The sequence below is a fragment of the Pituophis catenifer genome, unplaced genomic scaffold (assembly GCF_029215685.1).
Source record: "Pituophis catenifer annectens isolate HBS135680 unplaced genomic scaffold, rPitCat1.0.hap2 SCAF_12, whole genome shotgun sequence".
In the NCBI taxonomy this organism is placed as follows: domain Eukaryota; kingdom Metazoa; phylum Chordata; class Lepidosauria; order Squamata; family Colubridae; genus Pituophis; species Pituophis catenifer.
Genome location: NW_027256892.1, coordinates 20246275 through 20318363, shown reverse-complemented (window position 1 = coordinate 20318363; position 72089 = coordinate 20246275).

Sequence of the window (72089 nt, the reverse complement as noted above, 5' to 3'; positions counted from 1 at the left end):
TGCATAAATGCAGCATTCCATTAGGAAATGGGCTCCTTATACCGAGTTCAGGATGATGAATGTAAGATAGTTCTGCAATGACTATGAAACAAATTATGCCAGAAATTTTTATTATTGAAGCTCATGCATCTATATGGCTATAAAAATTTCTTCTGAACATTTCCCCTTCTTTTTCAACTTTTTTTTTTTTTTAGAAATAAAGGGTGGGGGGAAAAAGGGTATCCAGCTTAGACCAACGCTCAATAGATATAAGTACTTTGTGGCTTGCTAATACCATAATTATAGCCAATAGGTTTTTATTATAACCTTCTATCTTTGGAGTTTTAAATAATGTCCCCTCCCTTTCTTTTTCAGCATTTCTGATGTTTGCATTATGCCAATTAGTTTTAATCTACATCCTTGGTATTTTTTCTGTTCTCATTTCTTTCTGGTACTTTTTCATTTTATTTTAGAAGAAAGGTACGGCATTTTGTTTTGAAGCAAAGAAAAACATCCTTTATTTTGGAGAGGTACCGTATTTTTCGGAGTATAAGACGCACCAGAGTATAAGATGCACCTTAGTTTTTGGGAAGGAAAATAAGAAAAAAGCTGATTGGCAGGTGGATTGGCCTCCTGGAATACCCCCAATCAGCTGTCCCCAGAGGTGAATTTTAGCAACAGGTTCCTTGGTTGTGAGCTCTGTGCCTTGCTTTTTTTTTTTTTTTTTGCTTTTTTTTTTCTGCCTCTGAAACTTCTGAAACTCTGTTTCAGAAAAAATATTTTTTCCTGCCTCTGAAAGCCTCTGAAACAGCTTCAGAAAAAAAAGCCTCTGAAGCTCTGTTTGGGGGCATCTTTACTGAAGCTCTATTTGGGGACTTCTTTTCTGAAGCTCTGTTTGGCGGCTTTTTTTCTGAAGCTCTGTTTGGAGGCTTTTTTTCTGAAGCTCTGTTTGGGGGCTTCTTTTCTGAAGCTCTGTTTGGAGGCTTTTTTTCTGAAGCTCTGTTTGGGGGCTTCTTTTATGAAGCTTCTTTTATGATGCTTTTTTCAGCCTCTGAAACCTCCCTTTGAGAAGCTGGGCGGGGCTACATTCGGTGTATAAGACACACCCAGATTTTCACCTTTTTTGAGGGAAAAAGGCGTGTCTTATACTCTGAAAAATATGGTATATTCGAGATTGAGAATTATTGTGCAACCATAGAAGAAACTAAATTAGATTTCATTTTATATACATCTACATTTAATTAACTATGGTTAATATGACTGTTCAGTCCAGTCTTGTGTTTAAGCTGTCAGTCTTGAAACCTAGGTCTGAATCTGTCTTCAATCACAAAATTCCCTGGGGAGCTTTGAATCAGTCACAATCTCTTTGAACTCAATATACCTTACAGCCCTGCTGCTCCTATGGAGATAATTTTTTTAAAAAAAATCATCTTACAATCCTTCACTCTACCTTGAGTGTTCAAGAGAACAGGTTAGAAAAAACAATCTTTAATTTAATCATATTTAAATACAAGCCAGCCGTGTGCAGGAGCTGCCAAAAAAGCCAACACAGTTCTAGGCTGCATAAAGAGAGGGATAGAATCAAGATTACATGAAGTGTTCATACCACTTTATAATGCCTTGGTAAGGCCACACTTGGAATCCTGCATCCAGTTTTGGCCACCATGATGTAAAAAGGATGTTGAGACTCTAGAAACAGTGCAGAGAAGAGCAACAAAGATGATTAGGGCACTGGAGGCTAAAGCATATGAAGAATGGTTGCAGGAACTGGGTATGTCTAGTTTAAAGAAAAGAAGGACTAGGGGAGACATGATAACAGTCTCCCAATATCTCAGGGGCTGCCACAAAGAAGGAGACAAGCTATTCTCCAAAGCACCTGAGGGCAGGACAAGAAGCAATGGGTGGAAACTAATCAAGGAGAGAAGCAACTTAGAACTAAAGAGAAATTTCCTGGCAGTGAGAACAATTAATCAGTGGAACAACTTGCCTCCAGAAGTTGTGAATGCTCCAACACTGGAAGTTTTTAAGAAGAGACTGGATAACCATTTGTCTGAAATGGTGTACGGTTTCCTGCCTAAGCAGAGGGTTGGACTAGAAGACTTCCAAGGTCCCTTCCAACTCTGTTATGCTAAATTCTAAATCTTAAATTAAATCTTAAGTATTTGGTGACAAATATTTGGAGGACTTGAGGAGACACAGTATTCAATTTTTTCAGGAGCACCACTGGGGTAGAAGACATACTCTACACAAGTATGAAGGTCCAATTTATATTGCTCTAAAGCTCCACATATGGCAGGAAGGTTGGATCCATTTCTCTTTCCTCTTTCAACTTTTTGGCCAAGGATTGAGAACTGATGGCACAAGCTTAAAAATTATCTGAGTTGCGAGGTCTCTTCAGGCAACTGAATTTCTGATGTTCCTGGATCAAGATAAGAATGAACTACATCTCAGCGGTTCCCTTTTTGGCATTTTCTAATGGGGAAAAAAAAAATCAAATAAATTGTAATTGATGGAAAGATGTGAAATGAGATTGCTAAAGACCAATAAACAGAAGAAAGCAAACTGGATGTCAGAACAGATGGTAGATCTGCCAAGAAAAGAAGTCAAAGTCAAAGAAAGAGAAAGATCTCAGGAACGAACTTAACAAAGAATTTCAGAGAGGAGTTAGAAGAGGCAAGAAGCAGTCTTGTGAAGACATGAAAGATGGAAAAAAACTAAGGATGGTCTTCCAAAAGATCTCTGAACTCAGAAGGAGGCTTCAACCTCGAACTTATATGCTAAAAATTGCCAACGGACAGATAGTAACTGGAAGAAGATCAAACAAAGACGGAAGGAGTATACTGAGGTTTCATACACTAGAGATGTTAACATCCAAGATACTTTAGAAGTTATTTCATATGTAGAAGAACCTCTAGTGCTAGAAGATGAAATGAGATCAGCACTCCGGTCAATACTAAGTCGGAAAGCTATAGTAATTAATAAAACATCTGCAGAAATACAGCTAGCAAGAATAAACGAATATCAAGCAAAGCCCAAGAATGAGGTGGAACAATTCAGTCGGTTGTTAATTTATTTGAATCCCACCACTGCCCAGGTCCCTCTCCAAGGGAACATCTCTCACCAAGAATCAACCAAAGCTCTAACCAAATGATGCTACCAAGTCTGGAAAATGAGATCGTGGCCAGCCAAAACCATCGGAATAAGTCAAGCTGCATACCAGGGGTGGGTTGTAAATTTTTTTACTACCAGTTCTGTGGGTATGGCTTATTTTGTGGGTGTGGCTTGGAGGTCATGTGACTAGGTGGGCGTGGCTAGTTGGGCAGAGTCATTTCTGGAAGGTCCTCGCACTTACGACCAGTCCTCACACTTACGACCCGACTCATTTGTTTGCTTTTAACACTGATCAGCTGTAGGACGGCCCTTTGAAGCCCCGCGACAAGAGTTTAAACAGTTTTTTTTCCCTCTAGTCATCAGCTGGGACTCAGGAGGCAGCAATAGATTGGGGGTGGGACCAAATAAAAGGTAAGAATAATGTGGGGGTGGGTGGGAGAATCGGTTCGGTGACGTCATATCGTCACTGCTACTGGCTCAGCCGAACCGGACCGAACCGGGAGGAACCCACCACTGCTGCATACCAATAACAAAGATGGGAGATTTAACAGACTGTGCAAACTATTGTATAATGGGCCTTAATTGCATTTGCTAGCTAATGAATGATTGGGGTCATCCAATACAGATTAGAACATCACATGGAAAGGGAGATGCCAGATGTTCAAGCTGGTTTTAGAACGAAAAAAAAAAAGAGACATTATTGTTGATGTGTACCAGATAATTTAGAAAGCCAAAGTATATATATATATATATATATATATATATATATATATATATATATATATATATATATATAAAGAGAAGTCCATATGTGCTTCATTTATTACAGAAGGACATGCAATTCTGTTAACCTTGTCAAACTATGGAATGGCCTTAGGAAAATGGGGATCTTCAAAGATCTTCCGAATTGAAATCCTGCCCACTGTCTAGAACAGGGGTCTGTAACCTTAAACACTCAAAGAGCCATTTGGATCCGTTTCCCACAGAAAAGAAAACACCGGGAGCCACAAAACCCTTCCCGTGCCTGATTATTTCTTGAGCGGCCACAAAACTAGCCTATGTAGTTGAATTAAACGTTCTGTTTTCTTCTGAAACTTTTCTTTTCTTGGATTTATCCATAGTTGGCCTACCGGGGGTTGAAAAGCTCAGTAAATCATGTGCCGGCAGGTATCGCACATTGGCTGTTGTGACGCATATTTTGAATGACAGGGAGCCGCAGCAGAGGGGTGAAAGAGCCACATGCGGCTCCAGAGCTGCAGGTTGCTGACTCCTGGTCTAGAAAGAATATGCTTTTGGCATGAGACAAAGCTACAGTATATATTCCCTCCCTACTTTTCCAGCCTATATGCTGAATATATACAGCAGAGGTGTCAAACTCAAAGCCCATAGGGTGCTTACATCTGCCCTGCAGGGCCATCCTGGAAACAGCAAAGGACCGGCTCACGATGCCTCCACCAGTGAAAACGGTACTCGGGAGGGCCGCGGCCCTGCTTTTGCTGGCAGAGGGTTGCAGGAGGCCATCACAGCCGAAAACAGAGCTCGCGAGGACCGCAGGCGGACCTCCCGAGCTCTGTTTTCACTGGCAGAGGGTTTCAGGAAGTCGTCGCAGCCGAAAACAGAGCTCAGGAGCCCATTTTCACTGGCAGAGCCCTCGAGCCACCACAAGCCCCCCCCCGTGAGTGACGTCAAGCTAGCCACACCCACCCTGGCCACACCCACCCTGCCCCCCCCAAGGTCAAACGCAACCTTGATGCAGCCCTCAATGAAATCAAGTTTGACATCCCTGATATACATTATCGAGGGAGGCTAGATTGGAAGAAGATGAGTGTGGTTTTAAAAGTGGAGGAAGAAGCATCAATAGGAGCCTTGGTAGTACAGTGGTTTAATGCACCCTGTTATTAACACAGCTGCCTGCAATTTCTGCAGGTTCGAATCTTACCAGGCTCAAGGTTGACTCAGCCTTCCATCCTTTCTAAGGTAGGTTAAATGAGGACCCAGTTTGTGGGGGCAATAAGCTGACTTTGTATAAATATACAAAAGTATGAAGGCTATTGCTTAACGCATTGTAAGCCGCCCTGAGTCTCCGGAGAAGGGCGGCATATAAATCAAATTAAAAAAAAATAAAAATAAATAAATAACTTGTGCTATCTTTATGTCTATACTCTTGATAGCTGAAAACACAAATGACTTGCAAGTTCTTGGTAATGAAAGTCAAGGAGCCTAGTTGGGGAAAAAAAAAACAGAACTAAGAAGATTTAATATAGAAAAGAGCAAACGAATGACAACAGGGACAGAAACTAACTTTAAAACTGACTGTGAAGATAATGAAACGGCGGACAGCTTCTGCCTTCGAAGGTCAACTATCAGCGGTAAAGGACCCAGCTGTCAAAAAACATGCCACAGGCTACAGATAGTCCTCAACTTACAACAGTTTGTTTAGTGACCATTTGAAGTTACAACCGCACTGAAAAAGGGACATTTTTCACCCTTTTGACCATTGCAAGCATTCCCCATGATCAAAATTTGGACGCACAGCAACTCGTATTTATGACGGTTGCAGTGTCCCAGAGTCATGTGATCAATTCTTGTAAACGTCTGAAAAGCAAAGTCAATGGGGAAGCCAGATTCATTTAACGACGGTGTTACTAACTTCACAACTGCACTGATTTGCTTAACAACGGTGTCAAGGAAGGTCATACAACGGGGCAAAACTCCCTTAACGGATGTCTCACTTAGCAATGGGAGATTTGGGGCTGAATTGTGGTTGTTAAGTCAAGGGCAACCTGTACTTTTGTTAGAGTAGCAATGAAGGTCTTTGGAAAAGAGATGCAGATGCTCTGATGTGTCTATATTTGCAAATGCCAGAATCCTGTAGCCAATGGTTTCCTCAGGGGCAGTCTTTGGAAGGAAAAATTGGACTTGGAAGAAGCAGGAGAGAAAGAATAAGGATGGTTCTGAACTTTGCGTTGGAGGACACCCTTGAAAATATTTATGATTAACCCAGAAAACAAATAAATGGATCACAGAAGAAGCCAGAGTTCTCACTCAAACAATTAGGCTCAAATTATTATACTTTGGAATACCCAGTTCCAGGGGTGAAATGCTCCTGGTTTGGACCGGATCGCCCGATCCGGTAGCAATGCCGGCGGGTGGTTCAAAGAACCGATAGCAAAAATCCCTGCCCCCCCCCATGCCCAGATGAGCCACACAATCATCAGAGGCTTTTTTATTTTTTACTTTTAAAAGCATTTTTTCTACAATCTCTTTGGTCAAAAAAATGCTTTTAAAAGTAAAAAAAAAAAGCCTCTGATGATTTTGTGGCTCAGCTGCAATCGTCAGAGGCTTTTAAAGGCTTTTTTTGTTTCTACAATCTCCTCGGCCGAAGAGGTTGTAGAAAGAAATGCTTTTAAAAGCCTCTGACAATCCCATCTGAGTTGCTTGATTGTCAGAGGCTTTTAAAAGTATTTTTTTCTGCAACCTCTTAAGGTTGTAGAAAAAAATGCTTTTAAAAGTAAAAAAAAAAAAAGTTGTCCATGCCCACCCTGTCTCATTACCCCTCCACCCCCACCAAGCCAAGCCCACATAACTGATAGTAACAAATTTTAAATTTCACCACTGCCCAGTTCCATTGAGAAATGCATTAATGGAGGAAGGAAGGAAGGAAGGAAGGAAGGAAGGAAGGAAGGAAGGAAGGAAGGAAGGAAGGAAGGAAGGAAGGAAGGAAGGAAGGAAGGAAGGAAGGAAGGAGGAGTGGGAGGATCACAGATAGACATGATTACAGTGGTGATAATGCACCAATAGAAGACCTAAATGACCAACATTGGGACAGATCAACTTGGAGAATGTCTAAGTTCTTAACTAGTCAAGAATACAATATATCAGTGTTTCCCAAACTTGGGAACTTCAAGATGTATGGACTTCAACTCCCAAAATCCCACAGCCAGCCATGCTGGATGGGGAATTCTGGGAGTTGAAGTCCACACTTCTTAAAGTTCCCAAGTTTGGGAAACACTGCAATATATGGACAGTGATGAATTAGGGTGATTGGGGTTTCTGTCAGATATGTTTGGGGCTGTGGACATTGTTGGCCAAACGCATCCTTTTTTTCTCATTTTACTCATTTACTCCTTTCTTATTCCTGTTTTTAATAATATTATTGTCCTGTATTTTCCTAATGTCATTTTTATTTGTACATCACACAAATTTATTCTTGGAATCTGGTGGTCTCTAAATTGAATGCATTAAATTAAATCTTCCTAATCACTAAGAGTTGATATCAACCGGATGGCGTGTAGTCCATCAACCAACCAGTTGAAAAAAGGAGGGTACTACTCAGTGGTGAAATCCAAATTTTTTTACTACCAGTTCTGTGGGCATGGCTTGGTGGATGTGACAGGGGAAGGATACTGCAAAATCTCCATTCCCACCCCACTTCTGGGGCCAGCCAGAGGTGGTATTTGCTGGTTCTCTAAACTACTCAAAATTTCCGCTACCGGAAATTCCGGTATTCCGGTATTTCTCCAAACTGCTCAAAATTTTTGCTACCAGTTCTCCAGAACCTGTCAGAACCTGCTGGATTTCATCCCTGGTACTACTACCTTTAACTAATTTTTTTCCCAATAATCCAGGAATCATTTAAACATATAAGGATTATCCTTTTCTTGTAAACCTTTCCCCCCACCCTCATTTCTATGTTTCTTTTCATCTAGATGGCCTTTGGCCACTAAATAAAGGGTGGATGAGTTTTGTTGTGACTTCCCTCTCTTCCCCCACTTCTGTGGTTGCCACGTCCTATGCTATGTCAAGGCAATACTGTGTTGGGGGTAGAACTAAATTTAAAATTCAGGATTTAACCACAACAATAACAGCAACATCTATCAAGGCTTGACAAAGGCTGCCACCCAAAGTGGCATGAATTCAAGGCAGCCATTTCCCTGGCAGATGGCTTGCTGCAATGGTGTGAACAGAGACAGATCTTTGTGTGGTTGTGTAAAGGTTGCTGCCTCCAGTTTGTTTGCCTCATTTTCTTCCTTAGCTCTCACTCCCAGCTGCCTTCTTAATGAAGCTTTAGACATCTTACCCTGGTTAAAAAAATAATCTCAGAATATATATATATATATGGTTTGTCGTGAATGCGACTGCTTGAGGGCTCTTGGATTGGAGCTGAAAGGCGAAAGGGAAGCAGTATGCTCCCTCCCATATTGGGGTAGAGCAGTCAGCAAGCACCCTGCTGCCCATTGGGAGACTAAGGAGACTAAGACCAGTGGTGGGTTCCTCCTGGTTCGGTCCGGTTCGGCCGAGCTGGTAGCAGTGACGATATGATGTCACCGAACCGGTTCTCCCCACCCCCACCCTCCCACCCCCCCACCCCCCCACGTTATTCTTACCTTTTATTTGGTCCCACCCCCAATCTATTGCTGCCTCCTGAGTCCCAGCTGATGACTAGAGGGAAAAAAACTGTTTAAACTCTTGCCGCGGGGCTTCAAAGGGCCGCCCTACAGCTGATCAGTGTTAAAAGCAAACAAATGAGTCAGGTTGTAAGTGCAAGGACTGGTCGTAAGTGTGAGGACCTTCCAGAAATGACTCTCACCAGCTAGCCATGCCCACCTATTCACATGACCTCCAAGACCACACCCACAAAATAAGCCACGCCCACAGAACCGGTAGTAAAAAAATTTAGAACCCACCTCTGACTAAGACTAAGTCTCCCAATGGGCAGCAGGGTGCTTGCTGGCTGCCTGAAAAAAGCCTAGAAACTAATGGATTGTGATTTCACTGAACTAGGGCTGCATAAAAATCTTGGTTTACGTAGGAAGAACCTGGCTAAAGAGAAATACACATAAAAGCCTACAAAAAGAAAAGAAAACAAATATATACAGTATACTGTACATTATATATATATATATATATATATATATATATATATATATATATATATATATGTATATATATATATGCAAAAAAATAAAATCTCGGGTGTTTTCCCGCGTCATATTAAATAAGTTAGTTAAAATGTTTAAAATTCTGGTTAAAATCCTAGCTTAAAATCTTCTAAAAATCCTTACAGAGCACTCTGCAAGGTCCTTTAAAACCTCAGCTAAAATCCTACCAGTACCTTAAAGTTTTCCTTATAGCAACGTTTCGATTTACTGTTGTAAATTATGATTGTTATTGCACAGAGATATTTGTATCCAGCCAACACACTGTTTAATGGAAGATGGAATGTTTAAGTTAAAAAATAAAATTAAAATTAAAAAAAAATGATAGTCCCCACTATCCTGTCAGAGCTGAAGAAGCTTCTTAGATGAGAAGCGAAACATCTTCAAAAGAAAAAAAAACCCCCAAGAAAGTCCAGTTGCCTCCTGAAAAAACACCTTTGGGACAAGAGCCCTGGTGGCGCAGCAGATTAAAGCACTATTATTAACATCAGCTGCCTGCAATTACTGCAAGTTCAAATCTCACCAGGCTCAAGGTTGACTCAGCCTTCCATCCTTTCTAAGGTAGGTAAAATGAGGACCCGGACTGTGGGGGCAATAAACTGACTTTGTATAAATATACAAAAGTATGAAGGCTATTGCTTAACACATTGTAAGCCGCCCTGAGTCTCCGGAGAAGGGCAGCATATAAATCAAATCAAAAAGAAAGAAAGAAAGAAAGAAAGAAAGAAAGAAAGAAAGAAAGAAAGAAAGAAAGAAAGAAAGAAAGAAAGAAAAGAAAAGAAAAAAGAAGATACAAGATACATGCAAAAGAAGAAATTTGCAGACAGGGGTATTTTGTTTTGGTATCTTGTCCAAACAATTCCAAGTGAAGTTACTTTCCAGCAACAATAAATAAACATAGCTGAAAGGGGAAAAAAAAAGAAAAGAAACAAAGATGCCACAAGGAAGGAATAAGGGGCCAAGCTATGCCCATTTCAATTTTGTTGTCAGATGCCAAGAAGAAACAAATCCTCGGCTACTCCTCTCGAGTTTGTTACATTTACACAGTAGGTCTGAAAAATTAATGACTCATGCATTTATCCTGCTGAAGCTGTGGAACAATAATGGAGAAAGCAAAAATGTAATTACGGGAACTGGACATTGGCCAGCCCTTAGAAAATGCATTTTCGTTCGTTTCCAGATCCATTTTTCAATCTGCTTTACGGCAACATTTTCCAGAAGCATGAGATGAGCAATGTGCTAGATAGATAAGTTCGCAATTTGGAAAGGGGTTGCATAGGATTTCTTGACCAGGCGAAATGATGATAGAAGTTAGAACATTCCAGAACATTTGGATTAGTTTTGAATATTCTCTCCCCCCCCACACTCCTTCACACTGATAGAGCTGCTCTAGAGAAACTAAAGAAAATGACAGCCTTCTCCCCATCAGGAGACTTCCTGCCGTTTCTTGACCTACTTTCACCATCATTTCTACCATCATCTTCATCACGGGTTGGTTTAATATAGAGAGAATTTAATTTAAAAGCAGACTTTCGATAGCGGAAGTCTCTCCTCGTTTGGCAATAACACACTGCCAATACAAATCAGAACACCAAATACAAGTTGGGCGGAAACGATCTCGTAGATGACCCTCACTCTGTCAAGGACCTAGAAGTACTCATCTCAAACGATCCAAGCCCCAGAGCTCACTGTAACAGTATTGCCAAAAAGGCATTAAGAGTTGTTAACCTAATTTTGAGAAGCTTCTTCTCCGGTAACATTGTATTGCTGACTAAAGCATACAAAACCTTTGCCAGACCAATTCTTGAATACAGCTCATCTGCCTGGAACCCACACTGTATATCAGACATTAACACGATCGAGCGGGTTCAGAGGTATTTCTCGAGAAGAGTACTCCACTCCTCTATTCACAATAGAATTCCCTATGCTGCCAAGGTTGAAATTTTGGGCTTGGACAATCTGGAACTGCGCCGCCTGAGGTCCGATCTAAGCATAGTACACAAAATTGCCTTGCCTCCAGGAGTTGGGGGTTGGACTAGAAGACCTCCAAAGTCCCTTCCAAGCAGCGGTGAAATCCGGCTGGATCTATCCGGCTCACGCGAACCGGTAGGGCCGGTGGCGGGAGGCTCCGCCCACCCACCGGGACATCATTACGTCTCATTTTTGACCCTCTGCACATGCACAGAAGAGGCGCACGTGCTCACATTTCCGAACCGGTAGCGAAGGCAAGTGCATTTCACTGCTGCTTCCAATTCTGTTCTTCTGTATTCTAAGCTGATGGGCAAACAAAGGCAGGCCTCCTTTGAGACAGAAGCACAGCAGGTAAAAACAAGGCAATCCCCAAAACTATAGAGATACATAAAATATTTGCTGTGTGAATTGGCCAATCTCCCCAAGGTTTAAAATCAAAGAGAAGAAAGTTTGGGGTTTGTTTGGCAGAGAAGATGAAAGCCAAGAGTAGCTCAAGCTCTGACGTTAATAGCTGAAACAAAAACCCTGTGAGTAATGCCACCGTCTGGATTTTTGTTCTTCTCTAGACACCGATGTACAGCGAGACTTGGGGGCGGATTCTGGGAATAGAACAAAACTCTGCTTTGCAAAGAGAAAGAGAAACATCAATAGAATAGAATAGAATAGAATAGAATAGAATAGAATAGAATAGAATAGAATAGAATAGAATAGAATAGAATAGGAGTAGAGTAGAGTAGAGTAGAGTAGAGTAGAGTAGAGTAGAGTAGAGTAGAGTAGAGTAGAGTAGAGTAGAGTAGAATTCTTTATTGGCCAAGTGTGATTGGATACACAAGGAATTTGTCCTTGGTGCATATGCTCTCAGTGTACATAAGGAGAATAAAATACATTCATCAAGAATAAAAAGATACAACACTTAATGATAATGATAGAACATAACAGAACAGAACAGAATAGAATAGAATTCTTTATTGGCCAAGTGTGATTGGACACACAAGGAATTTGTCCTTGGTGCATGTGCTCTCAGTGTACATAAGGAGAATAAAATACATTCATTAAGAATAAAAAGATACAACACTTAATGATAGTGATAGAACAGAACAGAACAGAACAGAACAGAACAGAACAGAACAGAACAGAATAGAATAGAATAGAATTGTTTATTGGCCAAGTGTGATTGGACACACAAGGAATTCGTCTTTGGTGCATATGCTCTCAGTGTACATAAGGAGAATAAAATACATTCATTAAGAATAAAAAGATACAACACTTAATGATAGTGATAGAACAGAACAGAACAGAACAGAACAGAACAGAACAGAACAGAATAGAATAGAATTGTTTATTGGCCAAGTGTGATTGGACACACAAGGAATTCGTCTTTGGTGCATATGCTCTCAGTGTACATAAGGAGAATAAAATACATTCATTAAGAATAAAAAGATACAACACTTAATGATAGTGATAGAACAGAACAGAACAGAACAGAACAGAACAGAACAGAATAGAATAGAATTGTTTATTGGCCAAGTGTGATTGGACACACAAGGAATTTTTCTTTGGTGCATATGCTCTCAGTGTACATAAGGAGAATAAAATACATTCATTAAGAATAAAAAGATACAACACTTAATGATAGTGATAGAACAGAACAGAACAGAACAGAACAGAACAGAACAGAACAGAACAGAACAGAATAGAATAGAATTGTTTATTGGCCAAGTGTGATTGGACACACAAGGAATTCGTCTTTGGTGCATATGCTCTCAGTGTACATAAGGAGAATAAAATACATTCATTAAGAATAAAAAGATACAACACTTAATGATAGTGATAGAACAGAACAGAACAGAACAGAACAGAACAGAACAGAACAGAACAGAACAGAATAGAATAGAATTGTTTATTGGCCAAGTGTGATTGGACACACAAGGAATTCGTCTTTGGTGCATATGCTCTCAGTGTACATAAGGAGAATAAAATACATTCATTAAGAATAAAAAGATACAACACTTAATGATAGTGATAGAACAGAACAGAACAGAACAGAACAGAACAGAACAGAACAGAATAGAATAGAATTGTTTATTGGCCAAGTGTGATTGGACACACAAGGAATTTTTCTTTGGTGCATATGCTCTCAGTGTACATAAGGAGAATAAAATACATTCATTAAGAATAAAAAGATACAACACTTAATGATAGTGATAGAACAGAACAGAACAGAACAGAACAGAACAGAACAGAACAGAATAGAATAGAATTGTTTATTGGCCAAGTGTGATTGGACACACAAGGAATTCGTCTTTGGTGCATATGCTCTCAGTGTACATAAGGAGAATAAAATACATTCATTAAGAATAAAAAGATACAACACTTAATGATAGTGATAGAACAGAACAGAACAGAACAGAACAGAATAGAATAGAATAGAATAGAATAGAATTCTTTTTATGAGGATATAATTTTTTAAAAAGCGTATCTTAAGAAATCAGAACACGAAATGCAAATTCTGGATTGAAATGTGCTTGGGATGGAAACTCAGATTGTTAGGATTGATACGCTGCCTCTTTTTCTAATATTCAGTGTGGGAAGCAGATTCCAACTGTGACATTTGTGAACCCAGGTACATATTCATACCATTAGTCTATATATCTTACCTAGATGTTCACGTAAAATTGGTAAAATCTATGATTGAATATTTAGACATTATGTAATGTCTGACTGACTGTCTGTCTATTACTTCTTATCTTTCTCTCTCCCTCTCTCTCTCTCCCTCTCTCTCTCTCTCTTTATCTATTATCTTTTCTTTACCTATTATCTGTCTCTATCTCTCTACTTATCTCTCTCTCTCTTTATCATCTATCTATCTATCTATCTATCTATCTATCTATCTATCTATCTATCTATCTATCATCTATCTATTACTTCTATCTTTCTCTCTCTTTCTCTATTTATTATCTAACTTTCTCTCCCTTTTCTTTACCTATTGTCTGTCTGTCTGTGTTTCTGTCTGTCTGTCTATTACTTCTTATCTTTCTCTCTCTCTCTTATCTTTTCTTTACCTATTATCTCTCTGTCTATCTCTCTACTTATCTATCTTTCTCTCTCTCTTTATCATCTATCTATCTATCTATCTATCTATCTATCTATCTATCTATCTATCTATCATCTATCTATTACTTCTATCTTTCTATCTTTCTCTATTTATTATCTATCTTTCTCTCCCTTTTCTTTACCTATTGTCTGTCTGTCTGTGTTTCTGTCTGTCTGTCTATTACTTCTTATCTTTCTCTCTCTCTCTTATCTTTTCTTTACCTATTATCTCTCTGTCTATCTCTCTACTTATCTATCTTTCTCTCTCTCTTTATCATCTATCTATCTATCTATCTATCTATCTATCTATCTATCTATCTATCATCTATCTATTACTTCTATCTTTCTATCTTTCTCTATTTATTATCTATCTTTCTCTCCCTTTTCTTTACCTATTGTCTGTCTGTCTGTGTTTCTGTCTGTCTGTCTATTACTTCTTATCTTATCTTTCTCTCTCTCTCTCTCTACTATCTTTTCTTTACCTATTATCTCACTGTCTATCTCTCTACTTATCTATCTTTCTCTCTCTCTCTTTATCATCTATCTATCTATCTATCTATCTATCTATCTATCTATCTATCTATCATCTATTACTTCTTATCTTTCTCTCTCTTTATTATTTATTTATTATCTATCTTTCCCTTTTCTTTACTTATTATCTGTCTGTCTGTCTACCTACTTCTTATCTATCTTTCTCTTTTTGTCATTCTCTTTATCATCTACCTACCTACCTACCTACCTACCTATCATCTATCTATCTATCTATGTATCTATCTATCTATCTATCTATCTATCTATCTATCCATCCATCCATCCATCCATCCATCCATCCATCCATCCATCCATCCATCCATCTATCTATCTATCTATCTATCTATCTATCTATCTATCTATCTATTTCAGGTAAAGAAGGTAATGTCAAATCTCTTCCATATTGCTGTTGGGAAACTATAAGTATCCAGGAACTGTTCCTGAGTGGGACTCTAAAAGAGAGTTTTTCTATTCTCTTTTTCACTTCAGCTTCAAAAGGATGCTTTTAACTAGCTTTCGTTAGCCAAGAGCTCATATTAGTAGAAACAAATCATGAATTGGAATTTGGGGGTGGGGATGTGGATGTGGGGGGACTGTTGATTTGCATAATGTCTTGATACACAACCCACACAATTTGCATGACATTTGCATAGAACGGGTGGGTGCCAGGCTGTGACTGGTGGACAGACTGCCATGCTTCTGAGATGCCATCTGTGCTGTTTCTAATCTGCTACTCAGAAAAAGTGCTTCTTGGGAACCTATGGAGGTGGTTGGCAGGCAACTGGGAACTTGACTGGTACTTATTAAAGGTTCCGCAGAGAAATGGTTTAATCAGGAATCTACCGATTTGGATGCCGTTTTGGAAAGTCGATGTTTACGTATTGAAATGCATAATTTGGCCCCTTTGTAGTGAATTCAAACTCTCAGAAATTGAGTATTTTTATTGGATTCTTATTATGCCTGTGCATCTTCAAAATCAATTAAAATGAAGAGAGAGAGAGACAGGGAGGAGAATGAGAGAGAATGAGAGAGAGAGAGATAATGAGAAAGAGAGAGAGAATGAGGGAGAGAGAATGAGAGAGTAAGGTACTAATACCACTCTATAAAGCCTTAGTAAGACCACACTTGGAATTCTGCATCCAGTTTTGGTCACCAAACTATATAAAAAAAGATGTTGAGACTCTAGAAAAAGTGCAGAGAAGAGCAACAAAGATGATTAGGGGACTGGAGGCTAAAACATACGAGGAACGGTTTCAGGAACTGGGCCTGGCTAGTCTAGTGAAGAGAAGGACCAGGGGAGACAGGATAGCCGTCTTCCAATATTTGAGGGGCTGCCACAGAGAGGAGGAAGGGGGTCAAGCTATTCTCTAAAGCACCTGAAAGCCAGACAAAGAATAATAGATGGAAACTGAACAAGGAGAGATTCAACCTGGAAATGAGGAGGAATTTTCTGACAGTGAGAACAGTCAACCGATGGAACAGAAGTTGCCTTCGGAAGTTGTGGGAGCTTCATCACTGGAAGCTTTCAAGAAGAGACTGGACTGCCATATGTCAAAAATGTTGTAGGGCCGCCTGCTTGGGCGGGGGGTTAGACTAGATGACCTACAAGGTCCCTTCCAACTCTTCTAATCTAATCTAATCTAATCTAATCTAATCTAATCTAATCTAATCTAATCTAATCTAATCTAATCTAATCTAATCTAATCCATAGCTGCAGAGATCTATTTCCTTTCCTTGCAGGAAACTGAAAATGTTGACTTTAGACCAGTGGTGAAATCCAATTTTTTTTACTACCGGTTCTGTGGGCGTGGCTTAGTAGGTGTGGTGTGGCTTGGTGGGCGTGGCAGGGGAAGGTTACTGCAAAATCCCCATTCCCTCCTCACTCCTGGAGGAAGGATATTGCAAAATCTCCATTCCCACCCCACTCTGGGGCCAGCCAGAGGTGGTATTTGCCGGTTCTCCGAACTACTCAAAATTTCTGCTACCGGTTTCTCTGAACTGCTCAAAATTTCCACTACCGATTCTCCCGAACCTGTCAGAACCTTCTGGATTTCACCCCTGCTTTAGACTCACTGATTCTTGAATCCCAGATGTGACTGTTTATTCAGCACATTGACCCCGCAAAAACTTTCCAGAAAAGGCAAAACCTGACAGGCACACTGCCCCATTCAGCATGAAGGATCCCTCCTTGATTCAAGCCATTTCCAACATCTGCATAGGCTGCTTAGAAGCTGAAACTAAGATCTTGCACCTCCCTGAAGAAAAGAGACCTGCAGTTCACTTTCCTTCCTTTAGAATTATATCTGGGGAGCACACAGCACCTTAATTTTGTATAACTGCTTATTAAAATGACTGTATCTGATTTCCTACTGTAGGGTGTCAATCAATGGGGTATTTCAATGTCTGTCACCTGCTGAAAAGGTCTCAGTTAAAAGCTTGGCTTTTTTTAAAAAAAGAAAAAAACCCACCCCATTCTTCCTTAATGATAGCACCGTACCGAGGTCGTGACTTCTTTTCTTTTCTTTTCTTTCTGAAGGGAAAGATAGATTCTCTGAAAGTCAGAAGAAAAGTTAGAGAAGCAACAGCAAGGAAGTTCAGCAATTAGCTTCTGACAAAAATCCTGGGGTCATTCAGGTAACTGAGCCACCAAGGGAGAATTCCCACTGTGCGGGAGAAAACCAGTGTTAGGAGCGGGAGTCAAATAATAAGCGACAATGGCCTCTTTTCATTCAAGTTTAATTTGCAAGTTTATTTCAGTGAATGTCACCAAATGACATCGACAGTCCTAGCAATCGACAGTTTTAGCAAACCGGCGGAACAATTTATTTATTTTTTTAATTTGATTTATATGCCGCCCTTCTCTGGAGACTCAGGGTGGCTTACAGTGCGTTAAGCAATAGCCTTCATCCTTTTGTATATTTTATACAAAGTCAGCTTATTGCCCCCACAAACTGGGTCCTCAATTTACCTACCTTAGAAAGGATGGAAGACTGAGTCAACCTTGAGCCTGGCAAGATTCGAACTTACTTTAATTGCAGGCAGCTGGTGTTAAATTACAGTGCTTAGTCTGCAGAGCTATCCAGGCTCCAAATTGTCTTTCTAAATCGTGGGTGCCCCATTCCTGGAGACTTTTAAGAAGAGACGGGACAGCTGTTTGTCAGAACTAGTATAGGTCTCCTGCGTGAGCTGGGGGTTGGACCAGATGACCTCCAAGGTCCCTTCCAACCCTGACACTGTTATCATTACAATCCAATACAAAGTGAGAGGGAGGGAATTTAAGAAGATTGTGGTCCAAAACGCATCCCTGTCAATTATTAGCCAACAGCTGAACTGTTTACAACGTGTTGATGAGGGGTGGGCTGCTATGGGTTTGTCCAGGTTTGTGAGAACCTGGAGCTAATGTTATGGCTGGTTTGAAGAACCTCCAAATCCCACCTCTGGCTGGCCCCTCTCACCCTGCCCCACCCCTCCCACCCCTCCCCTTCCAGGAGTCTCCACGCGGCCCATTTTGGATGTGAGGTAAGTGCAGGGCCCACATGGAGGCTCAGAGAGGGGGAAAAACAGGCCTTCCAGAAGTTCCGGAACGCCAGAAACAGGCCCGTTTCCGGCCTCCGGAGCCCAGGGCAGTTTTTGTCCATCCAGAGGCTCGAGGAAAGCCTCCGGAGCCTGGGGAAGGCTAAAACAGCTACCCCCCACCTCCGTGGTGCAGGAGGCCGACTAGGCCACTCCCACCAAGCCACACCCACCCAGCAATTGGACAGAGAAGCCGTTGATGAAATTTTTGAAGCCCACCCCTGGTGTTGACCTATTCAACAAGTTTAGCATCCATTTTGCTTAGTTTTCTGTGGTGGTTTGATTAGTTCATGGCTCCGCGTATTGTGTGAATGCAGAAAATGGGTTACTTTCAGTCACCCGGTTGGCAAAACACAGCCATTGAAAATAAGTGAATTTCAAGCTATGGTTTATGAATCTTTTTAAAAAAGTTAAGAGTTCATTTGAAAGCCCAGTTCCTGGTCTGCGTGTCAAGACGTTTATTTATTTATCATGGTTTATTTATGTTCCTGACTTGGCAGGAAGAGGAGGAAGTTAAAAAAAAACCTCTCAAGAATAAGAACTGGGTCAGACTCACAGGGGCATCCGCAAAAAACACAAAATATTTTATATGCAGAGCAGCTCATTATATGGAAAACAAGATGGAATCTGTTAGAGGGCTTTATCTACTAAATATAGATTAAATATAAACGAAATAGATTTGGAAGCAGATCCAAATAAAAAGGCAATGCTAGAATTTTGTGTGTTTTTCATTTAAACTCACAAATGCTTACTATCCTGTCTTGTCACCATCAAGTAAAAGATTAATTCAGTCCTTTGCTTTAGATAGACCACAGCTTGTGATCTAGAGTCTGTCAGCACTCCAAACTACATTCGTTCCAGTGCTGACATAAGGAGGAGAAGAGGGGGCAGCTGGCAAGGGGACGCTTGACTTTTCATCTACTTATTTTCCCTGAAGATAATATCCCCTAGGAGATGAGATGGGAGGGGGGACATTCCTGGGAGCTGAAGTAGTAGATATGGGGAGAGTGATTTGGAAAATGGCCAATGAGATGCAGAGAATTGGGGAATGGAAAGGGAAGGTTTGAGGTCAGGAAGTCAGTGTTGGCTACAACATAATCGGGCACAGATTGTCGTGCTTAATAAATGAAAGATTTCATCAAAGACTATTTGTTTGGAAATGCAATTTATTTTATTTGAGACAACATTGAAACCTGACAGAGTCTTAGACAAGTCATCCAGAAAATAGATATATTTTTTCAGAAAAATACCTGACCCATAATTTTAACCTCCTAGACCAGGGGTCTGCAACCTTAAACACTCAAAGAGCCATTTGTACCCGTTTCTCACAGAAAAGAAAACACCGGGAGCCACAAAACCCTTCCCGTGCCTGACTATTTCTGGAGCAGCCACAAAACTAGCATATGTAGTTGAATTAAACGTTCTGTTTTCTTCTGAAACTTTTCTTTTCTTGGATTTATCCATGGTTGGCCTACCGGGGGTTGAAAAGCTCAATAAATCATGTGCCGGCAGGTGTCGCACATTGGCTGTTGTGACGCATATTTTGAGTGACAGGGAGCCGCAGCAGAGGGATGAAAGAGCCACATGCGGCTCCAGAGCCGCAAATTGCAGACCCCTGACCTAAACCTTTTCTAACTCTGTGGGTGAAAAGATGTTCTAATCTTGGGAACACATGCTTCAAAATTGATTGGCAAAACACCAGTTAGAACTAATTTGGTGAGAATGGTTGGCATTATAAAACCTTACGAGATTTGGAAATTGACTTAGTTGTCAATGCCAACGTCTGTACTGGAAACATCGTGTTAAAATCGCAGGATGTTTGTCCAACTGTTACACTATTACATCAAATATTTGTTTGGAGTCCATGACTGAAAAGAGCCAATATATTTTTCTATATATTTTTATCTTCTTTTTTCATTTGTGTGTTTTTTAAAAAAATTGCAATCCTACAACTATACAACTGCCTGTAGAGGCATAAAAAGGAAAAGAATATGGCCCCTATCCGCCAACTTGAAAGCTGCATTTGGTGGTTCCCAGCAGAAAGCTGAAACTGCAATAAGATGGAGATACATCTGATTTTGCACATCAGTTAGGAGAAGATTGAAATGTAACTCCTTTCCTTCCTTCTTCCCTCAAAGAAATAATCTAAGTTAGTAGCCATGAATTATTACTTAAGTTGACTTTCTCCTCTTTTCTATTAGAATAGAATAGAGTAGAGTAGAGTAGAGTAGAGTAGAGTAGAGTAGAGTAGAGTAGAGTAGAGTAGAGTAGAGTAGAGTAGAGTAGAGTAGAGTAGAATAGAATAGAATGGATATTGGAATGAAGAATAGAATAGAATAGAATAGAATAGAATAGAATAGAATAGAATAGAATAGAATAGAATAGAATAGAATAGAATAGAATGGATATTGGAATGAAGAATAGAATAGAATAGAATAGAATAGAATAGAATAGAATAGAATAGAATAGAATAGAATAGAATAGAATAGAATTCTTTATTGGCCAAGTGTGATTGGACATGCAAGGAATTTGTCTCTGGTGCATATGCTCTCAGTGTACATAAAGAAAAAAATAAAATATATTCATCAAGAATCATAAGATACAACACTTAGTGATAGTCATAGGATACTAACAAGCAATCAAATCATACTAGGAAACAATAAAAACAATATAAGTTGTAAAGATACAAGCAACATGGATATAGCCATAAGTGGGAAGAGATAGGCACTAGTAAGGATGAGAAGAAGAATAGTAATGCAGTCTTAGTAATTAATCTAAACAGTTAGAACAATTAATCTATGGAAGGACTTGCCTCCAGAAATTGTGGATGCTCCAACACTGGAGCTTTTTAAGAAGATGTTGGATAACCATTTGTCTGAAGTGGTGTAGGGTTTCCTGCCTAAGCAGGGGGTTGGACTAGAAGACCTCCAAGGTCCCCGCCAACTTTGTTATTCTGTTCTGTTAAATCTGCTAGCTTTCTATGCTGACCAATATTCTGGTTTAGCATTGTATGCAAAGATGGCTAATTAAATACAGTTTACACCGGACTGTGATTATACTGCCCAACATTAACTGAATTAGAAGAAAGTTTTCCAGTGTTTTTCGTTGTCTTTAGGTGCTAAGAGAAACTTCCTCCACTCTTCCATCCATCTAGCTTTCACCCAGCATGTCCAATGCTCAATAGAAGCTTAGATAAATGACTGAAAAAGAATCAAATCATAATTTCATATACAGGTATTCCTCGACTTACAACAGTTCATTTAGTTACCATTCAATGTTACAACAGCACTGAAAAAAGTGCCTTATGACCATTTTTCACACGTATGACCGTTGCAGCATCCCCACGGTCACATGATTTACATTTGGTTGCATGACAACTGACTCATATTTATGATGGTGGCAGTGTCCCGGGCTGACACACGTGATCAACTTTTGCAACGTTTTGACAAGCAAAGTCAATGGGGAAGCCATTGTTACTAATTTAACAACTGCGGCCGATTCACTTAACCCAGGGGTCTGCAACCTTAAACACTCAAAGAGCCATTTGGACCCGTTTCCCACAGAAAAGAAAACACCGGGAGCCACAAAACCCTTCCCGTGCCTGACTATTTCTTCAGCGGCGCCAAAACTAGCATCTGTAGTTGAATTAAACGTTCTGTTTTCTTCTGAAACTTTTCTTTTCTTGGATTTATCCATGGTTGGCCTACCAGGGGTGGAAAAGCTCAATAAATCATGTGCTGGCGGGTGTCGCACATTGGCTGTTGTGATGCATATTTTGAGTGACAGGGAGCCACCATAGAGGGGTGAAAGAGCCACATGCGGCTCCAGAGCCACAGGTTGCTGACCCCGACTTAACAAAATTTGGCAAGAAAGCTCGTTAAATGGTGCAAAACTCCCATAATAAATTTCTCATTGAGCAATATCAATTCTGGGCTCCATTGGGGTCATAAATCAAGGATTACTTCTTATTTTATTTATTTATTTATTTATTTAAATTTCTATACCGCCCTACTCCTGAAGGACTCAGGGCGGTGAACAGCCACAGGATAAAACACATAAATACAAAACTTTACAATAGAATAAAAACGAATTCAATAATTTGGCTGAACAAATTTAAAATACCCCATAATTTAAAAACAAATTAAAATTTACATTTAAAAAGGGGAGAAGATTTAGGCCAGGCCGGCTTGATGAAATAAAAAAGTATTGAGCGCGCGACAGAAGGTACGCAGATCCTGGATCCTCCGTATCTCCGGGGGGAGCTCGTTCCAGATCGTAGGTGCCCCCACAGAGAAGGCTCTTCCCCTAGGGGCCGCCAGTCGACATTGTTTGGCCGACGGCACCCAATGGACCCCCTCTCTATGGGAGCGTACTGGCCGGTGGGAGGCTATTGGTGGTAGCAGGCAGTCCCGTAGATAACCAGGTCCTAAGCCATGGAGCGCTTTAAAGGTGATAACCAGAACCTTAAAGTGCACTCGGAAGACCACCGGGAGCCAGTGCAGCTCGCGCAGGAGAGGTGTTACATGGGAACTCCACTTCTTAGGCTAGGCTAAACTGGCTTCTGAGTTTAGCCAAAGCTCAGAAAGCAAGCAAGCAAATAACAAATGGCTAAACGGCCAGCATCATTGAACTTTGGGGCTTTGGGAAGCAAACTTTCCCATTGCTTTCATAATTCTCCCCTCCATCATTCAGTAACTTTCTTCCCTCAAACCGAGTTGGCACGTCTGCTATTTCCACCCACTATATTTTCATTGTGACATTCTAATTGCTTTGAACCATGACCGTAGAACATTTGCGAGTGAGATCGGTACTGTAATAGTCTAGCTGTGTTTTTCTCGTTTACTAGAGCTCAACTGGCAGGCAGCTTTCCGAGGTGCGGTGATAGAGCGAACAGCTAAGAACCTGTAGGAAGACTCAAATGGCAGTTAAATTATATTTGCTCTTTGATTGCGGTGACATTTAGTGCAGTGGAACAAAACGGGGAGGCAATTTAACTTAGCAAAGTTGAGAAGAACACCTCAAAAAAGTGACACCTGTGTGGACTAAAAAACTCTCCACTGAGGTTGTATGTGGGAGAGGGGCAGAGCCTAGGGAGGGGGGAAAAAAAACCACCCCTGTGGTGAGGAAAACAGAAATTGTTTGATATTAACAATAGGAAAACGGGGAGCTTTTTTGTTAAGAAAATGTGCCGTTTGACCTTTTTTCCTCTCTCCAGATGGATATTTCTGTTCCCATATGTTGGCGCCAGATGTTTGAAGCATCTGTCGGCAAAACACGAGTTTAGAGCCTTGGTAGTACAGTGGTCTAAAGCACCCTGTTATTTATTTATTTATTTATTTATTTATTTATTTATTTATTTATTTATTTATTTATTTATTTATTTATTTAGACCAGCTGCCTGCAATTACTGCAGGTTCGAATCTCGCCAAGGCTCAAGGTTGACTCAGCCTTCCATCCTTTCTAAGGTAGGTAAAATGAGGACCCAGATTGTGGGGGCAATAAGCTGACTTTGTATAAATATACAAAAGGATGAAGGCTATTGCTTAACGCACTGTAAGCCGCCCTGAGTCTCCGGAGAAGGGCGGCATATAAATCAAATTAAAAAAAAAAAACACGAGTTTATAAATGGTGTTGACATTCTTTTTACAGTATCCTTTTGCCCAGTTTTTTGGGGAGGAGAGGGAAGGTGGAGTCGTTGTGATGCACATTGAGGTAGAACATAGGATCAATTGAGGTGGAATCAAGCCAGTTTATCAAGTCCTGCATTCTCTTCTCACGAGTTTATATTTGTGTTTACTATGTAAACATGAGTGCACTTTCTGTAGGACAAGGAGTGGCAGAACCTGGAGTGGGGCAGTAAAAAGAGGAATCAGCCCAGAATCTCTACATAGCCGCAAGCAGACTAAACTCCCACTTCTTCTCAAGTGCCAGGGAAATCAGGAAATCCACTCAAACAACTAAAGGGAACACAAAACTACTGTATGTAATATATATATATATATATATATATATATATATATATATATATATATATATATATATATATATATATATATATATTATCAATTTTCTTACTTCTTCGTAGGGTCTATGTGTGTTTTTCTTCTAGCCAGGTTTTCCCTACGTAGCCAAGGTTTTTTTGTAGCTCCAGCTCAGTAGAATCTCATCTACTCGGTTCTGGGCTTTTTTCTTTTCTAACAGAGCTTTTCTAGAGCTTGCTAGGTGTTAGAAAAGAAAAAAGCCCAGAACCGAGTAGATGAGATTCTACTGAGCTGGAGCTACAAAAAAACCTTGGCTACGTAGGGAAAACCTGGCTAGAAGAAAAACATATATATATTATTATTCATATTTCTATGCCGCCCACTCTCCGAGGACTCTGGGCGGCTTACACCAAAGACAGTATACTAAATAGCATATTGCCCCCAACAATCTGGGTCCTCATTTTACCCACCTCGGAAGGATGGAAGGCTGAGTCAACCTTGAGCCGGTGAGATTTGATCCACTGATCTGCTGAACTAGCAGTCAGCTGAAGTAGCTGCAGTACTGCACTCTAACCACTGCGCCACCTCGGCTCTTATAGGTTTATTGTACACTAAAAGTCTCTACAAGAATCTCAACTACTATCGTTCAAAGCTAATTGGCAGCAGATAAGAGTCAATGCAATTCAAGGAGAGTTGGACTTCTCTTGTGGGCGCAAAGGGACTCGAGACTGATGATGTGTTTGACCTCTCCCTCTGGCTCATTCTGATCAACTTTCTTGAATTATGTTGACCCTTATAGAATGCCAAAATAATGCTCACCAGTAGTTAAGTAGATTCCTTTCCATAGGTGTGAGCAATAAATCAGTTTAATTGGAACTTCAGGTGTGGTCCTGGTCTTTTGCCCCTGACAGTTTGATCCTCTCTTTCATATTTTTCAGTAAATGACATAAAGAAACTATTTCTGGAACTAAAATAGAACTGTTATAACCAATAGGTACCGAGAGCCACGTCCACCCTGAATTTGCTATGACCTGAAGAATGCTTGCCCTCATTCCTCTTAAAGCTGTGAAAAAGATGATGCCATTTCTTCTGGCTTTTCACTTCTCTCTCAATTCTCCCTTTTCATGAATCCTTGGCTCTCTGAAATGCCAAATATATTGAAGGTACATCACAAGCACACAAAGTTGAATAACTGAAATAGACCCTACCAACTTCCAGCAGAATTACTGCATTGCTGAGTCAATAAATCAAGTATCTGGGTGCACGTATTCCAGTGGTGAAATCCAAATTTTTCTACGACCGGTTCTGTGGGTGTGGCTTGGTGGGCATGGTTTGGTGGGTGGGGAAGGACACTGCAAAATCTCCATTCCCACCCCACTCTGGGGCCAGCCAGAGGTGGTATTTGCCGGTTCTCTGAACTACTCAAAATTTCCACTACCGGTTCTCCGAACTGCTCAAAATTTCCGCTACCGGTTCTCCAGAACCTGTCAGAACCTGCTGGATTTCACCCCTGACGTATTCCCATTTTGATCTGCTTTGGGTAAAAATAAGGCGGAGGGAGGAAGCATTTGTTCACTTAATTTAGCAAGTGGGTGTGGTTTTGTGCAATGTACACACTCTAACTGTGACATGAATGATTTTCCGGGCAAGGCAAGGTACTTGAATGGTAATAACTCATTCCCCGTAAGTACCTTAATTTGCTGAGTAAATATTATACTCCTTTTGTGTTTTAATCCCCAAACTGGCGTATCTTTTCTCTTGCTCGTGGTTTCCCTTTGTGTTGATTTATGTTTAATAGATGGCCATTAAGCCTCCAATAGAGGAGGGATTTTTTTCCCCCTGTTCTAAGTGCACTATTTGTTTTGTTAGATCAGGCTTTCTCCTGCCTTTAAAATCATATTTGTACTATGCTGCATTCAAATGCATTCGGGGACATCCACTAATGTTGAGCACAACCACAAATTTTATTCTCTTTGCTTTTCTTTATAGAAGGATGCTTTATTAAGCGAGTGCAATGTCTGGATTGCAAACCCACTAGATTGCAAACCCACTTTGCAAAGTACCTTCCTAGGTGCCTCAGCAACTATTGGAAAAGAATTTGGCTCTCCAGTGTAGGATATCATCAGGCTTAGCTCGAAGGAGGGGTCAAATGCGTCATGAATCATGAGTCCCAGCATCCCCACAAGAGATCCGAGTCCAACCCACCTTGAATTCCTTGCTTAACTCCTGCTCATTTCCCTTGACTGCTAGCGGTTCAGATTCTTGAAGAGAGCTTAAACTTGCAATAAATCTTTATGCTCATTTGGACTGCCTGAATCTCCTGGTGCTTGATCCCCACTTTTGTAACAAATGAGAAATGCAGTGAAGGAAGAGCTGCCCATCTTTTTTTTTAAATTATTTTTAAACATAGATAAAATACATCTTTTTAGAGCAAAGGTTTGATCTGGTATAAAATAAGTACAATTGCTCACACTCCCTTCCAAATTTCATCCATTAACATCTTAAAAAAAAAAGGGGGGGAGGGGATGGAGAAAAAAAAAAGACAAAGAAATCCAAACCCAATTTTTATCACTCAATCGAACATCTTATTCTAAATATTTGGCATTCTGCTATATCGCCCTAAATCTTAAACTCCAACTATAGACAGCTCTTTGTTATATTCGTTTATCATTTTAACAATCAGCATTTCATATATGTTCCTTACTTCTAAGACCCAAATCAAATCAATATTTTCTTAAATCACATCTAATGTCCATAGTTTTAACATAAAATATTTGACTCCTCTCTTAAAATCCTTTCAGAATCCATTCACTTTCAAATTTATTCCACATTTCCATCTATAATTTATTATAGATAATTTATATTATATAATTATATTATACAATAATATAATTTATTATTCCCAACATGCTTTGTTTTTGCTAGTTACGAGCTTCTTCTCCATTGCAACTAATTCTGATATTTAACTGGTTCATAATTTAAAAAGCTATTGCCCAGCAGTATTTTCCTCCACTTCTATCAATCTGACTTTTACTGTTCTTCAAAAATATCTCCTTCGCTCCTCCTAGGTTTATTTTTGGCTGGATCACAGCTTAGTTAGCTGGTTTCTAACTAAGAGGTGCCCATCTTGATACTCCAACTGGGGTGGGTGAAGTTTGAGATCTTCAGTTGTCCATAACTGGGCATCACTTTCCTCCAGCAATCAACAGCAATAGAAATAGCACTTAAGACTGCTCCGTAGTGCTTTACAGCTCTCTCTCTAAGTGGTTTACAGAGTCAGCATCTTACCTCCCCTCAACAACCTGGGTCCTCATTTTACTAACCCCGGGAAAGGATGGAAGGCTGAGTCAACCTTGATCCAGTCAGGATTGAACTCCAGGCTATGGGCAGAGTTAGCCTGCGATACTGTTGTCGATCTGCAAAACGACGTCAGTTGAAGCCATGCTTACTCCTGCTTCATTTCTTGGTTGCCATTCAAGGGGGAGGGGGGATAGCATGGTGGGGAGGGGTGTCTCAGGAATGTGGTGCCTCAGCCAGCTAGTCACAACATCTCCCAGATGGCGTGTGAACCAAGATCATTTCAATGGACATTTGTCAAAGTTGAGCGGGAACCTACACCTGGACTGATTGGCCCATGTGACTTGAGAGAAAAAGGGGGGTGGGCAGTGGTGGGATTCAACCAGTTCAGGCTGGTTTGGGGGAACTGGTAGTTAAATTGCTGGCTGGCCCTGCCCATTCCTGCCCCACCCATTCCAGGAGACCCCATGCGCCCCATTTTGCCTCCCAGGTAAGTGCAGGGAGGCCTACTAGGCCCAAAATGGGGTGCGGGGTATGTGGCATCTCCCCCAGAGGCCATTTTCACTCCCAGGGGGGTGCAGGAGGCTGAGTGCTACCTGTCACACCCCCTGGCCCAAGCCTACCATGGCCACACCCACCCAGCCAGTCATTAGGGCAGAGAACCAGTTCTTAAATTATTTGAATCCCACCACTTGGGGTGGGGAGGTCTTATTCTTTTACCTATCCCTGAGTGCAGGAATAATTTAGATCTAGCTTCACCTTTCTAAGTGCTGATATGATGTACTCAAATAAAGGATCTCTTGAACTTGCAAAAAGTGTCAGAGTCCGGACTTCCCTGAGTTTCATTACTCGGAACGATGACAACTGTATTTTTAACCTCTGCATCCCCAGAGATTCTCAAAGTCTGGTGCCAATTCTCCAAACCATGTTATATCTCTCATCCTTCTTCTCTGAGCTTCAGTGACCATAAAAATTCATCGGCTGTCCATTCTGAATTTTACATATATCATACAGCTCGTCACACTTAGGCATTCTCTGAACTCGGCAACTGAGTGACACTTCCGTAGAAGTAAGATTTGTTTTGCTTAGGTCGTCTATTGTCTAGCAATAACATCGGAGAATTGCTATCGTGTTTCCCCAAAAATAAGACTCTGTCTTGTATTTTTTTTTTGAACCCTGAAATAAGTGCTTGGCCTTATTGCCATGCTCTCAAAATCCCGATTAGGGCTTATTATCAGAGGATGTCTTATTTTTGAGGAAAACAGGGTACATGAGTGCTCTGACCTAGGCTTCCTTAGAAAGCATGAAACAAAGTCTTAATCCTGGTAAAACCTCTTTTATTAACACGACTGTGAATGCCATTCATTCACAGTCAACAAGGCTTTGGCAAGCAGTCTTTCAGAGGAATGTTTATCAACCCCCACCTTATCTCACTTGGAACACAGCCAGAGAACCAATTTCCACATGCAGAGAAAGGCCAAACGTGGCACCGAGTCTATTCGAGTCACAAACAGAACTTTCCAATCTTGAAACGAGATGAATTAATTGCTTCCTGTAAAAGCCCACATCCCGTTCGCTCCTCTTTTATTTCCTATCGGAGGGGCTAATCCAGGGGTGGGTTTTACTTACCTTTACTACCGGTTCGCAATGGGATTGCGAAGCTTCTGCGCATGCACAGATAGCTGATGATGACATCTGGGGCGGTGGGCAGGGCCTCCCGCCGGTTTTACTACCGGTTCTTGCGAACTGGTCTGAACTGGGGACAACCCACCACTGGGTTAATCATCTCCAAGGTGTGGCCTTACTCCCGAGTCTACCCTGCTTTCTTAATTGTTCTTCTCTTCTGGCAGCTCTGTGCATGCACACACTGGGAATGGGCTCCAGCTATTCCTCTGCCTCGCTGTTGTCTATCTCCCTCTCTGCCTCTGATGCAGAGCCCTCGTCCGAGCTTTTCCCCAGCCCCCAGGACTGGCCCAAGTTCCTCCCCAACCTCCTAACTGTCCGACTCTGCTGCCAGCTCCTCTGGCCACCGGTCGGCCACAACAATATCTGCCACAAATGTCTATGGAAGAAAAGGGAGATTTGCAAATCCCTAGCAGACGGGCTATTTTTTATTCACACTGAGAGAAAAAGAAAAACGGACATACAGATTCAGAGAGACAGATGACCAATTCAACCATTCCCAGGGCTAGTCGGAAAACTTAGCTGATGGCAAGCCTGTGCTTCATGTTTTCTTCTTGAAGGCCTCCAGCAAAAGAGAGTCAAGGTCACTCCACGGACTCCTCTTGCTGAGCTGTTCATCAGGAAATTTCTCTTCATGTTAGCTAAAGTCAGTTCCTTGACATTTTCTCCCATTTTCTGCAACTTACTCCCATAACTTGAGTCATACCATCTCTTTATATCTAACAGTGACCTTTATAGCTATTTTCTTCTTTTGCTCTCCCCTTCAGCTTTAACATGACCAGGACCTTTTAAATTAGTGTGTAATACTAGGTGTAATAAAACTAAATGAGCACAAATGAGAAATAGCAATAGTACTTAGACTTATATACTGCTTCGCGGTGCTTTACAGCTCTCTCTAAGCGGTTTACAGAGTCAACCTATTGCCCCCAAGAATAGAATAGAATAGAATAGAATAGAATAGAATAGAATAGAATAGAATAGAATAGAATAGAATAGAATAGAATAGAATAGAATTTTTATTGGCCAAATGTGATTGGACACACAAGGAATTTGTCTTGGTGCATACGCTCTCAGTATACATAAAAGAAAAGATACGTTTGTCAAGAATCATAAGGTACAACACTTAATGATAGTCATAGGGTACAAATAAGCAATCAAACCATATTAGGAAACAGTCAGTATAAATCGTAAGGATACAAACAACAAAGTTACAGTTATTCAGTGGGAGGAGATGGGTGATAGGAACGATGAGAATATTAATAGTAGTGCAGACTTAGTAACTACTTTGACAGTGTTGAGGGAATTATTTGTTTAGCAGAGTGATGGCATTTGGGGAAAAACTGTTCTTGTGTCTAGTTGTTCTAGTATGCAGTGCTCTATAGCGTCGTTTTGAGAGTAGGAGTTGAAACAGTTTATGTCCAGGATGTGAGGGGTCTGTAAATATTTTCACAGCCCTCTTTCTGTACATTGCAAGACTGTGTGGCCCACAGTCACTTAGAAGCTCCCTCAATTATCTCGGAATTCAGTAAGCGCAAGGACACCATACATCTCTTCTGTGCACTTCACCAGAATTTCCTTTTGTTTTGAAAGAATTTTTTTTTTAAAAAAACCCATTCTCCTTACTCAAACTAGACAGAAAGGGTGGAGGGAGAGGAGAAAATTATACCCAACAACTCCTTTCAACACATTTAGGAGAATTTCAACACAATTCTATTCCTAACACATCAGTGGTGGGTTCCTCCTGGTTCCGCCTGGTTCCGCCGAGCCGGTAGCGGTGACGATATGACGTCACCAAACCGGTTCTGCCCCCCCCGCCCCCCGTGTTATTCTTACCTTTTCTTTGGCCCCACCCCCAATCTATTGCTGCCTCCTGAATCCCAGCTGATGGCTAGAGGGAAAAAAACTGTTTAAACTCTTGCCACGGGGCTTCAAAGGGCCGCCCTACAGCTGATCAGTGTTAAAAGAAAACAAATGAGTAGACCAGTGCCTGCAAAAATACATCAGTAGATCAGTGCCTGCAAAAATACATGAGTAGATCAGTGCCTGCAAAAATAAATGGGTAGATGATACAGCCTGGTAAACCAGTACCTCTGCTAAATCCTAAATAATTGTCACATGACCATCAAGCCAAGCCCACAAAATAAGCCACACCCACGAAATAAGCCACACCCACAGAACTGATAGTAAAAAAATTAGACCCCACCCCTGTAACACATCCAGCATCATCAAACTTCTTCTTCCGTGAGCGGAAAACAACCTTCGTTCTTAATGTTAAATTTGTTCCATTTATTGTTGTTGTTGTTTTAAAATTGAGAGAGTGAGAGCCGTTGCCCCCAGTCTTTTGCATTCAGAAAAAATGGGCAAGACAAATGGAATGAGTGGGGTGTAATCTGTGAATAGTCTATCTAATGATTGACAAACACAGTGAATAATTTATTTTGCTTAGTATTACTCAGCTGTAGATAAAGCCAGCCAAGTAATAGAGACAGGAAGAAAGGATCTGAATAACAGTGCAAGGCCTTGCCTCTCCAATCTTCCCAAGAAAGCAGGACTCTTGAAACTGCAGTTGTTCCAAAAAGAGCTTATATTGAAAGGTTTGTGATAACAAGAGATCTAGGCAGTGGTGGGATTCAAATAATTTAACAACCAGTTCTCTGCCCTAATGACCGGCTGGGTGGGCGTGGCTATGGTGGGTGTGGCCAGGGGGTGTGACAGGCAGCACTCATCCTCTGTACCCCCCTCGGAGCAAAAATGGGCCATAGGGGCCGTGCCCTGTTCTGGGCCTAGGAGGCATCTCTGAAGCCTCCTGGGAGCAAATATGAGGCCCGTGGGGACTCCTGGAAGGGGCGGGGCAGGGAGGGGCCACCCAACAATTTAACTACTGGTTTGCCCAAACTGGCCTGAACCGGCTGAATCCCACCACTGGATCTAGGCAAGAACTCCTTCCACATCATTGCAGGAAACAGAAACTTCATATAGAGATTAACACAGTAACGCAAGAAACAGAAATTTTGTAGACGGATCACTCCATTCCTTCCCCCTTCCTCCCACCAAAATGCCAGCGTCTCTGTAGAAATATCTGGGACCTGACAAACGGTCTACTTTTCCTTGGATTTGTGGGTGGGTGGGGAAGTCACTTATAAGACAAGCTGGTCTGAGGTCATCAACAAAGCATCCAGTTTTGGTTGCCACAATATAAAAAAAAGATGAGACTCTAGAAAGAACGCGGAGAAGAACAACAAAGTTGATTAGGAGACTAGAGGTTAAAGAATGAGTACTTAAAATAGAGGGAATTAAGTAAGAGTGCCTATCAGATATTCTTTTGCACGGGGCACCAGGTCCAATCAAACAGAATCACAGCGAAACCTACCAACTTAAAGTCCATCCTCCAGTGAAAATTCAAATACTGAGTTTTGCAATATGTCCAGGCTGTTGCTCTATAGTTCCCAAACAAAATAAAATTATGGGACAGAATTTGCATCCAGTTTTGGTCACCGTGATATATAAAAAAGATGTTGAGATTCTAGAAAGAGTGAAGAGAAGAGCAACAAAGATGATTAGGGGGCTGGAGGCTAAAACATTCGAAGAACGGTTGCAGGAACTGGGTATGTCTAGTTTAATGAAAAGAAGGACTAGGAGAGACATGGTAGCAATATTTCAATATCTTAGAAGCTGCCACAAAGAAGAACCAGACAAGACAACCTATTTTCCAAAGCACCAGAAAGCAAGACAAGAAACAATGGATGAAAGCTAATCAAGGAGAGAAGCAACTAATGAGAAATTTCCTGACAGTGAGAACAATTATCTTCAGAAGTTGTGGCGTTTTCAAGAAGAGAGGAAAACTCAATGGAGTTTTCAAGAAGAGACTGGACAACTATTTGTCTGAAATGGTATAGGGTCTCCTGCTTGATCGGGGTCTAGAAGATCTAGAAGACCTCCCTTCCCACTCTGTTATTCTCTAACAATGTTAGCTTGAACAAAGGTTGCCCTTTTTGTTTAATCAGGTGCACTCCTCTGCTTTTGACAATTATTTGGGCAGGAGCAGGGAAGGACTTACTGTACCGGGTTTCCCCGAAAATACAACCTACTCAGAAAGTAAGTCCTAGCTTGATTTTTACATGTGCGCCAGGGGTGAAATCTACTTACCTTCCCTACCGCTTTGGGAGTGCACGTGCCTCTGCGCATGGGCAAACCCTTCTGCGCATGCGCAGAGGGTAAAAAAAGGTTACTTCCTGGTTAAAACCAGGAAGTAACGACAACCGGGTGGGTGGACGGAGCCCTGTGCTACCGTCGCTACCGGTTCTCCGAACCACCCGCCGCCATCGCTACCGGTTTGACCGAACTGGTCTGAACCAGTAGCATTTCAATATAAGCCCTACCCCCCCAAAATAAACCTTAATTAAGACCCCGCCCACTCCAGGGTGCACGGGTAATAATTAAGCTAGGGTGCAGATGGGAGGGTAGAGCTTCCCTACTACTTACCTTCGGACGGTTGCAGCCAGGCCTCGCATGCCTCGGGCCATTTCTTTTGCTGCAGCCAGCAAGGCTTTCCTGAAGGCCTCTGTAGCCGATAACAGAACTCCAGATCAATCCGGAGCTCTGTTATCGGCTGCAGAGGCCTTCAGGAAAGCCTTGCTGGTCTTGCCAGACGAAGAAGTTCCTGAAGGCCTCTGATAGTGGAAAAGAGGCCGGGGATGATGCACTTAAGTAAGGTGAGTCAGTGGATGACACCTCTCCCCCCCCCGAAAATAAGACCCGGTGTCTTTTTTGGTGGCAAACCAAAAAAACACATATAAGACAAGGGAAATTGTCTTATTTTTGGAGAAACACAGTACTTCTCAGAGAAGTAAATGATGGGGAATGCCTGAATTCACCAGGGCCAAGCTAAAAATGCTACATGCGAAACGCAACAGCAATTACAACGAACGGTAAAGGCTACGTTGACTCAAAAGCTCTTGAACGCAGTGCATCCACATAAGAAGGCTGGGTCAGTGTCAGAGGTCCCTTTCTCACTTATGCTGTTGACGGTGCTGAATTTATCCCGCAAGGAAAAAAGAAACCAACCCAAGCGTTTGAGATGCTAAATTGGTGGCCGTGGGTGGGGTGGAGAAGCAGAAAGTGGAGCGTGCGTGTCGCTGATGGGTGAGCGAACGTGTTCGGTATTTTGTATCAAAGTGGAAAATCGGGAAACGCGCAGAGGCAGCAAAAGCAACAAAGTGAGAATGAGGCGGTTAAAATAACTCGAGTGAACCTCTGTTTCATGTGTGAAATGTTGAAGAGCACGAATCCATCTTCTTCTTTCTCTTCTTCTTCTTCTTCTTTTGGAGTGGCAGCTGAGGATCTTCCTGCCAAAACATTTGCAGTAAACCGTTCAAAGTTTTCCAGACCTCGCTGTCAAAATTGCCAGGAAGTGTCACCCGGGAAAGTCTCTTGTGCTTTGACAGTTTTTCACTGCCATCGCTTTAGATGTGAGAAAGAAGCAATCCATACATGACCTAACAGGTCTTCTTTAGGGCAACCCAAGAGTTGAGGTAGGGGAGAGGAGAGGAAGGAGGAAGGGAGGGAAGGAGGACGCGGCTTACAGGAATAGAAGCTGAAGGAAGAGAAGGCACGGGGGAAAGATGTAAATAATTGAAACCCTTTAGAAGTCAACTTCAAGCTGGCGCACCTCCAGGGATCTCCTCTGGTGTATTACTGGTGCCTTGCTGTGAAATATAAGCAGTCGTCCAATATCTGGATCGTGTGGTGGTTTTAAAAAGAAAATCAGTGGAAAATCGGAAGAGCGGCGAAGGAAAATGGACGCCCGTGTTCCAAAGAAGTTATGAAGATGCTGCTCATGGTCAGCCTTGTTTTTTTTTTTCCCCCTCATTAATGAGACTTAGAAGGACTTCAGATAAGTGCCTTAGCAGTTCATTTCCCTCCCCCCTTTAATTCTTGAAGAAGAAGAGGCAAAAAGAAGGAAGACCACTTATTTATGAAGTCTTTCTTTTTAATGAGCTCTTAGGCTCAGTCACTGTGAAGAGATGCTTCAGGGTGAAAATGCTTGGAGAAAAATCAGAAAACTTCAACACTGAGAGTAGAACGTGGGCAATTTCTAAGGGGCGGTAGATGGTGTACGAGAAGTTCAATATTTTTTTACAGAGTGACTAGCACGCTAAATTACACGAGCATGGGTGGATATGTTTACTACATTTGCATGGAGATCGTATGTGCCAAATAGCACTTTTTAAACGGTTTCGATCAAGGGTGTCCAATTTTGGGAACCTTAAGACTTGGGGGACTTCAACTCCCAGAATTCCCCAGCATAGAACACATTCAGGGAAGAAAGGTTAGGATCCTGTCCATGTCACCTTTAAAAAAATAAAGGTGATGAGATTCAACCTAGAAATAAGGAGGAATTTTCTGACAATGAGAGCAATCTACCCATGGAACAGAAGTTGCCTTCAGAAGTTGTGGGAGCTTCATCACTGGAGGCTTTCAAGAAGAGACTGGACTGCTGTCTGTCTGAAATGGTGTAGGGTCTCCTGCTTGGGTGGGGGGTTGGACTAGATGACCTACAAGGTCCCTTCCAACTCGGTTAATTTGTTAATGCAGCATTCAAGGCATTGACCAGAGTCTTCATGATATCCTCAAAAAAGTCCTTTTCCTTGGTTGCTCTCTGAGCTTAGTGAGTTTCTTAGTGATTTTCTTGCAGACATTTCATTACCCAATTAGGTAACATCATCAGGTATTCAAGGCCAGCCGGTAGATGTGTTGCTTCTAGAAATGGAAAACGATCACAACGAGGAAGAAAATAAAAGAATTCAGGCTGGGAAGCCTATAAAACTAACTGCATTCCATATTAACCTTTCAGCCTCAGCTGATCTGTAGCTTTGGACCAACTGCGAAACACGAATGCTCCATTTTTTTGGTGCTGGTGCCTTTTAAACGATGAGTTTGCATCCTCAGTTTCTCAACCCTGAGCATAACATCAAAAAAGATCAGGCTGAAAGCTTTGGAGGATAACATTTGTGGACCGGTTTATTTATGCAACGTGATTAGATTCCAAGTTGCGGTTGGACATATGAAATACCCAGCAAGGCAGTATAGAAAGTTAGCACCCACCCAGTGGTGGGATTCACTTACCTTCTCTACCGGATCGAAAATATGCGCATGAGCATGGCCATCTGCACCAGGAATGAAATCCAGCAGGTTCTGACAGGTTCTGGAGAACCGGTAGCAGAAATTTTGAGCACTTCGGAGAACCGGCAAATACCACCTCTGGCTGGCCCCAAAGTGGGGTGGGAATGGAGATTTTGCAGCATCCTTTCCCTGGAGTGGGTGGGAATGGAGATTTTGCAGTATCCTTCCCCTGGAGTGGGTGGGAATGGAGATTTTGCAGTATCCTTCCCCTGGAGTGGGGTGGGAATGGAGCAAAATCTCCATTCCAACGCACTCCAGGGGAAGGATATTGCAAAATCTCCATTCCCACCCCACTCCAGGGGAAGGGTACTGTAAAATCTCCATTCCCACTCCACTTCAGGGGAAGGATACTGCAAAATTTCCATTCCCACCCCATTCCAGAGGAAGGACACTGCAAAATCTCCATTCCCACCCCACTCCAGGGGAAGGACACTGAAAAATCTCCATTCCCACTCCACTCCAGGGGAAGGATACTGCAAAATCCCCATTCCCTCCCCAATCCAGGGGAAGGATACTGCAAAATCCCCATTTCCTCCCAATCGGCTGGGACTCGGGAGGCAGAGAATAGATGGGGGTGGGGCCAGTCAGAATTTTTAACTACAGGTTCTCCAAACTACTCAAAATTTCCGCTACCGGTTTGCCAGAACTGGTCAGAACCTGTTCTGCTTCATCTCTTTCCAGTCAGCCTCCATGTTTCCAATGTCTTTCTCCCTACTTGCAACTGAACCCAGACGGACATTTCTTCCAACAGGAGATTGGGTGAGAAAACAACAACAACAGGCCACCAAGAAATAAAACCCAAAGCAAACCATTTGAGGACAAGCTGTACCCTTAAGTCTTTTCTCTCTCTCTCTCTCTCTTTTTTAAAAAAATAAGTAAATAAATACAATTGGCTGCCATTGAATGGCATGGCTTTCCTTTAGTCTCATGCATTCCAATCTTTTGCACGGCTGTTGCTTAGGGAAAAGGATGCTAATTGCATTCTTTTGTTTTGCAAGATGGCTACTTGGTGGATCTGAATACATCATCCTTTGCTAATAATAATAATAATAATAATAATCCTCAGGGCCATCATCCTTTTAAAAAAATCTCTTCCCCAAGCCCCCGTTTGTGCAACCCATATTTCTTCCCTATCTGCCTTGTGCTTGGACACGTGTGCCCGTGTGTGCAAATTGCTCTTATCAACGAAAGAAATGGGGAAAGAGAGAGAAAAAGCGGGGGGAAAAAATCATTTTCTGGCTTTGCAAATAACTCTCCTATATACTGATAAAAGTTAATTGATTTCCTTTTTTCCTTCATTAACAAAATCCAATTTTCACCTAATGGGGAGAGAGCTTTGGTGTGACATGTTGAAATGGCAAAGTGACAAGTGATGATTCTTCCCCCCCCCCTTTTTTTAAAGAAAAAAAAAAAGAGGTGGGGGAAAAAAAGGGAAAACGCTGGAAAGAAGAAGACGAAGAAAAACATCTCAGCAACTTGCTGCTCTATTCATAGTCTGGGTTGAAGGCCTGTTGATTCTTTGCTCCGGGGAGCATCAGAGACGGAGAAAATGGCAAGGTGTCCAAATAAAAGGAAAAAGAAATACCCCTCCCCCCCCACACACACATTTACAATTTATTTACAAATTGTATTTATTTATGGGAAGGCCCATTTTTCTCTCCCCCCAGCTTTCAGAGCCTGTCTAGGAGTCCAGGGAGGGTGAAAATGGCCTTCCCCACCTCCCTGGAGGCCCTCCAGAGGCCAAAAATGGCCCGTTTGCCAACTTCCAGTCCCACGGGAAGGGCATTTTTGCCCTCCCCAGACTCCTAGAAAGGCTCTGGAAGCTGGGGAGAGAGAAAAACAGGCCTTCCTGTCTCACCGGAAGTTGGCAAACAGGGCATTTTTGGTGTCCGGGGGGGTGGGGAAGGCTATTTTCAACCTCCCCAGACTCCTAGAAAGGCTCTGCAGGCTGGGGAGAGCAAAAAAACAGGCCTTCCAATCCCACCGGAAGTTGGCAAATGAGCCATTTTCAGCCTCCGAAGGACCTCCGGGGGTGGGTGGGTGAGGAAGGCCGTTTTTGCCCTCCCCATACTCCTAGAAAGGCTCTGGAGGCTGGGGAGAGCAAAAAAACAGGACTACCATGCCATCGTGTGCCAGGAGCGGGGGGAGCATAGTGGGGTTGCGTGTGCATGCGTGGGGAATTATGGGTGTGGGCACGTGCGCGTGCAACACCCCTCCCCCACTGCTCCTGGCACGCGATGGCAAAATCCAATCCCTTCTTGAAAACCTCCAGTGATCCCCAACTTCTGGAGGCAACCAGTTCGTTCCACTGTTGAATTGTTCGCCCTGTCAGGAAATTTCTCCTCAATTCTAGGTTGGATGACACCATTCGTTACTTCTTGTCCTGCCTTCAGGTGCTTTGGAGAATAGGTTGACCCTCCCCCTTTTTCTATGACACCCCCTCAAGCAGTAGAAGGCTGCTATCATATGTATAAAGGGGAAAATGTCTACTTTGCACTGTTAGTACAGCATGTACTAGCATCTGCAAATTAAACGGGAAACATTAACAGGTATAGTATCTTCAGACAACCCCTTTATTCTTTGTGCTTTCTATCTCACCTTTGAAGCTCTTCTACTTTGCTTGCTCGGAGGGTTTAGATTTGTAGAAGTCGAATCCAAAGGCCTTTCTCTTTTGATCCTGTTAGGATATGGTTTGAGCCTAACACGTTGTCCAGGCAATATATGTGTTCTGTGACTTTAATATGAATATGTATTGTGTGACTTTAAAGTTTTACTGCTGATTCATTGTAATGCTGAGTCATGCTGTAATTAGATAATCACTGGTTGTAAACGTATTTAAGAAAGGTACTGTAACATATTCAGTTGATGATAAGCTACCATAGCGTGAGGAGTTGCTATCATTGTGCTATCATCGTTGGATGGATCTGCTACCATCATGGTTTGTGAACCAGAGTGAGTTTGTTATTCTAACCAACTACTGTTTGTGTGGTAAGAAGATTTTTTGTATCACTGGACTGATTTAACTGGCAAAGACTTGGATTGATTTAAAGACTATGAGATTGTTTTTTCACTATAAAGAAAACTTTTGATAAACCAGTTTGCACATCTCTTATTCATTGCTCTCCGCAACGTTTCTCTGTGTTCTACACTCTGCTGGTTGGTAACACAACAACAATATTCTTAACAGATCCTTTAATATCACAACTGAATCAGGGCACCCAATGTATGGCTGCGTTTTTACTGTTGCCCAGAAAAGCAAGCTGTGGCAGCTAATGCTTAAGCTGAGCATGGATTTCCTTCCATCTCCTCTTCTTGGATGGTCTCCTGGCCAGTCTTAGAGCTCGGAGACAATGACTTGCTGCCTTATCTGACCCAGAAGGAAGGCCAGCTGTTAGCACAAAAAGTGTGGCCTTTGTTTGTTCTTCAATGAAAGCTCAGTTAATTAAAAGGAACAATCACTTTTCTTTATCGGGTGAGGCTGCCCTGTGAACAGCCTTGTGCTGGGTCACAGACTAAACTCCACTGAGTAGGATGCAATGACTATGACACAAGTTCCATCACAATGCTAGCTTTCCCCCTTTCCAAACCACAGACCTTACTTTTTTTTTGCACGTGGCTGTCAGTCATCAAAATCCTGAACAGAAGTTGGCTCCCTTCTCCCAGAAGAGAGTTAACATTAACAGAAGTTAACGGAGTTGGAAGGAATTTTGTAGGTCTTCTAGTCCAACCTCCCACCCAAGCAGGAGACCCTACACCATTTCTGACAAATGGCAGTCCAGTCTTTTCTTGAAAGCCTCCAGTGATGAAGCTGCCACTACCTCTGAAAGCAACTTCTGTTCCATCGGTTGATGGTTCTCATTGTCAGAAAATTTCTCCTTACTTCCAGGTTGAATCTCTCCTTGTTCAGTTTCCATCCATTATTCCTTGTCTGGCCTTTAGGTGCTTTGGAGAATAGCTTGACCCCTTCCTCTCTTGGCAGCCCCTCAAATATTGAAAACCTGCTATTATGTCTCTCCTGGTCCTTCTCTTCGCTGGACTAGCTATGCCCAGTTCCTGCAACCGTTCGTCATATGTTTTAGCCTCCAGTCCCCTAATCATCTTGGTTGCTCTTCTCTGCACTCTTTCTAGAGTCTTTTTTATAGTGTGGTGACCAAAACTGGATGCAGTACACTTGGGTGTGGTCTTAGTATTTATTTATTTACTTATTGGTTCGATTTATATGCCGCCCTTCTCCGGAGACTCAGGGCGGTTTACAATGCATTAAGCAATAGCCTTCATACTTTTTGTATATACCTGCTTAGTAGGGCTTTCGGCCCCCCCTAAGCGGTGTTCTTTTTTATACAAAGTCAGCTTATTGCCCCCACAATCCGGGTCCTCATTTTACCGACCTCGAAAGGATGGAAGGCTGAGTCAACCTTGAGCCTGGTGAGATTTGAACTTGCAGTAATTGCAGGCAGCTGGTGTTACTTAACAGTGCTTTAGTCTGCTGCACCACCAAGGCTCTTGGTAGCAGCCTTAGTAAGGCTTTATAGAGTGGTATTAGTACCTCACTTGATCTTGATTATATTCCTCTGTTAATGCAATTTAGGATTGCATTGGCTTTTTTGGCTGCTGCTGCACACTCTTGGCTCATGTTTAATTGGTTGTCTCACAAGGAATCCTTTGCACATGGCATGAAATTTGGGTGTATGCCTCAGTTTCCTGCAGACTGAATCCCATGGACCATTCCTACATAAAAACATAAGGCCATTGCTTGAAGGAAAGAATGCACAAAGAATTCGATCATCGTAAATGATTGTGAAGAACTCTCTGTGCTGGGATTGCTGGATTAAGCTATAAAGCTGAATGCAACATTTGTTTTTAATAATATTTTTTGCACCACCTTGTCTTGGTACAGTTTTTTTTTTTCTCTCCAACAATCCAAAACCTAGTTGGCAGGCCATTATTCTATGATAAAATTACATTTATACCTGCAATTTATAGAAAACATACACTCAAAAGTATAGGTTTCAGTAAGGCACCAGATGTATACCGTTTAAGAAAAGAAATCTCAGGGTAAATCTGAAAATGGGAGGTCACAGATTTATGAAATAACGCATGCAATATTGAGCCAGTTCAGGAATAATCCGGGTTTTTTTCCACCTTCTAATCTAAAGGTACAAACAGATGATTTGGCAAATCGGAGCTAGCAACCTACTGTGCGTCCGAACCTCGAAAAAGCTTCAGTGACCCCATTTCTTTGCTTATTTTGATTTGCTTTATAGAATCAAGCTCAAGAGATTGCCAAGCCTTATAAGATCTAATTTAAGCCTGCTGAGGTCTCAAAATGTCAAAATCGTAGGCCTTCTGATCTGATAGAATTGCAAGACTCTCATGGTGATGTGGCATACATAAAAAACAGAATAACAAAGGTGGAAGGAACCTTGGAGGTCTTCTACTCTAACCCCAAAGCAGGAGACCCTAGACCAGTGATGGCTAAGCTTTTTGCCACCGCGTGCCAGGAAGGGGGGGGGCAGGGGAGGTTCACGCGTGTGGATGCCCACACCCATAATTCTATGCGCCCTGCCCTGCGCATGCACACGCAATCCCCCCTTCTCCCCCCCCCAGCATGCAATGAGTTTCTGGAGGCTTGGGACAGCAAAAAACGTCACTTCCTGTCCCACCGGAAGTTGGGAAATGGGCCCTTTCAGGCCTCCGGAGGGCCTCTGAGGGAATGGGAAAGGCTGTTTTCGCCATCTGCAGATGCATAGAGAGGATCTGGAGCCAGGTGAGAAAGAAAAACAGGCCTTCCCCACCACACCACACCCCCACAGCCCCTCCGGAGGCAGGAAACAGCCTGTTTCCCTACTCCCGGTGGGCCCAGAAGGCCCGAAAATCAGCTGGTCGGTGCAAGCATGCGTGCCAGAGTGCCCACTGATATGGCTACGCGTGCCACCTGTGGCACGCGTGCCATAGGTTCACCATCACGGCATTATACCATTTCAAAAAAATGTTGTCCAATCTCTTCTTAAAAACTTCCAGTGATATAGAATAGAATAGAATAGAATAGAATAGAATAGAATAGAATAGAATAGAATAGAATGGGATGGGATGGGATGGGATGGGACGGGACGGGACGGGACGGGACGGGACGGGACGGGACGGGACGGGACGGGACGGGACGGGACGGAACGGAACGGAACGGAACGGAACGGAATAGAATGCAGAGTAAGGAATAGAATAGAATAGAATAGAATAGAATAGAATAGAATAGAATAGAATAGAATAGAATAGAATAGAATAGAATAGAATAGAATAGAATAGAATGGAGCAGACCAGAACAGAACAATAGAATAGAACAGAATGCAGAATAAGAATAGAATAGAATAGAATAGAATAGAATAGAATAGAATAGAATAGAATAGAATAGAATAGAATAGAGTCGAGTCGGATCAGATAGGATCGAATCGAACAGAACAGAACAGAACAGAACAGAACAGAACAGAATTCTTTATTGGCCAAGTGTGATTGGACACAGAAGGAATTTGATTTCGGTGCATGAGCTAATCAGTGTACATAAAAGCTATAAGTAATAAATCACAATCATAGTCATCATATAAATACATTCATCATAACTCATAAGATACAACACTTAATGATCGTCCCAGGATACTAAATAAGCAAACAACATAAATTATACTAGGAAACTAAATAAAACAATATAAATCGTAAAGATACAAGCAACAAACCTATAGTCATTCCACTGATTAATTGTTCTCACTATCAGGAAATTTCTCCTTAGTTCTAAATTGCTTCTGTCCTTGATGAGTTTCCACCCATTGCTTCTTGTCCTGCCCTCAGGTGCTTTGGAGAATAGCTTGACTCCCTCTTCTTTGGGGCAGCCCCCGAGATATTGGAAGACTGCCACTAAATGAGATAAACAAGTTGCTTTGCTCTACAGTTTCTCTCTCTTTTTTTTTTACCCATCACTTTTGGGGACAATATTCTGAGCTGGAGCAGCTGTTGATCCTGAACTAATGAAGGCCATTTTCCTAGCCTTTACCTCTCTCCATGCCATCTAAAAGAGCATTGCCACTTCAACCGCTTCCCTCTTTGTAAAAAATGCATGGGCCAGTCTGGGAGAAGGGAGCCATTTTGTCACATTAGCAAAGATGGCCCTGATCAGCGTCGCAGAAAACTGTGAACTTCTCACCTCCTTTTTTTCCCCCCCTTTGGGGTGGGGTGGGAAGTGGTGGGGCCCAAGCCTGGCCAGCTGGTATGGCTGCCAGCTCCCTGTCTGGTTGGTGCTGTCAGGAGGGGCGCTTTCTGGCAAAGACAGCCTGTCATTGATGAGATGCCAATCCTGCTGTTTTAAGTATCACCTCTGAGATGAATTAAGTGCTTGAAGACCTGTGAAATTGCGGCATTTGCAGTCTGTCATCTAAACAGTTGCATTCACTGGGAGAAAACAAACTCTCCGTGGTCACTGGCAAGCCGATTTTTTTTGTGGCTGCGAAAGCGACAGCTTAACTGTTGCCGTAGGAACAACATGGAAACCACTTCCCTTGGCAGACAAATAATTCACATCGGCTCTTGTGGACCAAACTACATGTTGTGTGTAATTGTGTTATTGCTTTTTCCCAAGGGGTCTTTTTTTTTAAAAAAAAAAAAACTCCTATGCAATCACAAAACTACACATAATGTGTAGTTTAATCCTCATTTTTTGTTTTTTTAACCTTGAAACATATTTGGAGTTTCAGTGGGCTGAAAGAGCTGGTAACTTTCTAACGCTGAAGCCTATAGCAAGGAGCAGGGTGGGAAGAAAAATTGCAAAAGTGGGCAGGCACAAGGGGCAGATTCCTTGATGGAAAATGGGGAAGAATAAGGATTTACGGAATAATAAAGTTGGAAGGGACATTGGAGGTCTTCTAGTCCAAGCAGGAGATCCTATACCCATAATGGCGAACCTATGGCATGCATGCCACAGGTGGCACGGGTAGCCATATCAGTGGGCATGCAAGCTCAGCTCCGGTGCACGCTGGCTAGCTGATTTTGGGGCCTGTTTCCTGCCTCTGGAGGACCTCAGGGTGGTGGTGGGGAAGGCCCATTTTTCTCTCTCCCCGGCCTCCAGAGCCTTTCTAGGAGTCTGGGGAGGGCAAAAACAACCTTCACCACCCCCACCCCAGAGGCAGACTCCTAGAAAAGCTCTGGAGGCTGGGGAGAGCAAAAAATGGGCCTACCATGCCATCTCGTGCCAGGAGCAGGGGGAGCAGCCGGGGGGGGGGGGTCGCGTGCGCATGCACGGGGGCAGGGCACATAGAATTATGGGTGTGGGCATCTGCACACACGACCCCACCCCCGCTCCTGGCACGCAATGGCAAAAAGGTTAGCCATCACTGTCCTATACCATTCCAGAGAACTGGTTATCCACTCTATTCAGAATAGAATAGAATAGAATAGAATAGAATAGAATAGAATAGAATAGAATAGAATAGAATAGAATAGAATAGAATAGAATAGAATAGAATAGAATAGAATAGAGCAGAGCAGAGCAGAGCAGAGCAGAACAGAACAGAATTGTTTATTGGCCAAGTGTGATTGTCTTAGGTGTATATGCTCTCAGTATACATAAGGAGAATAAAATACATTCATCAAGAATAAAAAGATACAACACTTAGTGATAGTCAAGGTTACTTATAAGCTATCAACTCATACTAGGAAACAAGTAAAAACAATATAAATTGAAAGATACAAGCAGCATGGTAACAGTAATGAGTGGGAAGAGATAGATACTAGTAAGGAAGAGAAGAATAATAGTAATACAGTCTTAGTAAATTATTTAACAGTGTTGTGAGAATTAGTTGTTAAGCAGAGTGACGGCATTTGGGGAAAAACTGTCCTTGTGTCTAGTTGTTCTGGTGCGCAGTGCTCTATAGTGTCGTTCTGAGGGTAGACATTGAAACAATTTATGTCCAGGATGGGAGGGGTCTGTAGATATTTTCACAGCCCTAAAGTCTCCGGTGACGGAACACCCAGAAATTCCGATGGCAAATCATTCCACTGGTTGATTTTTCTAACTGTCAGGAAGTTTCTCCTTAGTTCTAGGTTGCTTCTCTCTTTGATTAGTTTCCATCTGTTGCTTCTTGTCCTGCCTTCAGGTGCTTTGGAGAATAGGTTGACCCCCTCTTCTTTATATATATATATATATTCCAGATTTTAAATATAACCTCTGCCAATTGTAACGTAAGTTATTGACATCATGCTAAAGTTGTTTACCATGCTTTGCAATGTCAGGAGCATGAATTTTTCAGAAATTGCTGTCAGGAGTGAAATATTTTGACTGTGTTAAATCTGCCTAGCAATGTCCTGACAGTTTCCTTTCCTTCCTCCTGAGGCTTTGTTACTAGAGATAAAAACCCATTCCTGATGCAGTTCGAACTTCTAAAAGAAATCTCAGTTGTAGTTGAATCAATCTGACTGTGCGACTGTGCGGTCACAAAATCCATCAAATCCACTGTGGGTTTGAGGAGGTCTAGAAAAAAGTAGTTTTTTTTTTTTTTGTTCATCTGCAAAAGTTGATCGAATTGAATCTTTCTGAATACGAATCATTCCAATCCTTTGCATTGTTTGGGGTTCAGCTAAGAAAATCAGTATGATTTGAAGATTCTTTCTCTATCAGGTCCAAAGGAAATTTCTGAATCAAACGTTTGTGCAAATCTAATAGAATGCAAAATGTAACTGAAAAGTCTACACTGGACTTTGGGAACAAATGACAGGTTTTTGCAAGATATTGTTGTGGCCAGCAGAGCTAGCAGCAGAGTCAGACAGTGAGGAGGTTGGGGAGAAACATGGGCCAGTCCTGGGGGCTGGGGAAAGCTCGGACGAGGGCTCTGTGTTGGAGGCTGAAAGGGAGATAGACAGCAGAGAGGCAGAGGAAAAGCTGGAGCCTGTTCCCAGTGTGCACATGCACAGAGCTGCCAGAAGACAAGAACAACTAAGAAAGCAGGGTCGACTTGGGAGTAAAACCACACCTTGGAGATGATTGGCTCCTCCCATAGGAAACAAAAGAGGAGCAAACGGGGAGGAGGCTTTTGCAGGAAACAATTCGTTCGTTCGGTAGTTTCAAGAGTGGAAAGTTCTGTTCGTGACTCTGAGAGACTCTGTGCCAAGTTTTGCCTTACTCTGCGTTTGGAAACAAGTTACGTGGCAGCTTGCCAAACGAGATAAGGTGTGTGATAAATATTCCTTTGAAAAACTGTTTGGACAAACCTTGCTGACTGTGAATGAAATTAATTCACAGTCGTGTAAATAAAAGAGGTTTTGCCGGGACCAATTCCTGCTTCCTGCTTTTTAAAGGGAGCTTAGGTCAGAATAGAGATAGCTGTGGGCCACATGATGAATTCCTCAAGTTAAACTTCTGCTTTCAGGTACGGTCTAAGCCAGGGGTATCCAAACCTGGCAACTTTAAGATCTATGGACTTCAACTCCCAGAATGGCTGGCTGAGGAATTCTGGGAGCTGAAGTCCACAGGTCTTAAAGTTGCCAAGGTTGGACACCCTGGTCTAAGTAGACCCCATAGTAATACTTACTGGACTTCCTATGGCATGTGCTTAGAAACCTAGGATAGCTCTTCTGTTCTCCTTCACCTTAAATCCACCATCTTAAGGTGGCCCAGTGGTTAGAGTGCAGTACTGCAGCTACTTCAGCTGACTGCTAGTTCAGCAGATCAGCGGATCAAATCTCACCGGCTCAAGGTTGACTCAGCCTTCCATCCTTCCGAAGTGGGTAAATGAGGACCCAGATTGTTGGGGGCAATATGCTATTTAGTATACTGTCTTTGGTGTAAGCCACCCAGAGTCCTCGGAGAGTGGGTAGCATAGAAATGTGAATAATAAATAATAAAAAATAAAAATAATAAGATCTTTGGCTGACCTCTTTTTTTTAGAGCACTGTTACTGATGAAGATTTTGAAAGTTTTGGTCAGAACCCTGAAAATCTCTTATGGAATATTGGTAGGGTTCAAGAAAGATATCACCTAGTGCTGTGGCCAAAACCTGGGTCACCTGGCAGCAATCCAATAACTTTGAAGACACAACATAAATGTATTAGCACGCAAACAAGTAGAGTGTGTTGAACGTTGGCAGCCCAGCACAAAAGCACAATCGCAGCTTATTGTCCTAGGTCCTTATTGGATTCTTCCCCTTGTTACTACGTAGGATCAACCCATCTTGCTATGAATGTTATCTTTTTAAAAAAAGAAGAAGCAGGAGGTGAGGCAAGAATGGGAGTTGCCCCCATCACATGGTATTTTAATCTCAAATTGCCACCCTTTCAGTTGACAATTGCTTAATGCATTGTAAGCCGCCCTGAGTCTCCAGAAAAGGGCGGCATATAAATTAGAAGAAAGAAAGAAAGAAAGAAAGAAAGAAAGAAAGAAAGAAAGAAAGAAAGAAAGAAAGAAAGAAAGAAAGAAAGAACCCAGCATCTTAACCACTGGGCCACCATGCCCCCTTGACTGTTATCTGACAATGGTACTTTAAAACGTTCATATGTTGGGAAGGGCATCTCATAGTTTGGTACTGAATGCAGGTTTTTTTTTTATTTGATTTATATGCCGCCCTTCTCCGGAGACTCAGGGCGGCTTACAGTGCGTTAAGCAATAGCCTTCATACTTTTGTATATTTATACAAAGTCATCTTATTGCCCCCACAACTGGGTCCTCAATTTACCTACCTTAGAAAGGATGGAAGGCTGAGTCAACCTTGAGCCTGGCGAGATTCGATCTTACTTTAATTGCAGACAGCTGGTGTTAAATTACAGTGCTTCTGTCTGTTGAGCTAAACCAGGCTCCTGTGTATTGTTCACCTGTGTATTGAGGGGTCCTTTCAGCATCACACTAGCATTTCTTCCCCTCATGGATGAAGACAACTATTGTTACTCTTTTGAGCGTCTATGGAGCTTCTCAGTCATCCGGGTCATGGTTGTCCCAAAAGTACTTTTTTCAAGAGGCTACTGGATTTTCTGGTTTCTCTTTGAAGATGTTTCCACCCCAAGGATAAAACAACCAGACAATGTGATATATGCAGTACAATGCAGTGAGCCATGTGCAGATCTGTACATTGAGGAAACAAAACAACCACTTCATAAATGCATGGCACAACATAGCAGAACAAACACATCAGGACTAGATTCAGCAGTCCATCTGCATTTAAAAGACACGGGCCACTCTTTTGAAGACAACAAAGTCCATATTTTGGACAGAGAGGGTCGCTGGTTTGAAAGAGGGGTCCAAGAGGCCATCTATGTCAAAATTAAACAGCCATCCCTCAACAGAGGGGGAGGGATACAAAATCATTTATCTCTAGTCTATAATACAGTCCTTTCAACACTTCCAAGAAGGCTCCACGCCCATTTGCACCATTCAGGTGACCCTGAGGACACAGATAAACCTCCAGGTGACCTTAACAACCTGCTAAAAGGATGCAAATGTCCAGCCATCTGAAAGGAGTATAAATCCTTCCATTCCCCACCATCCATTCAGAGATGAAGAAGCTTCTTGGATGAGAAGCGAAACATCTTCAAAGAAAAAACCAGAAAGTCCGGTTGCCTCTTGAAAAAAGCACCTTTGGGATACTCTTTTGAGCATTGTTCAATCTTTGATTTCACTCAACCAGGTATCTCCTGGCAAAGGTGATCCAAGGAACAAACGAGCATCATTGGGAAATGCTGTTTAGATTTGTATAATTTGTTTGCCACCTTGGCTCTTAAGCGGTCCACTTGATTGGTCAATCCATCTCCGGCTCCATCCTGGTTGTCCACACAAGTTAAACAGCCTAGGGAGGCCGCAGGGTGGGGAAAAGAGAGAAGACATGTAATGAAACGAATTAGAGACTCGCCGTCCATAATGAAGTGGCAATTTGTCTCGAGCTCTAGATCGAGGTGTAAGTTGAGCTGCCTGGCCTCACAGACTGGGAGAATATTAAGTACCCTCAGGTGAAAAGAATCCTCAGGCAGCAGAGAGGGAAAGTGGAGAGAGTGTTGGCAAGGTTGGGGTGTGCTTGTCTACGGAGGAGGGAGGAGAAGAGGGAGATAAAAGCTCGGAGAAATCAGCAGCATTAGACTGGATGAGTCCTGCTGTGAGGTTGCTATCTTCTGCACCACAGAATCCGCAAGGCAAGCTAAGTGCTGGGATGAGACCGGAATACAGATCAAATCTGGGTCAATCATTGCCTCCTGCTGTGTTCTCTCTCTCTCTCTCTCTCTCTCTCTCTCTCTCTCTCTCTCTCTTTCTATCTCTCTCTGTCTCTCTGTCTCTCTGTCTCTCTCTCTGTTTGTCGTGCGCTCTCTCTCTGTCTCTCTCTGTCTGTGTCTCTCTGTCTGTCTCTCTCCCTCTCCCTCCCTCTCTCTGTCTCTGTCTCTCTCTCTCTCGCACTCTCCTCTCACTCTCTCTCTCTGTGTCTCTCTGTCTGTCTCTCTCCTTCCCTCCCTCTCTCTGTCTCTCTCTTTCTCTGTCTCTCTCTCTGTCTGTCGCTCTCTCTCTCTCTGTCTGTCACTCTCTCTCTCTTTCTCTCTCTCTCTGTCTCTCTGTCTCTCTCTCTGTCTCTGTTTCTCTGTCTGTCTCTCTCTCTCTCTGTCTCTCTGTCTCTGTCTCACTCTCAGTCTCACTCTGTCTCTCTTTCTCTGTCTTTCTATCTATCTGTCTGTCTCTCCCTCCCTCTCTCTCTCTCTCTCACTCTCTCTCTCTCTGTCTCTGTCTCTGTCTCTCTCTCTGTCTCTCTCTGTCTCTCTTTCTCTGTCTTTCTATCTATCTGTCTGTCTCTCCCTCCCTCCCTCCCTCTCTCTCTCTCTCTCTCTCTCTCTCCCTTTCTCTCTCTCTCTCTCTCTCTCTCTCTCTCGTGTGTGTGTGTGTGTGTGTGTGTGTGTGTGTGTGTGTGTGTGAAAGTTCTGCACCTAATCTTCAAAGGAGAACAGGGAAGAAAACCTGGGAAACCTTAGCAGCTGAAACGGGGGACTTTCACTGAAGTCAATAACATACAGCCAACATTAGTTAACCCTTACAGAAACTTCTTCATAGGATCAGGAAAGAGGATCGCTCTGTCTAAAGGGATTGACCAGGAAAAGTCCCTTGTCCCAAAAGTCAGATCAGGATGGATACTCATAGAACTCTCTGGGAACTGTAAGAGAGTCAGAGCAGGCTAGATAACAAAATCTGAGTGATGTAAGAATGATATCATTCCTTTTCCTCTCCTTCCCTTCTCTTCTCTTCCCTCCCCTCCCTCCCCTCCCTTCCCTTCCCGTCCTTCTTTTTCCAATCTCTTGACTTTTCTTTACAGTACATACTGATATTCTTTCTTTTTAATTTCTTTTTTTGTGTGTGTGTGCCAATTCTGATTATCCTGCACATTGTAGTTGGCTTCTTAAGTGCCAGTTCCTTGCACCCAAATGTGACTTGGCTTTGCAGATCTCAAGTTGCTATCTTCCATTCCAAAACTCTGGACATTTTTTTTTTTCCCCAGAAGGGACCATTTCAAAGTCAAAAGATTTCACATTTGAAATGTTTTGCACAGTTTCCAGCAGACTCCTGCTTCTTTCATGCTCCGGCAAAGCCACATGGGTAATGAGAACCCCTTCATTAATCATTTACTTTGTACTTCCATTTGCTTCCTAGTAGACCTTTTTGATTTTGGACAGAAAGCAATAAACTATTGATGTCCCCCCAAATAGATTCTTCGGATAAAACACTTTGGACTTCCTCCAACCCTACTCTCAGCATCTTAATGAAATATTTGTTGGTGACAAAGTGGGAGGCCAAAATCTTGCCTGGTTTGCCTCTGAGAAGCTTATCTTCTGCTAAAACATACCTTTTTTTATTTTATATCTTTCCCGTATCATAATGGCAGGGTCTATTCTCCATGAATATAACATTAGGGAGGTGTTAAAAAAAACACACCAGTATTTATGCAAAGCATGCTTACCACCAGAGATGCTTAAGTGTGGATTTGCCTGCTTTCTCCCAATTTGCAATCAACAAGTAAACAAGTGTCTTGAAGGAAGCAAAGAGCAGGTGGCAAGACAGGGAATTCGGTAGCAAGTCGTCATCATGTAGAGAATCCTGGCCAGATTCTCCCCTACCCACAACAGTGTAAGGATAAGAGCAATTCTTCACAGTTAGTGAGAGGTCCTTGGCATTGTTTGAGCTGGGCTGTTTCCCTGCAGATGTTTCATTACCCGAACTAGGTAACACATACACACAAAAATAGATAGATAGATAGATAGATAGATAGATAGATAGATAGATAGATACATACATACATACATACATACATACAAGATAGATTTTTTTTTGCAAAACTTTTCAATTAAAAAAGAAGGTAGGTAGGTAGGTAGGTAGGTAGGTAGGTAGGTAGGTAGGTAGGTCAGTCGGTCGACCGACAGACAGACAGACAGACAGACAGACAGACAGACAGACAGACAGACAGACGGGTGGGTAGGTAGGTACATAGATACATAGATAGATACATACATAGAGGGATGGATGGATGGATGGATGGATGGATGGAGAGAGAGAGAGAGAGAGAGAGAGAATACATACAGAGAAAATAGATAGATAGATAGATGATAGATAGATGATAGATACATACATTGAAGATAGATAGATAGATAGATAGATAGATAGATAGATAGATAGATAGATGATAGATACATAGAGGATAGATAGATAGATAGATAGATAGATAGATAGATAGATAGATAGATAGATAGAAGGTAGGTAGGTAGGTAGGTCGATAGATAGATAGATAGACAGACAGACAGACGGGTGGGTGGGTAGGTAGGTAGGTACATAGATACATAGATAGATACATACATAGATAGAGGAAGGGATGGATGGATAGATAGAGATAGATAGATAGATGATAGATAGATAGATAGATAGATAGATAGATAGATAGATAGATAGATAGATAGATAGATAATTTATATATACACACATACACACACATATATAAAATGAAATCATTCTTTTCCCAACCTGCTGGAGCTGGACAGGCAAAACAGATTTGCTTAGATGACAGTGGGAGGCCCCTTATATTTAATTGCTTCCAGCTTTACTATGTGGTTAAAAATATAAAATGGAAAACAGGCATTCAAGAGCTCCTAGGAAGCCAAGAGCAGAAGAACACATCAAAGATAGCTGTAGTTACAGCCGCCAGTGCTAAATGGACTCTGCAGGGCCTAATGGGGTTACCATTCCCTGTTTATTTTTCCCCTTTCTTTTTCCTCTGCAAGGAAAGAAATGTATTTTGACGGCATCTCTCTGGGGAGGAATAGGGCTGGGGATAGTCTCCTCTCTCCCAGATATGACGCAGTCCCTTCCATCTAGCTACATTTGTTATTAGAAAGTGCTTTATTAGTCGTTGCAGGCACCCAGAAGTGCTTCAGATGACTTGGAGAGACTTTACCTTCCATGGTGACAATTCAGTCTCCATTGAAGGGCTGTTGTGGGGAGGAAGGGAAGAGAAGAGAAGAGAAGGGAAGGGAAGGGAAGGGAAGGGAAGGGAAGGGAAGGGAAGGGGAGGAGGGAGGGAGGGAGGGAGGGAGGGAGGGAGAGAGAGAGAGAGAGAGAAAGAAAGAAACGAAGGAAGGAAGGAGGGAGGGAGCGAGGGAAGAAGAGAGAGAAAGAAAAAGAAAAAAGAAAGAAAAAGAAAAAAGAAAGAAAGGAGGGAGGGAGGGAGGGAAGTAGGAAGGAAGGAGGGAGGGAGGGAGGAAAAGAGAGAGAGAGGAAGAAAAAGAAAAAAGAAAGGGAGAAAGAGAAAGAAAGAAAGAAAGAAAGAAAGAAAGAGAGAGAGAAAGAAAGAAAGAAAGAAAGAAAGAAAGAAAAAACAAAGGAAGGAGGGAGGGAGGGAGCGAGGAAAGAAAAGAGAGAGAGGAAGAAAAAGAAAAAAGAAAGAAGAAAAAAAGAAAGAAAGAAAGAAAGAAAGAAAGAAAGAAAGAAAGAAAGGAGGGAGGGAGGGTGGGAGGAAGAGAGAGAGAGAAAGAAAAAGAAAAGAGAGAGGGAGAAAGAAGAAAGAAGAAAGAAAGAGAAAGAAAGAAGAAAGAGAAGAGAAAGAAAGAAAGATAAGATGAAAGAAAGAAAGAAAGAAAGAGGGAGGGAGGGAGGGAGGGACAGAGGGAGGGAAGTGGGAAGAAAGGGAAAACAGAAAGGAGGGAGGGAGGGAGGGAGGGGAGGGGAGGGAGGAAGGAAGGAAGGAAGGAAGGAAGGAAGGAAGGAAGGAAGGAAGGGACGGAGGACCAGTTGTCTAGAGCTCCTGAAGGTAAGAGGTTATGTAAACAAATAAAAAGGAAGCTGATTTGAGATAGATGAGTTAGTCTCTCAATTCCAATCTCTTCTCTTCCCAACTTCAAATTTGTTCAGTCCCATTTGCGTATCCTTCCCAAAAAGCCCACCCCCCCCCACTCCTCCACCCCCCGGTTGAAAATGCCTCTGCGTTCTTAAAGTTCCTTTCCCTTAGAATGCCTATTTTTGTAATGCGAATGTCTTAGTCTGTGCAATTGTGTAAAGCCGCCGATAGCAACTCTGTATACTCTGTGTGGTCTCCTTCCCCGCTCTCCCCCCCCCCAGTTTCCCCCCCCCCACACCCTGTTTTTTTTTTTTTTTCCCCAGGTTTCTGTTCTTTCCTGTTCTTGAAGTTTGCATCGCAAACCCTGTGGGGGTGGAGAAAGTCAACGCAGCTCCCTGAGGGGCACCAATTTGTGGGTTGCAATCATATTTTTCGTTACTTGCAAATGAAATGTGAAAAGAGAAAGAAAATCACAATTAAACCCATATTAATAGAAACAGATTAGCATAGCCACGGGGATGAAGGAGCGGGCCGCACGACGTGCAGAAGGGCCCAATGCTGACAGGGACTGAGCGCTTCTGGTATGTGCTGAGATGGGGGGTCCTGTTCAGAATTGCCTCGCACCTCATGGAGGGAATTCTATGCCGGACAACATCACGCGTTCAATTTGTAAAACATCGGAGCTATCACCCTGGTTAATCCATCAATTATCAACGCTTAGGCCGGCCTGTGAGCACAAAAAGGGCCTGCGTGCCGATTAATATTATTAAAATCCTTGAAATTAAAGACAACATCTCTAGTTCCTTCAAGCTTCTTGGAAAGCTGCCCAAGCCAAGCCAAGTCCTGCAAGCAGGTCGTTGCGATATTTATTTATTTATTTATTTATTTATTTATTTATTTATTTGTTTGTTTATTTGTTTATTTATTTATTTATTTATTTATTTATTTATTTTCTATCTATCTATCTATCTATCTATCTATCTATCTATCTATCTATCATCTATCTATCATCTATCTATCTATCTATCTATCTATCTATCTATCTATCTATCTATCTATCTATCTATCTGCTTAGTAGGGCTTTCGGGCCCCCCTAAGCGGTGTTCTTTTATATACAAAGTCAACTTATTGCCCCCACAATCCGGGTCCTCATTTTACCTACCTCGGAAGGATAGAAGGCTGAGTCAACCTTGAGCCTGGTGAGATTTGAACTTGCAGTAATTGCAGGCAGCTGGCAGCTAAGTGCTACTTAACAGCACTTTAGTCTGCTGCACCACCAAGGCTCCTTACATACATTTATATATATTTAGATGCCTGGTCATAGCAGCTGGTGATCACTAGCTGACCTTGGTTGATTTTGAACATCAAACCTGGTTGGAACTTGAATAGGAGACCAAGAGGAAATCCCAGGATGGTAGACCAGATTAGGAAGGGTTTTTTTTTGTTTTTGTTTTTTTAAAGCAAGCAAATATTTCAAAGGGGTCACGAACGTTTCAGGATTACTGCGGGAAACTGGATGTGGATCGGTAGAGGGTTTCAATTTAGCTTGCTACCAGTTCGCGCGTGCGGGCAGGTGCACTCGCGCCTGCGTGCAACACTTTTGTGCATGCGCAGAAGCTTCTGATCAGGTGGGCGGAGCCTTCTGCCACCTCCACTGCTACCGGTTTCCCCAATCCGGGGTGAACAACCCATCACTGATGTGGATGTTTCCTATATATTGAAAAGCAACCAGTCTTTCACTGTGACCATTCATTGGATGACTTTTTTGCGGTTTTGGAAGGGAAGGGAAAGAGGGAGGGAGGGAGGGAGGGAGGGAGGGAGGAAGGAAGGAAGGAAGGAAGGAAGGAAGGAAGGAAAACAGAAGAGTGGGAGGGAGGTGAGAAAGAGGAAGGGAAGTGGAGGGAGGGAAGAGAAGAAAGGAAGGAAGGAAAAAAAGAGGAAGGAAGGAAGTGGAGAAGGAGGAAGGGAGCGAGGAAAGGAAGGAAGAAAGGAAAAGGAAAGAAGGAAGGAAGCAAGAAAGACAGAAGAGAAGGAAGGAGGTGAGAAAGAGGAAGGGAAGGGGAGGGGAGGAAGGGAAGAGAAGGAAGGAAGGAAAGAAAGAAAGAGAGGAAGGAAGGGAAGGAAGGAAGGAAGAAAGAGGAGAAGGAGGAATGGAGGGAGGAAAGGAAGGAAGGAAGGAAAAGGAAAGAAGGGAGGGAGGGTGAGTGGGAGGGAGGAAGGAAGGAAGGAAGGACATTTTTAAGAAGCTATTGGACAATCATTTGTCTGAAATAGTTGTTGTGGTCCACCAGCAGCCTGTGGAGCTGGCAGCATAGTTGGCAGTGAGGAGGCTGGGGAGGACAATGGGCCAGTCCTGGAGTCTGGGAAAGGCCCGGACGAGGGCTCTGCGTCAGAGGCAGAAATGGAGCCAGGGCCATTTGGGAGTGATGTGCGGACTTTGGAGCCTCCAGAGGTGGATAGCAGAGAGACAGAGGAACAGGAGGGGCCTGTTCCTAGTGCACGCATGCGCAGAGCTGCCAGAAGGCAAGAGCAGCTAAAGCAAAAAAGACGACTCGGGAGTAAGGCCAGGAGATGATTGGCCCCTCCCAGAAGGCTTAAAAGAGCAGCAACGGCTCTTGGGATCTTTGTAGGAAAGCAATGTTGCTACATTTGTTTCTTGTCAGCATCTCTTGCTTCTGAACTTTTGCCAAGAAAAGCCTTTGGCAGGGTGCCAAAGAAGACAAAGGTTGGTGATAAGGCCGAAGGACTGTTTATGAAGAATTTGTTTTGGACTTAATTTGGACTAAGCTGAGAATGAAGTAATTCTCAGCTCTTCTAATAAAATATGTTTGTTTAGGACTGATTGTGTCTGGTAATAACTACTTGGGCCTAGGTCATAACAATAGTATAGAGCAGGGGTCAGCAACCTGTGGCTCTGGAGCCACATGTGGCTCTTTCACCCCTCTGCTGAGGCTCCCTGTCATTCAAAATATGCATCACAACCGCCAATGTGCGACATCCACCTGCACATGATTTATTGAGCTTTTCAACCCCCGGTAGAGGCCAACCATGGATAAATCCAAGAAAAGAAAAGTTTCAGAAGAAAACAGAACGTTTAATTCAACTACAGATGCTAGTTTTGTGGCTGCTTAAGAAATAGTCAGGCACGGGAAGGGTTTTGTGGCTCCCGGTGTTTTCTTTTCTGTGGGAAACGGGTCCATATGGCTCTTTGAGTGTTTAAGGTTGCAGACTCTTGGTATAGGGCTTCCTGCCTGAGCAGGAGGCTGGACTAGAAGACCTCCAAGATCCCTTCCAACTCTGTAATTCTGTTATTCTGATTTCTCACCTTTTTGTAAGCCACCTAGGAGAAATTCATGGGACACGGCGGAAAGCAGGGAGGAAATGGGAACCACCCGGTGAAGGTTTCCAGCAGCTCTTTTGACACCCCCCCCGAAACGCTCCTTTTCTGAAGAAGAGAGGCAAGGAAACTTATTTTAAACATTCTTGGCTCGAGATGCATTTCGAATGCATTCATTCAGTGTTTTGTGTAACAGTTGTTGCCACAGTACACCTGAGGGTTCAGACCTGATCCTCATTACAAGTGCTAAGCACTTGATACATATGTTTACTGTTACATCTGTCAAATAAATTGGAGTCAATGGGCAATTTGCATAAACATAAAACGTGCAGACCAAACGGGGAAAAAAAAAACAAAACTATTTGCTGTGTAGGAGCCCGAAAAGAAATGCGGAAATTTTAGATTTCTGCTTCTGATATAATTGGTATGGAAATCGAGAACTTCGCTTACATTCCGTGGCTCCCATGCTGTGAAAACGCCTTTTCTGTCCATGCAGAGGCAAAATAATAGCAAATTATGTGTGCAGAAAATATTGAGAATGAAACAAAACCCCAAAGAGAGAGAGAGAGAGAGAGAGAGAGAGAGAGAGAGAGAGAGAGAGAGAGAGAGAGAGAGAGAAGGAGGAGGAGGAGGAGGAGGAGGAGGAGGAGGAGGAGGAGGAGGAGGAGGAGGAGGAGGTGGAGGAGGAGGAGAGAGAGGGAGGGAGGGAGGGGGAGAGAGAAAGAATCATGTAGCGGGTGAGGAAAAAAAAGAAAGATGAGAGAACAGAACTTTGATTTATCAGAACTGATACACAGCTTGCAATCTTGCACAATTTGTCTTTTGCAGCAGACTGCATGAGTCAGCTATGAATAAAATCAGTCAATTTAACCCCAGAATCAATGTTCCTTTTTTTGTGTACAACTGCTTAAAATATAAGTGGAAGGGAAGGCTTTGAAGCTCTCTTCCGCTGGTAAATGCTCCACTTACAGCCAGTTTCATCTGCGGAGAAGTCTGTCCAATTTTCTGGCTATCCAGCATCTAAGGATCACTTTAGCAAGTCGGAGGAAGATAGATCTGATATGTTCCTTAAATTAAAAAAAAAAGCGAAACTTAAGTTCTGGTCATTATAATCGTCACTTCTTTGTCCACACTATATCCCCAAGAAGGGCAGGAAGTCGCCTCTTTCGACTTCCATTAGTGGAAATCCTCGACTTACAACAGTTCGTTTAATGACTGTTCAAAGCAGTGGTGGGATCCTTCCGGTTTAACAACCGGTTCAGTGATCACGTGCGTCAACGAAAAATCACCTTCCAGTTCAACGAAAAGTCACCTTCCGTATTAGTGCTAGGGAATTAAAACAGCTGAGGCGCAGCAATCCGCCGCGCTAAATCAGCTGCGAAGATAAAGGTAAGTAAGGCTCAGGGGTGGGCAGGCAGTTCCGGCTTATTGTCGGAGCAAACTGATTCACTCCCAGCTGATTGTCGGTGTTACCGGTTCACGCGAACCGGTCCGAACCGACAGAATTCCCACCCCTGGTTCAAAGTTACAATGGCACTGAAAAAAACTGACTGATGACATGGTTTTTCCACACTTAAGACCGTTGCCACATCCCCCCCGTGGTCACGTGATCAAAATTCGGACCAGCTTGGCAACTGGTTCACATTTAGAATGGTCACAACGTCCCAAGATCACAGGACGGGATCCTCTTTTGTGACCTTCTGACAAGCAAAGTCAATGGGAATGCTAGATTCGCTTGACGACCGGGTGACTAACTTAACAGCTGCAATGGTTCATTTACTAACTGTGGTGAGAAAAGTCATGGGGGGAAATTCACTTAACAAATGTCTTGCTTAGCGACATAAATGTTGGGCTCAATTGTGGTTGTAATTTGAGGACTATCTCTATATCCTATCTTTGCCTCTTGAGGCTTCGCTTAATCATCCTGATTCAACACGCCTGCAAGCATATAGCAATAGCACTTGGACTTATATACCGCTTCACAGTGTTTTCCAGCCCTCTCTAAGCTTGACCCCCCCTCCTCTCTGTGGCAGCCCCTCAAATATTGGAACACTGCTGTCATGTCTCCACTGGTCCTTCTCTTCTCTTCACTAGACTCCTGCAATTGTTCATCGTATGTTTTAGCCTCCAGTCCCCTTATCATCCTGGTTGCTCTTCTCTGCACTCTTTCTAGAGCCTCAACATCTTTTTCAAATATTGGAACCCTACTATCATGTCTCCCCTTGTCCTTCTCATCCCTAGACTAGCCATGCCAAGTTCCTGTATTTCATTTCTAGAAAAGGAGATGGGTTTTACAACGTTACCCGGCTTCCATTGGTCAGCATCCAAATGATTCCTGCGGATCGAAAGAGTCAAGGAGGGTTTGGGAAATGCTCCATTTTCCATCGGCTGCTAAAAGCCACGCATTTCCCCTTGTTCTTCTGAATCTTATCCCCATTTGGTGCAGGCCTGCGATGCCATCATTCACAGTCCACGCATGCTGAGGTGTGGTTTCAGGGTCTCCCTCTGTTTAGCAAATATTTCAGAGGAAACGATCTGTTCAGCTGTTTCCCTGATTGCCAAGATTACAGAATGACAACAAACATTATTTGGGGGGAATTGGAGATGAAATTACAGCCCCTCCTCCTCCTCCTCCTCTGTCGTCTGTGGCGAGAAGCAGATGCAGTGTTAATTTTCAAGCTGCAATGTCCATTACACCAAGCTGTGGAAATCACAGCGCATTAACATTGCAGCCAGCTGCCGTTGGATGCTTCCTTGGTAGAACTAATAATAAACTCCGTTGCTTGCTGGAAACGGAGGGAGGAAGAAACAACCCAACTCTGTATAATATTAAGAAAGGGATGGAGAGAAATTGTTTTTTTTTCTAGGGACAGCTGCCTACAATAAAGGTTATTTAAGGAAAGGAAGAGTCATCTGTTCTATGTCGGCCATCCCCAACCATTCTGGCTCGGCAATCTGCTGGGTGGAGTAGGGAGAAGGGATGGTTCTGTGTGAGTGACAGAGGCTCACTGCACTGGCTCCCGGTGGTCTTCCGGGTGCGCTTCAAGGTTTTGGTTACCACCTTTAAAGCGCTCCATGACTTAGGGCCTGGTTATTTACGGGACCGCCTACTACCACCAATAGCCTCCCACCGGCCAGTACGCTCTCATAGAGAGGGACTCCTCCGGGTGCCGTCAGCCAAACAGTGTCGACTGGCGGCCCCTAGGGGGAGAGCCTTCTCTGTGGGGGCACCTACCATCTGGAATGAGCTCCCCCCAGAGATACGGAGGATCCCGGATCTGCGCTCCTTCCGCCGTGCTGTGAAGACCTTTTTATTCCATCAAGCGGGCTTGGCCTGATCTCTTCCCTTTTTAAATATGTAAATTTTAATCTGTTTTTAAATTATTGGGGTATTTTAATTTGTCTGGGCCAAAAAGTTTAATTTGATTTTATCGGGTTTTTAAATTTTGTGTATTTATGTATTTTATTGTTGGCTGTTCACCGCCCTGAGTCCTTCGGGAGTAGGGCGGTATACAAATCAAATAAACTAAACTAAACTAAACTAAACATGAACGCAACTCCATTTGTGCACATGTAACTTTGTGTATAAGCACGAGTGCCCCCTGTTCATGCAAGAGGAGCTGCTCTGCATGGCTACTCGCAGGGGTGAATTTCACATGTTGTTGCCACCGGTTCGCTGCATGCACGCCGGCACGCTTGCTTCATTCACGCATGCCTTCTGCACATGCACCAGGCCTTCTGCACACTCTCTACATGCACAAACGCCTTCCACGCATGAACTCAGCCTTCTGTGCATGTGCTTTGCTTGCGCGCGTGCCTTCGCATATACGCCGGCCTCAAAACCATGGCTAAATAGGACGGCATTACATCCAGGCGGGACATGGCGGACCCGCAGTCGCCGCTACCAGTTTGCCCAAACCAGTCTGAACCGGCTGAATACCACCTCTGGCCACACGTCCACCACTTCTGTGGCCCACTTCTGAATGGGCTGCGGCCCGGAAGTGAGCTGCAGCCCACGGGTTGTGGACCCCTTTTCTATGTGATCATGGGCCACAGATCAGAGGTGGGTTCCTCCCGGTTCCTCCGGTTCGGCCGAGCCGGTAGAGGTGACGATATGATGTCACCGAACCGGTTGTCCCCCCCGCCCTCCCACCCACGTTATTCTTACCTTTTATTTGGTCCCACCCCCAATCTATTGCTGCCTCCTGAGCCCCAGCTGATGACTAGAGGGGAAAAAAACTGTTTAAACTCTTGCCGCGGGGCTTCAAAGGGCCGCCCTACAGCTGATCAGTGTTAAAAGCAAACACATGAGTCGGGTCATAAGTGCGAGGACTTGGTCGTAGGTGCGAGGACCTTCCAGAAATGACTCTGACCAGCTAGCCATGCCCACCTAGTCACATGACCTCCAAGCCACACCCACAAAATAAGCCACGCCCACAGAACCGGTAGTAAAAAAATTTAGAACCCACCCCTGCCACAGATGTATCAGATATTAAGCAGAGAAGGATTGAAACTCAACCAAAATTTGCCTAATAGTTTAGTTTAGTTTACTTTATTGTCATTGCACCTCGTACAAGGAAATTAAATGCCCTCTTCAGTGTGCATTATACTGTTCTGTCCCAGCTACAGACCCCAAAGAACGCAGCATACACAAAGTCCGTTCAAACCTTAGTTTACTCAAATAACTCAGTCTTTATCCACCAAAGGCTGTTAATAAGCTGTCTTAACAGCCTACCAGAATTCTAAGATAAGGTAATCACAGTCTTACTAGAGTTGGCAGAAAGCCCAGAAGCAATTTTGCAGATAATCCAGACGTGAAGGAGATTGAACTAAAGTTGTTCCCTAAAGCTTGCTGCAAGTGGCGTTCCTCCTTAAATAGGCTAAGGGAATGGCCAATTAGCCCCAAGCATTACTCTCGAGGAGACCTCCTCCTGAGGAGCCACTCCTGCCTTTTGGCAGCTCTGCGTGCCCGTGCATTGAGAAGAGGCTCCTCCTCTTCCTCCTCTTCCTCCTCTTCACTTAAAGGAGCTTCTGGAGGTTCTGAAGGCCCTGGCTGAATCCCTGCCTCTGGCACCAAATTTTCTCCTGCCTCCTCATTGTCCAACTCGAGCGCCAGCTGCACAGGATGCTGGCGCAGCACCACACCAGCCTCCTCGTTGTCGGAATCAGCTACAATCTGCATAGGCCACTGACGGGCCACAACATATATGTAAGAAAACTATAAAAATAAAACAAAAACACACATCCTTCACATTCTATATCAGTGATGGCAAGCCTTTTCGGCACCGAGTGCCAAAAAAGTTGCACGTCTCACGTGCGTGCGCTCTTCAGGATCGCGCTCCGGAAAAGCTGAACTTCTGGGTTCTAACACGCATGCGTGCCTGATGAGCAGCTGGCCAGCACACATGCACAGGCCGGTTCCCAGCACTGCCGCACGCGCGAAGGGATGGCACTCCAGAAAAGCCAAACTTCTGGGTTCTGGCGTGCATGCGCGCCCAACAATCAACTAGCCAGCACACGTGGCTTCATGTGCTGCTTTGGGCACGTGTGCCGTAGGTTTGCCACCATGATTCTATACAATTGAATTGAAAACCCCTGTTATTGCATTATCATTGCACTCTACAGTAGAATTCTATATAGTTACTGCTTTGGGATAGAAGCTGTTTTTCAGCCTATTTGTCCTTGTTTTTATTGTCCTGTACCGCCTGCCAGATGGTAATAGTTCAAAAAAAAAAAGGGGGGGGGGTGCCCAGGATGAGATGGATCCTTAAGAATGTTTTGAACTTTTTTAAGACAGCAGGAGCTGTAAAGCTCTTCCAAAGAGGGGAGAGGGCAGCCAATGATCCTCTGGGCAATGACGTTAACCCTCTGGAGCGCTGTCCTATCTGCCACCGTGCAATTGGCAAACCATACACAGGTGGAGTAAGTTAAAATACTCTCTATGGTGCAGCGGTAGAAGATCACCAGCAGTTTTCCATTCAGTTGTTGTTTCCTGAGAAGTTTCAGGTAGTATAATCTCTGCTGGGCCCTTTTTGACCAGCGCTGCAATGTGAGCGTCCCAGGTCAGCTCCTCTTTTAATGATAACATCCAGAAACTTAAAACTAAAAACTATAATATAATAGAAGTCTGTGGAATAACAAATCACACACAAAAAAAGCTATCTTAATTCTTTAAAGATCAAGAACTGATACAATATTGATTCAACTCCAGTCCTCCTGCATCTGCTAAACAATGGAAAACTCGTTAGTGTTGTGTTTAAACTTGCTGGTACCCAAGGATGGAAAACATAATGGCGATGAGTTTCTTTTCATAAAAAAATGGAACCTGCTATTGCTTGGAGGCCAATCTGGGACAGAATCCCCTCAAGTTCTCCTTTGTCCTCAGCTAAACATTTACAAAATGCTTTTTTTTTTTTTAATTCCTCAAAGAAAAATGTATTCCCAAGGAATGCATGTTTCTGAAAGAAGCATAATAGAGGCAAAAGCTTATAGTGGATACATTTACAAAGGACTTGCCAATTAGCATTTTAAAAGATGTCTTGCAGAAGTTTTATTGAAAAAGCATATACATTATGTTGGGTTAAATATATTATCTATGTCAAGATGACTTTTGAATAGCAGTCTTTCTGAATTTTCCTCCAGCTTTCTTTATGTCAAAAAAAGAGAAAACATTACCTTACTATTGAAAGCAGTAATATGGAAATAATATTGGTAAAGTCTGTGTCCCTAACAATAGAAAGGTTTATAATACAAGCTTGTCTCTTTAAAAAAAAAATCATTTAGGATTCAATTAAAACATATCAAGAGCCATTTCTTATTCTTTCACAATGGTGGCTAACCCCCTGAAGACAAATTAAAAGCAAGCTAAGTTAAAAAAAATGTGTTTAAACAAATAGCTATTAATATAATAGTGTTTGAAAAATGTAACTGTGAACGAGTAAAGAAAATAATTCATCAGTACTCTGCCTTATCCTGTAAACTGACTTCTCCCATCATGGCGAAATGCTATGTTTACAAATCTTGCTGATCAGAATTTCATTGTTGGATGACCATAATGTCAGGTACAAAGGATCAGGACCGTACCTGATCAGGACATGGTGGCTCAGTGGGTAAGACGCTTGTTGATCAGAAAGGTTGGCAGTTCAGTGGTTCGAATCCCTAGTGCCATGTAACGGAGCGAGCTCCCGTTACTTGTCCCAGTTTCTGCCAACCTAGCAGTTCAAAAGCATGTAAAAAATGCAAGTAGAAAAATAGGGAGCACTTCGTTGGGAAGGTAACTGTGTTCCGTGCACCTTTGGCATTTAGTTATGCTGGCCACATGACCACGGAGACATCTTCGGACAGCGCTGGCTCTTCGGCTTAAAAACGGAGATGAGCCCTGCCCCCTAGAGTCGGGAACAACTAGCACACCTGTGCGAGGGGAACCTTTACCTTTATTACAAGGATCTAGTCAACTAACCATTAGCACCATATTGTCCCTACTAAGGGTCAACAGAATTCAAGAGAAAGGGTCTGGACATAGATCCCTTGCGGCAACGTAAGGATCCTAAACTCATGATGCATTTAACTCTGCCTCCAGCTCTGCCTGGTCTTTTCCTACACATAGCCAAGAATTCTCCTTGCTTTTGCTCTTCATTTTTTGCCACCCTTCTTCGACATCACATGCAGTCAGAGAAGAGCCTGTTCTTTCAAAGGCCCCTCTTTAGAGAAAGCAGCCATTCTTGAAAGGATGGTAGTTAAAGAGAGATCTATCTGTGAGGGATAATAAATCATAGCTTCAACAAGCCTTGTTCTTTCTATTTTGCTGTCCATCAATCATTTCATCTCCAGATTTCCACAGGCTTGAGATGGGAAAGCCCCCAAAACATTCCATCTTCAAAAATCAATCATTGCTTTCTGAGGGTTTGTCTACCCAGGCCAGTCTCACACCTCTCCTGAATGGAATGCATGAAGAGTTATGGCTGGTAGACAATAAAACTATCTCTCAGGAAGGAATGGCCCTTTAGCAAAATAATAATAATAATAATAATAATAATAATAATAATAATAATAATAATAATAATAATAATAATAATAATATCATCTCTCAAGATCTTGTGGGACTTTAGGATTCAGACTGATAGGCACTTGGTCCACAACACACCTGACCTAACAATAGTTGAAAAGAAAAAAGTATGGCTCATTGACATTGCAATACCTGGTGATGCACGGATTGAAGATAAGCAGCAAGAAAAAATCACAAAGTACCGGGACTTGCAAATTGAAGTTGAGCGACTGTAGAAAAAGAAAACGTGTGTTGTCCCGATTGTAATTGGAGCCCTTGGAGCAATACCCAAAGGGCTACCCCGCTATTTAGAAATTCTAAATTTGCCAGACTTGAACATTTTGACTCTACAAAAAACCACCTTACTCAGAACAGCTTACATCCTCCGACGATACCTTAACAGTTCCTAGGTCCTTGGTTAGGACTCGAGCTGCTGAGCTATTAACCAGCCTCAAAGGCTGTGAATCTCACTAAAGATTAAATAATAATAATAATAATAATAATAATAATAATAATAATAATAATAGAACAAAAAGGAAATTATAGAAAATCAAGAGGAACAAAAGATCAGCTGCTCATTGACAAAATGGTACCAAAAAAATGCAAAACGAAGAAAAATGAATTTAAATATGGCATGGATTGATTACAAGAAGGCATTTGACTCATTACCCCACAGCTGGATTAACACCTGCCTGGAAAACTTTGGAATCAGCAAAAATATTTGTACAATTTTGAAAGCAAACATGCAAAAATGGAAAACAGTTCTAACAGCAAATTGGGAGAACATTGGTGAAGTCAACATCAGATGAGGAATCTTCCAGGGGGATTTACTTTCACCACTACTGTTCAACATTGCATTAATTCCGTTCACAATAATCCTACAAAACACAAAACTGGGATACCAAATCTCAAGCCAACATGGCAAGATAAACCATCTATTATACATGGATGACTTAAAAATGTATGCGAAAAGCCCCACTGAACTTAAATCAATACTCAACACAGTTCAACTGTTTAGCAGTGACATCAAAATGAACTTTGGACTTGAAAAATGTGCTATATTATGCATGCAGCAAGGAAAAATGGAAAAAAATAGAAGGAATAGAACTGGGAAATGGAAACATAGTAAAACCATTAGCAAAGGATGATGGTTACTAATATCTAGGCATATTGGAAGCAGATAACATCTTGAATGGAAAAATCAAAGAGTCAACGTGAAAGGAATACATCAGGAGGGTCTGCAAAATATTAAAATCAAAACTGAATGCTGGAAACATAATTAAAGCCATTAATACATGGGCAGTTCCAGTGATATGCTATCCAGCTAGAATCATCAACTGGACTGTGGCTGAACTGGAAAACCTGGACAAGAAAACTCATACACTTTTGAATATGTACTACGCTTTACATCCATGAAGTGACACCAACAGGTTGCACCTGCCAAGAAAAATAGGGGGCAGAGGGCTATTGCAAATCCATCAAACTGTAGAAGAAGAGAAACAAAGTTTGAATGATTATGTGAACCAAAGCACAGAAAGATTATTGCAGGCTGTGAAAATGGAGAACATTATAAAAACAACAGAAACAAAGGCAGAATATCAGGAAAAACAGTTGGATGACAGATTAAATGGATGGAAAACCAAAGATCTGCATGGACAGCACTTGAAAAACATTGAAGGAAAATGTGATAACAACTTGACATGGGCATGGCTTAAGAGAGGAGCCATCAAGAAAGAAACGGAAGGTTTAATACTGGCTGCTCAAGAACAAGCACTAAAAACTAATGCCATGAAAGCGAAGATACAAAAATCCACTGACAATCCAAACTGCCGACTTTGCAATGACAAAGTTGAAACTGTTTCACACTTAATATGTGAGTGCAGCAAATCGCGCAAACTGATTACAAAGCTAGACATGATCGAGTTGCTAAATTAGTCCACTGGTCATTATGTAAAAAATACGACATACCTGTATCCGAAAAGTCATGGGAACACAAAATGGAAAAAGTTGTTGAAACTCACACAGTGTAGATCTTGTGGGACTTTTGAATATAGACAGATCATCACTTGGAACAGAACACGCCAGATAACACGGTTGTCGAGGGCCGAAGTGTACAGTTTATTGACATCACTGTACCAGAGTCGAAGAAAAAGGACTGGAAAAAATCACGAAATATTGCTACCTGGCCATCAAAACTACACGGCTATGGATAAAACATGTAACAGTGATACCCATTGTCATCGGAGCACTTGGTACCATGTCTAAGAATTTTACAAAACACATCAAGAAATTGCAGCTTTATGTTTAATGAATAAAGTAAATAATAATAATGATAATGATAATGATAATAATAATAATAATAATAATAATAATAATAATAATAATCAATAATAATCAATAATATTCAATAATAATATTTTTTGGGGCAGTAAAATAAAATAAAGGCAGTAAAATCAGAAGAAGGCTACAAGTACTTGGGGATTTTAGAAGCCTCTGACTTAATGCATAATAAAGTCAAGGAATTAACTTCAGCCAAGTACATTCGACGAATTCGTAAGATATTAATGTCCAAATTGAGTGGAGGAACCATCATAAAAGCCATAAATACCTGGGCTATACCTGTGATTAGATACTCTGCAGGAATAATTGACTGGACCCAGATGGAGTTAGTCAATTTGGACAGAAAAACAAGGAAGCTTATGACAATGAATCATGCCTTGCACCCTAAAAGTGATGTTGACCGATTATATGTACCAAGAGCAGAGGGTGGTCGAGGACTCCTACAAGTAAAGCAGACTGTGGAAGAAGAAAAATGCAGCTTGAATGATTACATCCAGAAAAGTGAAGAACCAATGATTAAGGAAGTAAATAAAGGAGGCCTTTTAAAGACAACTAAAACAAAAGCAGAATATAAGAAAGAAGTAATTGAGCAGCGAGCTGAAAATTGGAAACACAAAGCTCTGCATGGCCAATACTTGAAAAGTATTGAAGGCAAAGCTGACCAGAAACTAACTTGGAACTGGTTAAGATCAGGAGTACTGAAAAAAGAAACAGAAAGCTTTATTTTGGCAGTTCAAGAACAAGCCCTAGCCACAAACTGTATGAAGGCAAAAATTCAACATGTTACCACCAACAGCAAATGCCGCCTCTGCAATGAAAAAGAAGAGACAGTTGACCACCTGATCAGTGGGTGCAGCAAAATTTCACAAACTGACTACCTACAACGCCATGACCGTGTTGCTAAAATCATTCACTGGAAATTGTGCCAGAAGTTTGGATTTGAGTACAGCAAAAACCACTGGGAACATCAGGTTGAGAAAGTTTTAGAGAATGAGAAACTCAAGATCTTGTGGGACTTTAGGATTCAGACTGACAGGCACTTGGTCCACAACACACCTGACATAACAATAGTTGAAAAGAAAAAAGTATGGTTCATTGACATTGCAATACCTGGTGATGCACGGATTGAAGATAAGCAGCAAGAAAAAATCACAAAGTACCGGGACTTACAAATTGAAGTTGAGCGACTGTGGAAAAAGAAATTGTGTGTTGTCCCGATTGTAATTGGAGCCCTCGGAGCAATACCCAAAGGGCTACCCCGCTATTTAGAAATTCTAAATTTGCCGGACTTGAACATTTTGACTCTACAAAAAACCACCTTACTCGGAACAGCTTACATCCTCCGACGATACCTTAACAGTTCCTAGGTCCTTGGTTAGGACTCGAGCTGCTGAGCTATTAACCAGCCTCAAAGGCTGTGAATCTCACTAAAGATTAACTAATAATAATAATAATAATAATAATAATAATAATAATATTCAATAATATTCAATAATATTCAATAATAATATTTTTGGGGGCAGGGCAAAAGTAAAAATGAAGTATAGGCCATAAACAAGTTGTTTTTTTTTAATCTTGCTGAGAAAAGGCATGCTGCATTCCCTAACAAGGCAGAACTGAAGGTGGAAATTTTTGGAAGTGACTTGAGTAAACCACGGGAACTGAACAAGCTGCAGTAACATCCTTTTTTTAAAAAAAATTCCATGCATAGAATCTCATGTTCAACAGTATCCCTCTTAGTAAATTTGGAAAAAAACATCTAGTCTTAAAATCCTTGAGAGCCACTTCTAGTCAGCACTTGCAATATTAAACAAGGTAGAACAATGGCTTGATCCAGTAGAAGGTAGCATGCCAAATGTTCATGTTCTGTGGTTCTAGAATTCGGTTCTAGAATTCGAGGATGGATGGATTTATCTTGTTAGTTTCTAATTTAATTGGAATGGGGAGAAGCTTGTGTCCATTTATAGGTAGGGGAAAGTTGGATCTCACCTGAGAAGGATTTAAGATAATACATGGGCAAGATAGGATGGTGTTTTCAGGAATAGGAAAGAACATGGAGATGGAGATGGAGATGGAGAAAGTGTCTAGAGATGGAAACAACCATCATTTTAAATCTGCAATTTAAATACAAAAAAGAAAGAAGAAGCAGCCATCTTTTATAGTTGGGCCTTCAGGCCTGCCATATTTTTCTACTATGGGAAAATGGGAGGGGAATTGTATAGAGCATGGGTGATATTATAGTCAAAATAACATTCTTTTCTAAGAGAGTCAAGGTCACGCTGCCCTGCAGCTGCCATGAGGGGACTGGGAGGTATCTTCAGTTTTGGATGGTGCCTGATTGGATCATGTGATGGACGTGTGGGTGCTGAGCAGGGACTTGAACTTTCTTTTGGGTGGGGAAAACCTGGAAGCTTCCAGGTTTGGATTTTCCCAGATGTGCCAATATGACATCTCTAATAAAATGGAACTTTGAGGAACTTCAAGCCTCGGAGTCTTCTTTCATTGGGGGTGTTGCTTGGAACCCTGATATTAACCCGAATCTTGACAGATTATCTGTCACTTGGGGACAAATGTCCCTCCTCCTTCTAAGAACAGCTGATGATTTGTAAAGTCATTCCCTTCCTTAGTCTCAAACACCAGAACTCAAAACACCAGACTTAACACCTCCACTTAAGTCTCTCTGTTATCTGATTTCCTTATTTAATAAATGCCTCCCCTGGAAGAACAGAAGAGAGGATGAACAGATGATCAAAGGGAAACTCAGGATGGATTGAGATCAAATATGTTTTGTGTTAAGTGACAAAGGCAGGAGAAAGAATGAGGATTATCAGCTGAATCCTTTGAATCATGCCTTTCAAGTGTGGTGGCTCCCTCCCAACTTGGTGATATAAAAATAAATTTGAAACGAAAGCATGAGGATAACAGAATAACAGGAACGGAGCTTGAAGGTCTTCTAATGCAACCCCTTGCTCAAGCAGATGACCTTATACCAGTGGTGGGATTTATATGGGTTTTTAACTTTTATTTCATTTAATTAGGTATTTTAACTTTGTACTGTGGTTATTGCGGATTTTATTGTTGTGAGCCACCCTGAGTCCGTTGGAGATAGGGCGGCATATAAATAAAATAAAATAAAATAAATAAATAAATAAATAAATTCAACCGGTTCTCACAACTTCGGCCGAACCGGTTGTTAAATGGCTGGCTGGCCCCTCCCCTCCCCTTCCAGAAGTCGCCATGTGCACCATTTTGGCTCCCAGGTAAGTGCAGGGAGGCCTACTAGGCCCAAAATTGGGAGCGGGGGTGTGGTACGGCCCTTCCGCAGCCCGTGTTTGCTCCCAGGGGGCTGCAGGGAGGCCTACTAGGCCCAAAACGGGATGCGGTGAGGTGCGGTGCCCCCCCCACCCCCGTGACCCGTTTATGCTCCCAGGAGGTTGCAGGGTGGCCTACTCAGCCCAAAACGGGGCGCAGGGGTGGGCGGTGCACCCCCCGTGGCCCGTTTTTCCTCCCAGGGGGGTGCAGGAGGCCGAATTCTGCCTTTCACACCCCCTGGCCACGCCCACCATGGCCACACCCACTCACCCAGTCATTAGGACAGAGAACCGATTGTTAAATTCTTTAAATCCCACCACTGCCCTATTCCATTCCAGGCTGTCTCATCTCTTCTTAAAAGCTTCCAACCATGTAGTCCCCACAACCTCTGATTAATTGGTCTCGCTGTCAGGAAATTTTTCCTTATTCTAAGTTGGTTGTCTCCTTGATTAGTTTCCATCCATTCCATCCATTCCAGGAGAAGGAGGACAACCTAAACAGCGAGAGGAAATGACCAAAACTTTGAATTTCCTTAAAGGATACAACTCCAGTGCCACATTTGATTCACTGCCTCGTTCTTGCTTTGTTTATTGATTTATCGCTCGTTTGTTGTTTCTGCATTGTTTTTTTTTTTTAAAAAAAGTTTTTTTATTTTTATTTCTCATAAACACATTTACATGTACAGTCATTTATCCATCATTTTCCATTCATTTTTTCTTTTAACTTTCATTTTTAATTTTTTACTTTTTTGGGGCTGCTCTTTTACCCTTTACCTTTACTCCAACCTTTCTTCTTCTCCTCCTCTTCTCTTTCTTCCTCTCTCTTCTCCTACTTCCTTCATTCTTTCTCTCCTTCTCTTTTCTACTTCCCCTTCTCTTCCCCCACTCCTCTCTTCTTCCCCCTTCTAACCTTCTCTTCTGCTCCTCTTTCCCCTCCCTTTTCTTCCTCTCCTTTTCCCTTTCTTCTTTCTCCTCTCCTCTCCTCTCCTCTCCTCTCCTCTCCTCTCCTCTCCTCTCCTCTCCTCTCCCTTCTTCTCTCTCTACTCCTTCCCCTCTCTCCTGTTGTTTCCCTTTTCAGTTCAATCTAAAGTGGTATTCGAGCAGCCCCGATTTTCTAATTATCTTTATTCTCATTTCAATTTCTTATTCCATTATTATTTATTTCATCATTTGCGTACATTTTTATAATAACTGCATTGTGTTTTCATTGTATGTTATATGATGATATATTCAGAGTTGATTTGCATCTGGGTGGCACCTAAATTGAATTAAACAAATAAAGAGGCTATTCTTTTTCTTTGGTGTGATTAATGAGCACCCATGTGTATTTGGAGATCTTAAAATATGCTGATACGTGGGTCAGATCTCATCAAAGGACCCAAGAGTTTTTTTGTTTTTT